General features: G+C 41.7%; 1 protein-coding gene across 4 annotated transcripts; it reads left to right on the forward strand.

Moving 5' to 3' along the window:
- The first annotated feature begins 26,603 nt into the window (after positions 1-26,603).
- TFAP2B (transcription factor AP-2 beta) lies at positions 26,604-56,762 on the forward strand. 4 transcript variants are annotated; one of them, XM_060615717.3, is made up of 10 exons: positions 26,604-26,931; positions 30,118-30,144; positions 31,380-31,838; positions 36,687-36,747; positions 44,712-44,931; positions 46,596-46,714; positions 48,881-49,022; positions 51,857-52,116; positions 53,173-53,235; positions 54,444-56,762. In XM_060615717.3, exons 1-9 carry the CDS (start codon positions 26,851-26,853, stop codon positions 53,232-53,234), a joined length of 1,431 nt encoding a protein of 476 aa, XP_060471700.1. In that variant the 5' UTR covers positions 26,604-26,850; the 3' UTR covers position 53,235; positions 54,444-56,762. The 4 variants fall into 4 exon arrangements, 3 of the variants coding, with proteins under 3 accessions (XP_060471700.1, XP_060471701.1, XP_060471702.1); XR_009605027.3 differs by having other exon boundaries at positions 26,606-26,931; positions 51,857-53,235; XM_060615718.3 differs by having other exon boundaries at positions 26,606-26,931; positions 51,857-56,762.
- The last annotated feature ends 15,327 nt before the right edge of the window (positions 56,763-72,089 follow it).

Consider the following 72,089-nt stretch of genomic DNA (forward strand, 5'->3'; position numbering starts at 1 on the left):
TCAAACCTCTCAGCTTCTCTGAGACCATGTCTGTAGACAGGACTAAACTGTACAGATCTAATGCAATGAGGCAGCTCTGCAGCTCACCTATAGAGACTCACTAAGGATATATCTAGTAATACTGTCTCTAATAAAAGAAGCAGTTAAACTTTCAGTTTTATTTTGGCCATATGATAATTTTGTGACCCATGCTTTAAGTTGACTAAAACAAAGACAAACCTGTTGGGAGACAATTCTGCACAGTTCCCTTGAATTTCCACACGTCTTTTGCACTAACTGCTTTCATCTGAACTAGGTCCTCAAGGATGTTTATATTGTGAACAGGCCTGGAAAACAGAGATAGTGTCTCCCTCTGGAACCAAAAGCAGGTTTGCCGACAGCCTCGGCAAATAGAGATGATATCTCTCGTGGGAAATGAAATAGCTATATCCTGGGTTAGGAGATTATAGGGAACATATTGCAAAGCAGAACACTGCTTTCTGGCCTTGCTGAAAACAGCAGGCCAGTATCTAGTTAATGCGTATGTAGGGGTTGGGTCTCTGCCTGTGTTCATGAATTCCTTCCACCATGTTATCTATGGAATATCTTATCTTGTTCTCCACCCTGCTTTTCTGCATCTGCTCTTTTGTAGTCTTGGGAACACCTTGTTTTTCTGCACACTTTCTATACATTCTTAATGGTGTAGCCCACTGACCTATTGAGCAATGTTTCCCTGAATATATGCTTAATAAATATGGAAGCTTGACAACAGCTCCAGGAGACTTCCCTTAGCCTCCCTCTCACCTCTCTTGGAGTCTTGAGTAATCCTTTCTGCCATCCTCGGCTTTGCTGGAAAAGGCAAAAGCTGAACCCACAATCTCCTGCTAGGGGACAGGATAGTCATACTTTTTTTTTTTTAAACTGCCCTTTATAAAAGGTTTATGTTTCATAAACTTGGGTTTCCTCTCTTATAACACAACTCACTGCATGTGTAGTTATCAACTGGCCCTCTTCACATTGTCCTGTGGGAACTAGAAACTGGCCCACATGCTTATATTCTGGCTACTGCTATTACCATAAATAATAAAGTCTTTAGTCTCTGACCTAGGAGTCCCATGTCTTCTGCCAGCTTCTGTGAAACTGTCATAGATTAAATTATTAGTTTCCAAGTAAAGTAAAATTTCAGACCATTTACAGTTCTTTTTTTTTTTTATTTTTTTTTTTAACGTTTATTTATTTTTGAGACAGAGAGAGACAGAGCATGAACGGGGGAGGAACAGAGAGAGAGGGAGACACAGAATCAGAAGCAGGCTCCAGGCTCTGAGCCATCAGCCCAGAGCCTGATGCGGGGCTCGAACTCACAGACCGTGAGATCGTGACCTGAGCTGAAGTCGGACGCTTAACCGACTGAGCCACCCAGGCGCCCCAGACCATTTACAGTTCTTGACAAAACTATTCCCTAAGGAATTCTCTTCCAATTTATACCTACAAATGAAGCTCCAGATGGGGGGAAATTTAATGTTTTCTTCACTGATGTATCCCCATCACACAAAACAGTGCCTTATGTGAAGTATTCACTTAAATATTGATGAATAGATGAATGAAATTAAAAGTGTTTTTTGAGGGGTACCTGTGTGGCTCAGTCAATTAAGCATCTGACTCAATCTCAGCTCAGGTCTTGATCTCGGGGTTGTGAGTTCAAGCCCCGCACTGGGGTCCATGGTGGGGTAAACCCTACTTTAAAAAAAGTGTTTGTTGGAAAACTCATGTTTAATACAGGATTAATACAGGGTTCTTACAAAAAAAAAACAAAAAACAAAAAAACAAACTTTCTGCCAATCCCAAAGTAAGAGTTCACAAGGTAGAAAATGGCACCCTGTACCAAAGCATATTTGGAAAATATTTCTCAAAACTTGAAGCAATTCTATTTAAATGAATATTAGTTTCCCACTACTCTTGTGACAAGTCCAAATATCTTAACAAGGCATAGAGACCCTTCATTGGTTTTGCCCTTCCAGCCTCTCGAGCCCCACCACCCACCACACTCATTCAGAGATGGGAAGATGCTGACCATTTTTTAGCAATCGTGTACCTAGATCTTGTACACACTGGAATGCTCTCTTTCCCTTTCCCTCAGGTTCCCTTTGCCTCTCCTACCAGTGAATCCTTTGGACTTTTGTTCACACATCATATCCTTTGGTAAGTATTCTGTGATATCCTTCACTAATACCAAAACTACCCTCTAAATCAAAGTTAGATCCAATCAAACACACTCTTCTCCCATCCAATCCATATTATATTATTATATTTACTTTTTTCATAGCACTTATCACTATGTGAAGTTTTGTTTATTTGTTTACTGATTGATTTCCTGTCTTCATGGAAGTGAGGTAACTGACACAGAGTATGTCATCAATAAACATTAGTCAAATAAATAAAGGTTAAATGGAGGGGCAGCATCATTCTTTTTTTTTTCTTTTTTTTTTTTTTTTACCAAAGGGTATTTGCAGTTTATTTTACTTTTAAGTAAAAGTAAAGTTCATATACAATATTACATTCGTTTCATATGTACAACATAGTGATTTGACACATATACATTATGAAATGGTCACCACAATAAGTCTAAGTTACCATCTGTTATCACATAATTCTTTATTCTTTATCTGTTCTCTATTCACTTATGATCGCTACTGGACTGTAAAGTCTGCGAGAGAGCAGAGACCTAATGTATCTTATTCCTATAGTGCCTGGGACAGAAGAAAAAGTTGATGAAGATTGTTACATGAGACCACTCAGACAAACATTCAGGTAAGAGAAGCTATTTAGAGAATTTGACACTGGAATGAAGATCGATGGAATACAACCCGGTCTCTTAGTCCTTTACAAAAAAAGAATTAATACAATATTTGAGAAGATAATAGCCTTTAAATCTTATCCAGGACACAAGCTGCTGTGTGTGACTTTGCTCAGCAAATCCTTCCTTCTCTTCTTTATGACCCACTCTTTCCCCACCCCTATCTTTCCCCAAATTCCAGTGCCACCTTCATCATGTCCAAGAAGCAGCTAAGTGTCTCCAACCCCAGGATACCTCAAGGAGCTATTGTCTGCAGGAACATTTGGATGGTCTTACTGCTTTTACTCTTTATCTTCCTAACTGAAAATTGCACAGCCAGTGATAACCAGAGTGGAAGGAAGGACAAGGGAGGTATGAGTATTTGTGGATGATAGAGATATGTACATGTGAGTGGCAGAATATGAAAATATGATCAAACAGGCAGTGAGATCAAAAGGCGAAAATGGAGAAAACTTTCTCCAGATCTTAACACATCTATAGGTTTGGCATGAACAAACAAAGTTTGGGGAAAAAAAAAAAAAACTATCTATAGAGTGGGGCTCTAGAAAATGACCTCTGCCTGAAAACATTTTTAAAGATATTTTTAAAAGTTTCTTAAATAACTAATAAGTAAACTGATAAATAAACAAATGAATGAATGAACTTATCTGACTAAATATTTTAGTCACTGTAAGGCAGCTTTACCTTATTAAATAAACTAGTAACTCTAGGGGCAGATTTATATTCCCTATAATCTATTTCACAAGGAAATATAATACAGATAAAATATTATTTGAATATAGAAGATAATTAACAAAAATACTTGAAAAGTACAGAATTTTGTGGTGCTGAATGCTTTTGAACAACGTACCAATGACCAATTCCCTAAAGAAGAAGAAAGTTACAATGAGAAATAATTTTTTATTCAGATTTATAACCCCCACTTTTCCTATAAATCTGTTTTCAGCAAAAATTCTCACTCTTTCTTCAAATTTATCTGAACACAGTGCTTCCTTTTAAAATATCGGCAGTAGCTCCCAAGGCCTTGACAAGCTAGAGAGCGTATTCTACTGCCCTCTGCTGGAAGATGAGGGGAGTTATTACCCATCAACTAGATTGCTAGAGCGGGTGGAAGAAATGGCTGCTCTCTCTTTATTTCATATAACAACAAATTATTTATCACCTGCCAGCCATTGTTTCAAATGATATAGATTATAGAAAGATAGATAGAATATTTTGAGAGACAATCCCGAGTATCTATATACTGCAACTGTATTAGGCCTCTTTACAGAACTAGACTAAACTTCTACAAACCAGCAAAATAAAACTGGGATAACACTTAAAATGATAAGCATTTGATGGGTAGGGAATGCAGAAGGAGATGATTCTAAACAATGTCCAGATAACTGATAAACTGAAGATTCTCTGTAAAGGGAAAAGATCTAGTTTAGAACACAGGAAAATTGGTGTCAAGTAATAAATAAATGAATGGGTAAAGACCTTATCAAAACATCATAATTTTTAATACATTTATTTATTTAATTATGAGCCCTACTGGAATGTAAAGTCCTAGAGAGCACTTAACAGAACATTCAGTAAATAATTGCATGGTTTTGTGCCTTTGTTCACCCACCTCTAAAATTTTTACTCCAACATTACAAGCATACCAAGGGTGACAAACACTGTGTGTTTGTGTGTATGTGAAAAGGTTTATTTGAAACATAATGGCTTAAAATTTTAATCAGTCCTAGTTTGGGGTCATGTTGTACACTCCCTTGCGAGCTACTGTTGACATTCACTTTTGAATCATGCATCTTGACTCACTGGGGCTGTGTTTGGGCTTGGACAGTGGCATGGCCGTGTTATTCCAATCCCTAGGCGAGAAACCAGAATGGGTTTCAGATTCAGACAAGTGTGGGTTTGAATCTCAGCTCTAACAAAACATTTAATAACTGTTAAAACAAATACTTGCATAGTATGTACCATGAATAAGAGCCCCCTGAGGGAAGGGAGATTATAATCCCCATTCACGAATGAGGAAACTAAGGCACAGAGAGTGTTAAGTAACTTTTACATACTTAAGTCACTGAGTTAATAGGTGGTGGAGTCAGGATTGAAGACCAGGGCTCAAGGTTCTAGAATTCTTGCTTTCAAGACCTACATTATGCCACCTCTTTTCCCTGAGTCACATTTTCCTCATTTATAAAATGATAGTAAAGAAACCTAGGTTGCTGGATTTGGGGAAGAATGAGGAGAATACACATTAAGGGTGATGCAGTGATCCTGGTACCAGGTAGATGCTGAGTAAAATCGTTGCTGGTATTTTGTCTTTTAACAACTTGGTGCTTATGGACTAACCTGACAGCCAGTTTTTAATAGTGATGGATCACTCAGTAAGAACACTGCAGAGTCTTCCTGAAGAATTCAGTGCTAGAAAAGAATCAAAAGACCCTCTTTCCCAGACTCACTTTAGAGGTAAGAATAATGATCTAGAGAACTTAGAAAATTTGCCCCAAGCAGCACCAAAGTTGGAGCGAGAACTCCTCATTGTCAGATTGGCGGGTTATTTCTATCACTCTGTTTTCTCCTAATATAGCTTGTTGTCTGAATGGCCCCACTTTCTGAAAGTTTTATGAGGAAGCCTAGCCTGCGGTTTTTGTAACCTCAGACCCTACATCTACTCACATCACAGATGTCAACAGAAAAATAATTACCGGGGCATCTGGGTGGCTCAGTCCATTGAGCATCCGACTCTTGGTTGCAGCTCAGGTCATGATCTCGAGATTCGTGGGTTCAAGCCCCACATTGGGCTCCGTACTGTTAGTGTGGAGCTTGCTTGAGATTCTCTCTCTCTCTCTGCCCATCCTCACTTCACGATTGCTATCTCTCTCTCAAAATAAATAAATAAATAAATAAGCTTAAAAAATAAAAAGAAAAAGAATTACAGTACATCTTCCCTCCTTTGATTTGGACATCGTTTCTATTTTGTCAAAATAAGTTAGCCCTGAATTTCCAGTATGGTCACATTTATTTAAAATAATCTTTCTCTGTCTCCCTCTCTCTCTCTCTTTCTCTCTCCCTCTTTCACACACACACACACACACACACACACACACACACACACACGGACCCTCCTATAGCTTTCAAAGGACAGCCTGAATCTGAATGTTCTGAAGTCTTTGTTAAAAAGAAAATCCCTAGGCGCTACTCCAGATTTACATAATCATGACGTTTAGGGGTGAACCTGAGTATTAACAGTGCGCTCCCCATTAAAGCACCGTCATGTTTGAAAACTACTATCTTAGAATAGGGAACTAAGGTTAGAACAGGGAGGGCAGCAAAGTTCACCTCTGATGCCTGCATCCCCAGGACTGGGTCTGTTTTGATTTCCTAATTTTCTTCTCTTCTCCCACCATCCCTCCACCCCCATCCACTATAATATCTCTCTCCTTAACCCTCTCTTTCTCTCCTTTTTGCCTTTTCTTTCCTTGGTAAAAATCAGAACTGTGTAAGCTAGAAAACCCCTATGACTTTTAGAGCAGTATTTATGAATGTGTATGAGTGTGTGCTAAGGACTGTTGGTTTTAATCACATTTCTTCATTTATTACAACGTATTTAGATTCAATATCATAATTCATTTCCAACACTGGTAAAATCTCCATGGAAACCACTAGGCAGTTTGGGGTGAGTTAATCACAAAGAATGAGGCCATCTCAGGACTTTGTAGGGTTAGGGGGTTTCAAGGACTCCTCTCTGGGCAGTCTGCTGAGAAAATGGATCAGAAGACAGAAAGAAGCATATAAAAGCACACCAATCTCCCTCAAGTAGCTCAAGCACTGCCGGAGAATCCAACCCAACAAAAAGATGGGGAGCAAGAAATGGGAGGGTTAATTGAGAGGGTGGTGGAGGTCCATGAGAATGTGACAAGCTGAGAGAAGATGGAGTCCCCATGGAACATTGGAAAGGGAGAGACAAATTCCCTTCACTTCACATGTGCCATGACATCCCTGGCTCTACTTTTCCCCTCACCTGTCTGTGACCAAGACGGTTAAACACAGGAGATGGTATCTCTTTCCCCTACCTGAAATTCTGTATGCAACCAGAAGATCACACTTTTCTACTTCCAGCACTCACCTCTTAACTAATAGGGCAATCCAATGATTCTCTTAGACTGGGAAAGTTCACTCTAATCCAACTAATTATTTATCGTAAGAATCTACATGTCCCAGACCCCTGGGTGGCTCATTTGTTAAGCATCTGACTTTGGCTCAGGTCATGACCTCACAGTTCAAGAGTTCAAGTCCCACATCAGGTGAGCTCAAGCCCCACCTTGGGTGAACCCAAACCCTGCATCGGGTGAGCACAAGTCCTGTTTCAGGTAAAACACAAGCCCTGGGTGGGCTCCACTTCTCTCTCTCTCTGCCCCTTTGCTCACTTGTGCCCTCTCTCTCTCAAAACAAACAAACAAAAAAACCAAAAAAACCCCTACATGTCCCAAATGCATTGAACAAGTGAGAATCCATTTATTCTCACAAGTGGTTATTTAGAAGTCATGTAAGATCCAGAGCCCACAGTACAGATATATTAGTTGCCATTCCTGACTCACAGAGCACTCTTGGGCAACACAGGTGTGCTCCCTGCAGTTTCTGTGGTATTAGGAGACATGTCTGTTGTTTCCTGGCCTCAAGTCTCCAGCCCTGGTTACTCCAGTAACCATTCCATAATGTCTCCTCCGATACAGAATATTTGCACTCCTTGGTTGCCTCCGCTATTTGATGTGGTTCCTCCAAAGGATCAAAACGTTAATCTTCAGATCTTTCCTCATGTGTCTGCTGCTCAGGAAGGTGTCATTACTAATACCTTACTTGTGAGCCACATATTATATGGTTCATTTATAAACCCTCTGGTGAAATAGGCTTTTACGACTCTAAGTTGGGAAAATTTGAGGGGTTTCCATTTAACTTCAGGTTAATTTCCATGATACTAATCAAGACATTCCAGCTGCATGTGATATCTCTATTTTTTTTTATTTTTTAAAAATTTATCCATTTATTTTGAGAGGGAGAGAGACAGACAGAGACAGAGATGGAGAGAGAGAGAGACAGCGAGAGAGAGAGAGAGAGAGAGAGAGAGCAGCATGAGTGGGGAGGGGCAGAGAGAGAAGGAGAGAAGAATCCCAAGCAGGCTCCATACTGAACACAGAGCCCCATGCAGGCCTCCGTCTTCAGGAACCATGAGATCATGACCTGAGCCAAAATCAAGAACCAGACATTTGACTGAGCCTCCCAAGCACCCCAATATCTCTATTTGTAAAAATACTCTAAATTCCTACCCTTGTAAATAATTCCAAGATTCCCATCATCTATCAGTAAGGATGTTATTAATATAGGTGTGATGTTTGTGGATGGTTAATAAGTAAAATCATCTGGTCCCCATTCCTGCATTATCAGTTCACAGCACTTCAAGCAAACCTGTCATGTGATTATACAAATTTATAGAGAGATAAAGTCACATTTATATAGAATTCTTCACTTCTTAAAATAAATTATTAGTTTCCCTTTTTATAAAATGATTTATTTTAGAGTTTCAAAAATATGCTTTGTTTCACAAATACAAAAATATAACAATTTTGCTAACCTATTTATTGAGGCCTCATTAAATCAGCTAAGAACACGAAAGACATAGGTGCTTAATAGATACTTATGCCTAGTTTTCTTTATTATAAATTACACCTTCCTTTTCTATTTGCTTCTCACTGTCAAATAGACTAAACTTCTTCTAGCACCTCCTTGTAGATATGTCCATGGTCCTTTTTAATAATGAGCCAAATTTTTGTCTAGGCTCAAAGGCCCCCACTCAGTTAATCAATAAATGTTTATTGAGGACCTACTGTGTTCCAGAGACTCTTGTAGGCACTGGGGATCTATCAGCAAATGAAACAAACTAATCTCCCTGCACTCATGGAGCTAGCATTCGAACATGTGTTACCTAATGGAAGAGGAAGATCCAGAAAACAAGTACTAATAACTATTTTCCAATTTATTTTCTATTAATTATTTCACTTCTTTTAGCCTCCCAGCTTTCCTTCCTACTAAGTGATTGCTTTTTTTTTAATACCTTTGGGGTGCCTGGGTGGCTCAGAAGGTTAAACGTCCAACTTCAGCTCAGGTCATGATCTCACCGTTCATGAGTTTGAGCCCCACATCAGGCTCTGTGTTGACAGCTTGGAGCCTGGAGCCTGCTTCAGATTCTGTGTCTCCCTCTCTCTCTGCCCACCCCCACTCGCACTCTGTCTCCATGTCTCAAAAATAAATAAACATTGGGAAAAAAAAAAAAAAAGAACAGGCCTGTCCTGACATTGTCGGCCTCTCCCATTGATCAGAAGTCTTCATTTTCCAGATCTAATGAGGTTCTAAAGCCTTGGGATAAGAGGAGAAACATATGTACCACCTACATACCAGAAGAAAGCCATCATCACTACACCTCTGGGTCCTCTACCTGTGCCTACATGGGCAGATCCAAAAGGTGAAGCAAAAGTTTTAACTCAATCTTCCTCCACTAAAGTTAAAGAACAATAACTTAGTCTTCAGCATACACTCTTTCTATAAGGCATTCCAAATTTGAAAGCCTACAGAAAATATTATTAACATAGGTTTGATATCTTAATATAGTACGTGCCTGAAGAAATTATCTTCTTGAGAATCTCAGAGTAATGTGGTCCATCAGTTGGTAAAGGATTTGATAGAAAACCCAAAATATCAATGGCTTATGTTAGATAAAATTTTGTTTCTCTCATATAAAAGAAATTCAGAGGTAAGCAGTTCAGAGTTGGTGTGGTAATTCTGATCATCAATGACCAGGCTCCTCCCATCCTTCTCCTCCACCATCTGAGCCCCGATTCAATTCATGGTCCAAGATGACTGCCATCCTACCCACCCTGCAGGCAAGAGGGATGGGGGAGAGCGAAAAGACTAAATGTGCCCTCCTTGGCTGAAAGTCGACTATCTTTGAGCACCCTTCCTGAGGTGTCACAGCACACTGTGCTAATGGTTCACTAATCATATGACTCTATGATCAGTTGAGCCTGCGAAAGATAGCCTTTCAGTTAGGTGTATTCCTAGAAAAGCTGAGCTCACCAAGACTATAAAGTAGCTGCATCTGAAAGTCTGAAAAAGTCTTTACCAATGGGAATAGAACACAGTGAAAAATAGTGAGAGTGATCATTGAAGTAAAGAACAAGATGTCTATGTATTTTTCCTATGATTAGATAAGAATTCAAAACAAGGACCACCTACCAAAACTGGGCCTTTTCTTCTGCCTTATAGATTGATAAAGTGTGTGTTAATGTGTATACTTTACTCATATTTTTCAAATATTAACACTGTACTTCATGTGCTAGAGAGATAGATAGATAGATAGATATCCATGTATTATATATATCCATTTGATAATAAATTGCATACATAATGCTTTGTCCTAGTGTGTATTACCTAAATTCAAAGACATTGTTTTATATAGCCACAACACCGTTCTCAAAATCAGGAACTTAGTGCTGATAGAATACTATTTAAATTCTACACCTTATTTAGATTTTGGCAATTACACTGACAACGTCTTTTATACTAAAAGAAAAGTATCAGATCTCACATTGCATTCAGTGGTCATATCTCTTTAATCTCTTTTACTATGGAATAGGTCCTCAGTCTTTCTTTTATGATATTAGCAATTGTTTTGTAGTATGGCTCTAAGTTTTGTCCAGTGTTCCCCCCTCATAAGTGAAAAAGAATGACTTACAGCAGAGATACCCAGCAGACACCGTTTGAGCCAAACAATCAACATTAATATCACCAGTCATAGCACAGATTGACATCATTTGCTTTCTGATATGATGCAATGAGAACACATAATTTCTGTGCTATTCCTTCGAAAAATGCATTAACTGAATCTAATGTCATTCTTTTATTTCTTTTAATATGCCAAAACCATTGAAGCAAAATGACTTCTTTTCCATGCTTCCCTTGTCTCTGTTGTAATTGCATGATGAACCATGTGAAATTATGTCACAAATACTGAGTTGAACTACCTTCTTTGCTTTAAGATCTAGATCACTTGCAAAAGAAGGGTGAGTGCTACAAAAAGAATGCCAAGTATGTCTTTTCACTCATGTTCACATATGGGTTTCAGAGCTTCCAAAATGTCCTCCACCCTTTGTATCCAACCAATTACGTCCTCACTATTTCTTTGTATATAAATATGTAGATTCAGAATCTGGGAAGTTGAAGGGAAAATTTAGTTCCCGTCCAATGTTTCAGAATTAGAAAGACAGAATATTGCTCAGTGTGTTATTTTTGAACCAACTCCTGAAGTTGGTTTAGGCTTCTTACTCAGATCAAAATATTTTAAAAAGATCTTAAAGTATTTGTTAAAATGAAGTTTCTGTCTCTTTTTCCCACGAGTGCCCAAGTATAATATTGCTATTATTTGCATAGAGAAGGAAAGCTATCTTTTTCCCATTGTCTAATAGCAAAGTGTGCCAAAATTCAAATTTTCAGAGACATATGAAGTTTCATGCCTCTTGAAACCCAAGCTACATGGAAATGAAAAGAAACATGTTTTCTTTATCAGCATTTGTTATTTATCTTCCTTCACCATATTTCATTCATTTTGTTTCTTTCATTTTATATCAGGAGTTAATCTGCAATGTCTGATTTTAATTATAAAGTCCTTTTATACAGAACTTTTTAAATATGATTTTTAATATAATTTTTTCCTGACTTCAAATCCTGTGGACAGAGAATGTCAACAGCTTCTAATAACTTCCTTTTAAAGATTACATGAGTAATGATCTAGGGAATGGGGCAAATGAGAACCACTGGGAAAAAAAAATCAAAGAGGTAAAAGCAAACATAAATCAGTAAGTAAAAATAGAGCCAGATTTACTTTCAAAACAGAATGGTCTCCTCCCTAATGACCCAAATGATGCTTCTCACTCACAGCATGGGCTCAGGATTGTCCCTTAACTTTGCCACTCCTGCTGTTTTCCCTACAGAACGAGATGATAACCAGACCCCTCTCATATTAGGTCAACTTCAGGTAGTCTCCTTCCCTCCCATTATTGTGTTTTAAACATATTTTTAATGAACCACATAGTGAAATTTCATACCTAGGCTTTAGTATTTTGCTACAATTTCCCTGGAATGTTGTTTTAAACTAATTAAGTAGTGTTATTAAAACAAAGGTAGTGTTATTACTGCTCTTTTTTTAAATCAATTCACTGTATATAATATTTGAGTGGGTTACTCTGCAGAACAAAAATATTCAACTACATCCCTGAGCCAATTACACCATCATCTTATGCACATTTCTGGTGCCCTAGATAATTGAATAGTGGCTTTTTTTTTTTTTTATTCCCATTGAGTGAGATTGTTGGCTAGATGAAGAAACAAATTATTAGATGCACTTTGGAGGTGTGGATTGACTCCATAGCATAATCCTGTTAAGAAAACTCCATTTATGTCTGCATCCCCAAAGATCTGGAGCCTCTCTATTCAGAACCTCTCCTAGCTCTGGCCAGCTTCCCTCTGGCCTTGCACACAAAAGCTTCAGGTCTTACGTTCAGGGAGGTCAGCTTGAATCCAAGTCACCTTGAGTCATTTCATTAGCTTTAGAACTCCACCTTCAAATATAACCACAAAAAAAATCAATCTATCAAATGCACATTCTAATATCATTAGCTTGGTTTCTCGGGCTTGCAGTTTGGAGGGGGTTTATGCTTTCACACATTCCTCCTGTGTCCCTATTTTTGTTTTTTCTTCTCCGCTGCCTCCCTTAGGTTTTAGCTTTGCATCCACCTTTTCCCAGCAATCCTCTCCGATTAAGATCATATTGTGACTAGTATTTGCCTTCTCTCCTATCAATTTTCCTTTTAGACTGGGTCAAGCGCTTGCATATATAAGTGGGTTTCATCCTCATATGTATTGCTTCCCTAATTAAATACATATTCCCAAAGGACAGGGGAATCCTACTGCAATGTCTTCTCATCTCCAGATTGTATAGTGGCTAGTGCAAGATGTGAGACAACACATATAATACATACACTTAGAACTTTGCCTGGCACAGAGAAGCACCTGATAAGTATTAGCCATCATCACTACCTAAGTGTGAAGGCAAGTAACAGGCAACAAACAAATATCTGTATATCAGTGCACAGTTCATTCATGTATTAAATCTAATTTTTGTGTGTGTGTTTATTTTTGAGAGAGAGAGAGGGATAGAGCGCAAGTTGGGGAGTGGCAGAGAGACAGGGAGACACAGAATCTGAAGCAGGCTCCAGGCTCCGAGCTTTTAGCACAGAATCTGATGCAGGGCTCAAACTCACGAACTGTGAGATCATGACCTGAGCTGAAGTCACACGCTTAACTGACTGAGCCACCCAGGCACCCCAAGATTTTAATTTTTGAGCTCCATTCTCCCATTGTTAAGTTACACTGTAAGGAAGTTACATGCATTTAAAGACTGCATTAAATGAAGAACATCAGTGAATTAGTAGTGTTTTTGTCAATTAGTGTGAGTTATAAAACTTAACAAACTACCATCACTGCAAAACTGTAATCTGGTTCAATCAAAAACAGTACAGGACTTTATTATTATTATTATATTCCTCAGAAGAAAGAGCAAATGTTTTATCAATCATCACAAAAATTTCATGAGAGTCTGTAAATGTTAATGTGTGTGTGTTAGGGATGTGTTCGTGTCCTTGCATTCTCCTTACTAACAGAGCTGGGTAACTAAAGGGAAAGATGCTTCAGCCATTTCCACAGTGAGTGTTAATGAATTGCAGGAGCAAATTCGGTGGAGGGGAAGAACTAAGAATTGGAAGGTAGAAGGACTAGGGTTTTGTCCCAGCCCAGCCACTTATGACCTTAGGCAAGTGATTCACCTTTCTGAGCCCTAACTTCCTCCTCTGTAAAATGATGGGCCAGGCATAATGCTCCTATGTTCCTCCCAGTTCTAATGCTAGGCTTCTAAAGTCCTCACAAAGAACACGTAGAACACTGTTCAATCCAGTTCTGCTTCCTTAGAGTTGAGTGAATTTAGCTGAATTGCAATTTATATTACATAACATTATAAAGATATAAAATATATTGCTCTAAAACTACATTATAGAATTTTCTTTCTTGGACCTCCAGGGAAATAAGATTAACAATACTAAGGCTTCTCTCATGTTTTTGTGTACCCTAGGATTGTTTGAAGATTATGATTAAAGATCATTTAGAGAATTAAAATGTCCCATCTTAATGATTGGACCGTGAAACTCTAGGGCAGGGTTTCTCAACCTCAGCACTATTGGCATTTTGCTAGGTCTTTGTTCTGGAAGCTGTCCTATGCATTGTTTAATGTTTAGCAGCATTCCTGGTCTCTACCCACTAGAGCACCGGCACCCCATACCCTGCATTGTGACAATTAAAAAATGTCTCTAAAACAGTATGGAGGTTCCTCAAAAATTAAAAATAGAACTGCCTTATGACTCAGCAATTGCACTACTAGGTATTTATCCAAAGGATACAAAAATGCTGATTCAAAGGGCACCTACACCCCAATGTTTATAGCAGCTCTGTCAACAATAGCCAAATTATGGAAAGAACCCAAATGTCCATCGACTGATGAATGCATGAAGAAGATGTGGTATACGTATACAATGGAATAGTAGTCAGTGATTAAAAAGAATGACATCTTGTCATTTGCAACAACACAGATGGAACTAGAGTATTATGATCCCAGTCTTTTTTTTTTTTTTTAATGTTTATTTATTTTTGAGAGAGAGAGATAGAGCATGAACGGGGTGGGTCAGAGAGAGAGGGAGACACAGAATTTGAAACAGGCTCCAGGCCCTGAGCTGTCAGCACAGAGCCCAAGGCGGGCCTCGAACCCACAAACTGCGAGATCGTGACCTGAGCCGAAGTTGGATGCCCAGCCGAGTGAGCCACCCAGGCGCCCCTGGAACTAGAGTATTATGTTAAGTGAATAAGTCCATCAGAGAAAGACAAATATCACATGATTTGACTCATATGTGGAATTTAAGAAACAGATGAACATAGGGGAAGAGAAGGAAAAATAAGAAAAAAAGAAAAGAGAGGGAGGCAAACCATAAGAGACTCTTAAACACTGAGAACAAACTGAGGGTTGCTGGAGGAGGGGGTGGTTGGAGGGACAGGTTAAATGGCTGAAAGGCATTAAGGACGGCACTTCCTGGGATGAGCACTATGTGTTATATGTAAGTAATGAGTCACTTGGTTCTACTCTGGAAACCAGTTCTACACTGTATGTTAACTAACTTGAATTTAAGTTAAATAAATAAATGAATAAGTAAGTAAATAACATCTCCCTAGGTTTCCCAATGTCTCCTGGGGATGAAGCCCACCCCCACATTGAGGATCATGGCGCAGACAGGAAGCCAACAGCCTACCACATGCTGTATCTGTTTTCTTTCCTTTCTGTCCATTTTCTTACTTTCTTTCTCCATTCATCTTTCTTTCATTTTCTCTATTTGATTTATTTTTTCTCCTCTTTTTTTTCTTCTCCTTTCTCTTTTCTGTCTCCAATATGTGTGATTTAGTTTTGCAATTATCTAAACCACTGGCCCCGGGCAAGTCAGAGAAAACTGACTCTGGGCCTTGATGAGCACCCTTTAGCTGTCAGGCTAAAGGGACAGTCCTGAAGTCAAAGTTAGACTCAAATCCTGTTTCTGTCATTTACCCGTTTTATGACAATTTGGGAAAGTTGCTTAATCTCTTTGGGCTTTAGTTTCCTCATCTGAAAAACTAGAGAAATAATGCCTTTCTCATGGGCCTTGGGAAGATTAAGTTAGCTCAAATACTTAAATGTGCTTAGCTTAAGGCATGGGACAGTGTGAGGTTTCAATAGATAGCAGCTATTATTTAGTAATATTAGGTTACCAAAAAGAAGGGAGCTGTACTTTGATCACAGTGAAGAGATTTTAAGAGTAGAATGGCTCATAAGAGAAACTAAAACATTATTGTCAGTCTTCAAGTATGTAGTATCTAATCAGTCTGAAGAAAATAAACATAAAAGGGCAAAGTTAATAATGGTGCTCCTTTGAATCTTTCTGCCCAGTTAAATCCACAAATTGCTAATTTAATTTGTCTGTAATGTGACCATTTCACATAGGAAAACCTGCATTTATTCTCAAATGTAAGCTGGTGTTACTAGAATTTATTAATATAATAATCATTCCAAAAGCAATGGCTCCCTTCTTCTGTTGAAGAAAAAAAAAAATTAAACACTGGCTGGAAACAATAACTGAAGTCACCAAATGATGTTCAGAGAAAATTTTTGAAACACCCTGGTTTCAAAATGCTAGAGCTGCTATGCTCCTACCCTTCAGATCTAATATGGCTTGGAAGGCCTTAGACCTCTGGTCTCTATAGCCAAAGTCAGTTTTTAATTGGAATCACTTGGGTAAAAAAGGCTACTTTTCATTATCATCATGTTCTCTAAAATTGTGTTTCCCAGTTTCTGGGACTGTTCTCATGACTAGATCTGAAATGAAAAGTATTTGCAAAAATACCATCAAGCTCACTGATTCAAAAAGAAAAAAAAAAAAGCCATTTCCCCCAAGATACCAGGTTAAGAATAAACAGTGGTCAGACTTGCATTACAGATTTGTGGAAATCAGAAGGGTTTCTGCCAGAAACCCTGCCAGATAAAGCCGTAAGTCCTAAAACATTTTTTTTTTTAGCATCTCCAAGTATCTGATCAACCACTGCCTAATCCAGATCTCTCCATGAGCTGTCATTCAACATGCCAGCACACTCAGTCTCAGAATCTCACTCCTGGATTCTGAGACCCAAAGAGATAAAAAGACCAGCCAAAGCCAAATAATATATTGGTGTGCAGACCAAGACTTGCCTCCTTATGGGTACACATTCTAATGCTCTTTGTTTTCTAAGGGCCAAGGGCCAAAAGCTATGAGGGTGATAGAGATGTGGTCCTAAAGATAGGCTTCCACTGGTAAGTGCATAAATCAAGACCTGGGAACACTCAGGGTGAAACTTTATAGGCCAAAGTCACCACTGGCAGAATATGGAAGTTTCTCCTATTAAAAAATGGAAGAGTCTGGGTCTTAGCACCTGATAGGGAACAAATAGACCCTCCCTCCCCGCCTCCCTCACTCACACAGACACAGACACACACACACACACACACACACACACACACACACATTTCACTTATTAATCACTAATTGTGATTTTTAGTGAAAATAAAACAAGGGGTGCCTGGGTGACTCAATCGGTTAGGCGTCCAACTTCAGTTCAGGTCATGATCTTGAAGTTTGTGGGTTCAAGCCCTGCGTTGGGCTCTATGCTGACAGCTCAGAGTCTGGAGCCTGCTTTGGATTCTGTGTCTCCCTCTCTCTCTGCCCCTCCCCTGCTCACGCTCTGTCTCTGAAAAATGAATAAATCTTAAAAATTTTTCTAAAAAAAGAATTAACATTAAAAAATTAAAAATAAAATAAAATAAAATAAAATAAAATAAAATAAAATAAAATAAAATAAAACAAAAGTCTGGGGTGCCTGGGTGGCTCAGTCGGTTGAGCATCTGACTTTGGCTCAGATCATTATCTCATGGTTCTTGAGTTTGAGCTCCATATTGGGCTCTGTGCTGACAGCTCAGAGTCTGGAGCCTGCTTCCTATTCTGTGTCTCCCTCTCTCTGCCCACCCCCAAATCATGCTCTGTCTCTCTCTCAAAAATAAATAAATGTTAAAAAAAATGTAAATAAATAAAATAAAACAAGACTCCTAAACAAAAGAAAAAAAAGTAAAATTTGTCAAAAATAGGACATGTAAATACTAGGTAGAATGTGATAAGTTGCTTAGAAACTTTAACTTAGAAACAAAATACCAATTAATGTATATAGTTTCATAGTTGCGATCAAAAATCCTCATCCATCCCATTTCATTTTCTTTACTAATTCTAAGCAAGTTCCTTCTCTGATTTATCTTTAGATCTACGTAATGCATTACAAAGAAAATAGGTACTTAAGACATATTTATTGAAAGAATGAGCCCCAGAAAAGCATCATATGACTCCAGAAACTGCAAATATGATCTAACTCTAGTCCCCATTTCAATTCCCTGGAAGCTTTCCGGTAGTTTTCACGCTGAAAAGTTCATCTTTCATGTACTGACCAAAATTCTAAAGGAAATCAGTGAGAGAAAAGGGATTAAAAACTGCCCATTCTTAGTTAGGCCTTAAAATATTTTTTTGCATTTTGTTCAGGTCGTAACAGTGGAGTTAATAAAAATAATTAACCATACAGCAGGAAAAGAACATACTTCATAATTTCTTTGTAGATAATAGTGAAAGTTTTATGAAGAATCTTCACATTTCCCTACAGTTAGGAGAAATTTTGGAAAGGATTATTTTTCTATGTATCACGTGTTTATTAAATCACCTAAAGATTTTTTTTGTTGTTATTGCTGTTTTTAAATTATTTATTCTTTTAATATACATTTCCATGAGTTAAGATGACTCAGTGTAACTATAATATGGAGAGCAAATGATTTGTTTATACAAACGAACCCAGAAGTAAAAGTTACTGTACATTGTTTAGAGCAACAAAGCTATAATAGTTTAAAGATTTTTGAAAATTGCTCAAAGGGAGTCTGGCTTGGAGTGTGATCATTGGATAAATCTTCCACAAAGGGTTTATTTCTTTTAGGGATCAAACAAATGTTTCTAAAAAGTGATTGCAAATGAAAGCCTAAAAGGCCCTTCATCCATACTCTAAATAAATAAATTTCTTTTTTTTCATTCTATCAAGCCACCCACAGAAACTCTATTAAATATGAGGAAAAAGTGATAATGACAGAAGCAAAACAGAGAATGACAGACCAATGAGGCTATTGAGTATCATTACTGTGATGTTATTTCTACTAATAGAAATCAGATAACATATGCAGTACATGGAAACATGGGCTCAGTAAATGTGTACAATTCCCCAATCAGATAATACTTATACGGATGCAGAAATAATGGGATCTTCCACATATATTTCTCAATGACAGTCCTTTACAATTATTAATCTGCTAAACTTGAAACACAGTATCAAGCTGAGCACATGGAGTAGAATCACAAGATTGTAGCCTTGTAATGGACCTCCCGCCCAGCGCTATACAGGCAGACCTCCTGCCCAGCACTACCCCATCCCTGACAGAGGTCATCCAGGCTCTGTCCAAATCCCTGCAGGGACTGTCAGTTCAACACAATCAAAGCTGCTTTGTCAAGTACTTCCAATTTTTAGAAATTTTTTTTTTTTTTACTCACGCTGAGTTAAATCAGCCTCCTGGAGTAACATCTCTCTGCTGATCTTTGTCCTGTATCATTAGAGGAAGAGAATTATTTCACCTAAAATGCTCTGAGCACATTTGGGCCAGCCACTTTGCTATATGCTGGCTGTATAGCAGTGAACAAGACAAATACCAACTTTCTCCTTTCCCCTCTGTCTACCCCCTCTTCCTCAAGACCAATCCCAAATACTGGAATATAAAGTTTGCATCCTTATGTTTTCTCTGTTCTAAGAGGACTGCCCCAGTTTGCTCAACTCCTTGTTCTATGACCTAGCTTCCAGGACTTTTTAGAATCTGATTGCTTTCTTTTAGAGAACTTTTGATTTATCAGTGACAATCTCAAAGCCAGGCACTTGAGTTGAATCCAATGCCTGAAATGCAGTTTGACCAGGATATAGGGCTGTGGGATTGCAACTTCTCCAGAACTGAACACGTGAACTTTACTAATGCAACCTGGGAGCACTCACTGTCTGTGTTTATCAGTCTCAATAAGTTGTTGGATAGAATTCTGATGTGCTTATTGTGCTCTGGAAACCATAAGGACCCTGAGCAGTGGATAACTATGGCAATTTTCTTACCTTCCTCTGTCAGTTTCTGATTTTCCACTTTACACTTACATTTTTGCCACTTTTACTTTCGTTAAAATTATAGATTTGGGGATTAGCTCCATATTATTGGCCTGTCAAAATATTTTTTATTCCTTATCCTGTAGTCAAATGTATTGACTATTCTCCGCCATGTTTAGCACCTGAAAAATAACAAACATGTCTTCTATTTCTTCTTCTAATGCACCAATATATATTTTTTTAATATTAGAATAAGATTAAGGACAAAGTCTCATTGAAACAGCTGCCTCAAATGATTTCAATTAATCAATCAACCACTTTGGAAAGAACTATTCAAACAGCTATAAATCTGTGATGGTAACAGTAGATAGAACATACCAAGTGGTTTCCTTATTCTGGAAGCTGTGATAAATATTTTATATGTATTATCTCATTTAATCATCATGACTACCTCCAGGCAATGGTTATTGCTATGTACATGTTTCATATAATTAATAAGTCTCACATATGGAAGTATGTTTCAAATGTTTCATATAAGGAAATTGAGACTGAGGGAGGTTAAGTAATTTTCCTGCTACCCAAGAGAGTAAGGGGCAGATCTGGAATTCACACACATCTGTCCCACTCCGAACCTCATGTCCTTAGTCAAAAGACAAACTGCTTTCAAATACCATGGCATCGCTCAACTCAGGAGCTAATGAGAAATTTTTGAAATGTCTATGTGAGCTCCAGATACCTTATGTCCCTGATACTCTAGTAAACCTATAACCAAAGGAAATGGGAACACATGGATTGATCTGTTCTTCCTGAATCTATCTTGGTTCCTAGGGATTTCCTTTTTCCCTTCCAGAGTACATGACTAACCACTCTGACAACCCAAACTGTCATTTCTCTGGGCACACATAGTATGAGTCTCCACCTGTGGTTTCTGGTACCCACCCTTTCCCCTCTTCCTGAAAAATTAAGTGCTTTCCAGCCTCTGCTATTAGGCATTGCTTCCCTTTTGCATATTTTATCAAAGGTTAGTGACCATAATTTCAAGATCAAAACCACAAACTCTTTTTGTACATTAGGATGTAATTCCTCTAGACTTAGATGCTTGACCTCTTTCAAAGTGCCTGTTAGGTACTATTAAAATTATATCCTCTTCCCTAGAGCTGTATTCTTATCCTTTCTTTGCTTTCTCTCTTCTCAGATGATATTCCTAAAAACTGTGTGTGAGTGTATATGTGTGTGTGTAATTAGTATTTATCAAAAGATCTGGGTCAATTCTCTTAACTCTCTATCTCCACAGATAGTTCCAGAGAATTGAGATTTTGCTGTAATGTGTTAAAAAAGGAACACTTTCGGGGCACATGGGTGGTTTAATTGGTTAAGCGCCCCACTCTTGATTTCAATTCAGGTCATGATCTCACAGTTCATGAATTTGAGCCCTGCATTGGGCTCTTCACTGACATCACAGAGCCTGCCTGGGATCCTCTCTCTCCCTTTCCCCCCACTCACACTCTATCTCTCAAAATAAATAAATAAATAAACTTAAAGAAAAGGATCACTTTCATTTTAAACTTTTCATTAATTACTATTAGATGCTTTCATAAATCTCATAAAGTCCATTTCTAAAGAAGAAATTTGAATATCACCCTATAAATTTGTCTCATTTTATAGATAAGAAAACTGAGATCTGGAAAGGTCAAAGGACATGCCCAAGGTGACATGGTAAGTGGAAGAAGCATCTTATGTTAAGGAAATAAAAAGTCATAAAATGAATATCATTTTCTATTTTTATCAAAATGCATAAATGTGAATTTTAGGAAATAGTTCCACGGTAATGTTAATTTCTCCCAAATGTCCCTTGTACTTAAGAGACATTTCAGCCCTGATGTTATACATTGTATGTGTTTATTCATGCTTTAAAGGTTATATTTCTGCTCTACGTCTTTCCACGTCTTTATTTGCAAATTTTTACTCACAGATATGTATTGGTCTATTGGTTGCATTTTGAAACCAAATTGTTTAGTGTTCTCACCCTTTGAGATTGCTCCTTCTTAAAGCAATAATATGGAAAATGTCCACAATGATGGAAATACCTGTCCTCCTGCATTAGTCACGCCAGCGAAAGCGCGCACCTCTCACATTTTGTATATGAAATATCCATTGATATTGGGAACAACTGTGCTGTGTCTATTTGCATCATTTACTCCAACCCCCAACACCCCCTCCCCCGGCCCCACTCCCCACCTTCCATTTCTTAACCTCTTTATCTCCAGGAGATAGAAATTTGAAAACTGTCCCCTCAGCAACTTCATACCCCCACAATTATACAGAAAAACCAAAGAAACTCAGAACATCTAAAATATGTGATGAATTTACTACTACTCCTCAAAAGTCCACGAGAAAGTAGGAGTTTCCACAGCCACAGTTATTTCCATCCTTACAAGTGATTTCAACTAAATATCGCTTTAGAAATTCATAAGAGCACCGCTATTATGATTAAAATAAGAAATGCTATTTCCTTTCCAACGCTTACCTCAGTCTGTATGATCATGAAAAGTCAATCTACAGATAAGTTCATCCTCATTTAATTTTTTAAAACACTTATGGAAGAATTAGCTCCTCCGATTTCGTTTCCTCATACTCAGATCATGGAAACCTATGTGGTATCCAAGTCCTATAAACCAAAGGCAGGTGCTTGAATTGTGTTTTCACACATTTGACAGTAATTTTTCCAAATCGATGTTAAAATATATTATCAAGGTCACCTGGGTGGCTCAGTTGGTTAAGCATTTGACTTCAGCTCAGGTCATGATCTCATGGTTTGTGAGTTTGAGTCCCGAGTGGGGCTCTGTGCTGACAGCTCAGAGCCTGGAGCCTGCTCCAGATTCTGTGTCTCCCTATCTCTCTGCCCCTTCTTCACTCACCTTCTGATTCTCTTCCTCTCAAAAAAAAAAAAAAAAAAAAAAAAAAATATATATATATATATATACACACACACACAAAAGCAAGATTCTTGAAAGAATATGATCATGAAAAAACTTCTAGAAACATGTTAGAAAAATAGAGTCAGACTGTCACCAGTGAACAGTGCAACTGTCATGTCTTATTAATCCACTCGGTGGACAATAATGGTTCTGATGGGTAATAAGTGGGGGTAGAATCTGGGATGTCAGAGTAAGTCAATGCTCCCTTTTCTCTTCCTTTGCTTGTTTGTAAATCCAGGACAAGAATAACTGCAAAAACTTAATCCAAAAATAAAGTCTTCTTAATTTCAGAAGGAATGTTGGAAGGAAGGAAGACAGCATCATGGTGCTGTTAGGAAAGTGCTGAGGACATAGTTGAAGACCTGAATTGGGATTCCCACCTCCGCTTTCCAACAGGGAGCTTATGCAAGGCCCCACCACCTAGAATGAGAAGGGTCAGCGTCTTGACTTGAAACAATAATCCTAATTCTATGTCTTTGCTTTTTCCATTTTATTATTTTTTGTGTTTGTGGAAGATAAAAATAAAGGAAACCCAGGCAGCCCATGTAATGTGTAAAAGAAAAAGTAGTCCATCAGGCAGCTGCAAAGGGAGATAGTTTATGAACCTTAAATCATAGGTGTCAAGGTGAGGAATAAGGGAACGAAGGAAGTCTATGAAAATTAGATAATCCATAATTATGTTTTTAGAAAAAATAAAATATGAGAGTATTAATAGTTGATCTTGATTTAATATAATGACGTTTTTCGGTAACATTAAAAAAAAAAAAGTTTTAAACCTACTCCGAAAACCGCCAGCAGAGGGCTCTATCCTAGGTGCATTAGCTTTCCCTTAGCGCCTCCTACATTTATGGATAATACTCCCTCCGTTTGAGGCTAAGAGGAGGGCGTTATTAACTGTCCTCTCCGCTGTTATAAACGGAAATAAATATAAGTGAAAGGGTAAAATACGAATATAGCTATTTTGGATGTCTCCAGCAAGCTTTTTACCTAGGCGAGCGTGTACGCGCCCTGAAAAAGAAATATAGGCATAAGGCAAGACGAAATGAAAAGTGAAATGATGAAAATGCATATTTTACTCGTTTATCTCCCATTCCAAACCAGAGTGTTTTGCTTTTACGTTTGCTTTGTTTTGCATTTATTAAAAGGAGATCTTTTCCTACACCATGTGACTGGAAGTTAAAGCGAAATGCAACAGACAGGAGCAAGAAAAGCAGGCTCAAGTAAGGAAAATTGTCTCAGCAGTGATCGCGCTTTCAGTTGTACATTTTTTGAGACGTTTGAACTTTTTAGATCCTGAAACAGTGGTTTCAAAAATTAGTAGATATATTAAGAGTTGAACTTTAAAAATGCTTTAAGCGATAACAGGTTTTCAAGAATGGAAAGAAATCGCTAAAAAAGAAATCGAGCGGCCGCGCAGGATTTGCTTGTATAAAATCCCGACAGAGGGCGCTGTTGCCCGTTCGATGACCTACGGAAGACTCCGAAGGAAAAATTTCCCTTGCAATTTCTAGGGTTTTTTGAATAATGCCCATGTTGAAAAATTGACTCGGGTTTTAATTATCGTTATGTACTTCTTTGCGTATCCCTTTATATTTATGCTTCATTCTTTATTATTTATTAAATTTATGCTTCATTCTTAATAAACCAGATTTGGGTTTTTTCAGTTTTCCTAAAGAATTTATATAAATTTTAACCAAATATTTAAAGATGTTCCTAATCTTAAAAATATCTAATATTAGCATAAAATAAAATTACATATGCAAATGTTGAAATTAGACATATATAAGGCTATGAAATACACTAACATATATTTTTAGTAGTTTTGCATATAAAGTATCTTTCTTGGGTTCTTGTTTTGTTTTGTTTTAAGCTATAGAGTTTATTTACTTTAGACTAATCAATGACATACCAAAAAATATATTTAAAAGGTTTCAGAGGAAAAAATTAAGATTTTTTTTCAAATGCTTTCTATTTGGGTTGAAATGATCTTTAGACTTAAATAGATAATGGAGTTATTGACTTGAAGGAAGAAGACAATTATTCTCATTAATAAATTTGTGTCTAAAGCACCTGAATTTCCAAGTCTATAATATTTGTCTTGCAAAATATTGATCTGGGACTGATTTTAGTTATGGAAAGGGTGGGAAGGAATGGTCAAACCTGTTTCAAGTCCTACCACACAGTAAAATTAGAAAGAATGCCTTCCCATGTCCAAACCAGCTCTGGGGGCAAAGAAGAAAATCTTGGCTCATGCTCCCAGCGGGAAATCGGTATAGATTTTGTATGGTTTAAGGTGTTAATATTTAAAGTAGAGGAAAAGAAGAAGTAAGGAGGGACGGAAGGAAGAGTAACAGGGTGGAAGGAAAAGAGGAGGGAGGGAGGGAGGGAGGAAAGGAAGGAGGGAGAAAAGGAAAGACCAAACATGAAAATTACAACTGGAAATGAAGAAAGGGTTTATTTCCTGAAGTTCTTTCTGAAGCACCTTTTTTTGGTGTTCCTTTCATTTGACTTATCGTTAAGAAATTAAATTTAAAACCTGCAGAATTGTTGGGTCTGGATTGTATGGAGCTTGTCCTTGGTTTTTATCGAATCCACCGCGGTTGTCCGGAGCCCTCTCCTGGAAGAGCGTCCTTCCCCGCGCGCACACGGTAGCGCTCAGCAGTCGTGAGATTTACAGACAATCGCCCTTTGCAGATTCACTCTTATCAGGTTTAATAACTTCCACCCCAAATTGCCCCGTCCCTCCTCATTCCCTCCTGTCATTTATTTTCTGCCCGGGGGCAGGGATCCTCCACTGGATTTCCCTTCTGGCTGTGGGAATCCTTCCGTACCCTGAGAGGGAGTAGAAAAATAGAGGGGGTGGGAAAAAGGAATGAGGTGAGTATTCGCTTCGGGATGAAATTCGTAAACCTTGTGCCTTTTTAGGGCTCCCGTTTTCAAGGTTTGGTTAACTTTGTTATTGTTGTTGTTTATGTTTTCCTTCTGGAAAAAAAACAAAACTAGACAATTCACCTCACTAAGGAAAAAAAAAAAACACTCAGAACAAAAACAAACAAAATCCATACATGCTAAAATATTTTTCACTATTTCTTTTAAGAACATCCTGCTTAAATCTTCCAAAGGTTCAGGTGACCATTTGTTGACTGTCCATGATTAAAACCACTTAAAAGTTACAGACAACAGATGCAGATATAATGTCCTGTCTCTACAAAGAAGGCTCGAAATTAAGATTGTGTGAAAGTCTGCATGTGTTGTTCCCAACATCTGAAAAAAAAAAAAAAAAACAAAACAAAACTTCATAATGTGGAGACTATAGCCAAGAAAAGAATGGCACATGGAATTCGTTGAAAATGCACACAAATAACCCTTAAAATGACAAACAAGACAGATTGAGGTGTTCATACAGTATTTAAGTTTCCAAACATGTAGGACAAAATGACCAAAAAATATTAGAAATGGTCACTGTGGTGAGCTGGCTTTTTTGGTTCTATTCCGACAGAGATACAGTTAAAAAAAAAAAAAAGTTTGTAGACATCAATACAGAGAAATTGCCCTAAAAAATCCCCAAATCCAGCTTTCAAAATACCCTCCTGCTGAACACACATGAATAGGAGCTTTTGTGTTTAAAAATCTCGGTAATGGTCCCCCTTTTAAAATCTACATAGAAAATGGGGGACTGCTGGTCCCCTGGTTTCTCATTATGAATTGTAAAGACTTTAGTCAGTGGCTACAATGATTCATCATTTTCCATATAGAGGTTTTTAAATGTGTATGTTTCTATTAATCACACTGCACGCCTATCTCTCCTTTAAATGCATGTTTAGAGTCTGTAGACTGAGTGACCCAGGGGTGCTTATATAACTCAATGTGGGTGTCTGGTGTAAATACGTGTTTATGATTTTTATAATATATATGTCTGTGGGTTGCATCTAACTCCTGTGTGTGTAATAATGTTTTTCCCTCTGCTGCGGCTTACTTCTCCAGCCTATTGTTTGAGACAACAGATATAAGTTGCGATGGGAGAGGAGCGTCGGATTTGGTGTGTATCCCCCATTTCCAATTATAGATGGATCATTACAGACAGCGGAGTCCTGAGAAGCCAGACATCTGCTCCTCACATGAATGCACTCACCTCCTAGAGACCAGGCTGCCATCATGCTCTGGAAGCTCGTGGAGAATGTCAAGTACGAGGATATCTATGAGGTGAGCGACACCCCCAGATGCATCTTAGAGCTTTGCAGATACAGAATTTGAGCTTCTTGACACCCCAACTGATATATATTTTTCAGCTATTTAGTCGTAGATTTCCGGTCGGTTTTCTCAGCTTTCCCTAACTTTTAGAAAAGCTGGCTGGGGGAGAGACTTCAGTATTCGGAAAAAGGGACTTTAAGGTTGAAATCTGGCTACTTTAAAGTTAGGAAATTTCTCTCTTTTCGTTCTTTTTTTTTTTTCTTTTATTTTTCTTTCCTTCTTCTTCGCCCCCCCCCCCCCCCAGGCTTTGATGGGGAATGTGGTGCTACTCAATGTGGGCAGAGAAAATAGAGACTGATCAAGGCAGAGGCTCTCCTGGGTTTGAGTGTAGGAGAGAATTAGATGTTCAAGCCTCATTCGTAACAGACTCGGGCTTTTAAATTTTATTTTCAGTAATACTTCTGAAATCGGTAACAAACGGATCCAAGTAGAGGACGGAAAATTAGAAGGAGGGAGGTAGATAGCTAGATGGGTGTCGATAGAGCAGAAGCTAAGGAGTCCTAGCAGACCTTTTTTTCTTTTTTTTTAAAATCTTTTTCCTTGTGTTTTGCTTTTTTGAGAGTCAGTGCGTCCAACACCCCGTTTGGGGGTATTTTTAACGCAGTGTTCTGCCCTTGTTGAGCGCGCACGGCTCTCCAGCGCTGGGGTTGGCGCAACTCTTCTGGGGCGGGGGAAGTTGCCCGGAGCCCGGCGGGGCCGGGGCCGGGGCCGCGCTCGCCGCTGCCCTGGTCGGCCTCCGGCGCCGGCTGACGCGGCGGCGGGGCAGCTCCGGGGCTGGCGGGCGAGGCGGGCGGCCGGGCGGGGCGCGCGGCGGGACGGGGAGGGGACGGCGGCGGAGGCCCGCGGAGCTCCGCTCCGAGCGGAATGGCCTCGCAGACCCCGACTTGGGTGCCGTGGGAAGAGGGCAGCGCAGACTCGAGGAGACGTCGAGGGAGGGAGGACGGAAAGAAACGCTCGGAGGGAGGGCGCCGCACAGTTAGGGAAGGGGGCAGGGGGAAGCTGGCGAGCCGGGCGACCGAGACCGTAAAGCGGAAAAGTTGGAGAGAGGAGGAGGACGGGAAGCCAAGTCCTGGGCGACCGGCGCCAAGTGGCGCTCGCTCGGTCGTACGGAAAGGTCGCGGTGGGACGCACAGAGGTGCCCCGAGCCGGTGGGGGAGAAAATGCCACCCCGGCACTCCGGGAAGATTCTGGAAAGCCCGGCCGGGAGGCGCCTGGCGGATACAGGGAACCGGCCGCGCACAGAGGCGGCCGCTAAGCCCCGACTGACGCCGCGGGCCCAGCCTCACCCCCGCGGACTGGGGCTCCGCGGCCCCACCGCCGCCCGGCCGCCGCGTCCCGTCCCGCAGGCAGCCAGTGCCCCCAGCTCCGGCCGGGCCGGAACCCTAAGAGAGTGTGTGTGTGCGTGTGTGTGTGTGTGTGTGTGTGTGTGTGTGTGTGTGTGAGAGAGAAAGAGAGAGAGAGAGAGAGAGACAGAGAGAGACAGAGACAGACACAGAGACACAGAGATGATGAGGGTTTTCCTTTCCTCTTTGTGGCGGTGTATCGACTGTAACGAAGAGCCGCGCCTCCGCCTGGTGGGGCTTGTTTCGGTTCGGCCTCCTTTTCTTTCTTTAACAGGCGGGATAATGGTAAAGTCGAAGGCGCTAGAATTATCTTAAAGAATGTGAGCGCCCGAAGTGAGCATGACACTCACGGAGATGGGGTCATGGTGTGTGTGAACAGCTGGGAATATACATAGAGGGATTTCAGTGGGTTCCCAAAAGTAAGCAGGATAAAACTTGGTCTCTGCTTACGAAAAGTAAACTGGCTAAATGAGATAGGAGGGAGGGACAACAGAAAGAATAGAGGGAAAGAGGAAGAGGGAGGAGTGGAGTGCAAGAAGGGTAGAGAGAGGAGACCAAAATGGGAAGGAGGAGGGAAGAGAGAGAAGAGAGGGGAACTGAGAGCGAGGGAAAGAGAGGGAGGAGAGAGAATATTGCAGGTACCCTTATCTGGCTAAATTTTCTGATCAAAACTATAGGAGAACCAGGAGCCCTGTGGAAGGAACCTTTTTAAGTCCGGAGGAAGGTTGAACTTTAACAGAAATGGCAGTCAGGCCAGTTGAACGGGTTCCTGAAACATCCCAGAAGGTTTTCTGTTGCCCCTGGCTTTGCCTGGAAAGGATACATTTAGTGTACTTGGAGATTGATTGCATATATTTTAAATTGAGGTAAAAATCACAGACTGAGCAGTGAAAAGGGACTGGTCACACAAGGGATGAAAAAAAAAGCCCCATCTCTCTCCAGTCCTTTAATAAATCAGCATAATCTCCAATATTCAGTGCAAATCTGCAAACGTCACTTGTAAACAACCAGGCCCACCGGTTTACTTTTCTCTCCCCTCCAAATGATGAGGCAACGCCTTTCTATTTTGTTTTTCTAATCTGCACACAAAGCACCTAGGGCGATCAGTTCTTCCCATTAGGAAAGTCCCTCTCCAGGAACAAGGACACCTACATTCTGTACAAGCCCCCAGCGATGCTCTCCCTCACTGCCTTGTCCAAAGTAGCAGGGGCTGCCTTACGCGTGTCCCCGGCTCAGTTAATTGAAGTTCTGCCTCTTTCCTGCTAAACTTTTTCCCCAGTCTGCCTTTGCCAGCCCCCTCGTCTGATTACATCTAGTAATTCTCCACTGAATGAACGTCATTTACAATAGTAGGGGAGCTCTGCGCTCGCTGCTGCTTCACGCTCCATTTGTCCTCCATTCTCCCTTTAAAGTACTCGTGTAATATTAATAGTCATGAATATCAATTATTATGAGGCGGTGTAGGCAAGCGGAGGGAGGAAGGGGCGCTGGAGCAGTCTGAGCCCAGCTTCGGGTGGAAGAGGACTGTATCTGGAGCCCCGAAGAGCGGCAGAAGAAAAGAGGCCAAAAAGACAGCAAGAGACCCGATGAACAGCTCTGTCTGTGTGTGACAGGCATCGCCAATCTTGTTTGGGGGTGGGGGGGGATTTTTTTTTTTTTTTTTTTGATGGCTTGTCCTGGAAACCCCTCAAGCTCGGCTCCTGTGTCCAGCTCGTTTCTCTGCTGGACTCCTTGATTTTTTTTTTTTTTTAAATCACTGTTTGATTTTGAGCAGTAACCAGGCTTTTTTTTCCAGATGTTAGTCCACACCTATTCATCCATGGTGAGTTTGGATTCACGTTGTACCAGAATTGCATGCTCCCCCCTCTCACTGTCTCTCTGTCTCTCCGTCTCTGTGCGTGCGTCTCACTCTCTCTGTCTCTGTCTTCCTTTGAGCGCCTTTGGCTTGGTAATTTAGCACCATAATTGGAGGAGGCTGCAGCTGCTTCTCTCTGCATTGTGTGTTCTCCGTCTGAGCTCCATGAGTCAGCTGGGGAGGGGGGAGGCCGTAGAGAAAAACTTTTTATTTGCCACTGCAGTTTGGAAATTTAGGTGACAATTTCTCCAAAAAAGAATCACGGGGACTTTACCAAGGCACTTCCACAAAGGACAGGGAGAAACTTAAACACCCCTCTCTCACACACACCTCCCCCTTCTCCTTCCACTCAGTTTGCCACTCCAGACAGAACCAACAGTAAGTTGTCTGGGCTTTTTCTTGTTTTTCCCTCCCCAGGTCCTTAATTTTCACACCCTGGAGTATCATAGCATTAGATACAGAAAAGCAACCATAGAAATAACTCCTTCGAACCACGACTCAACTTAAAGGAACGTGGGTTCAGGATGTAATTTCAAATGAGATCCATTTCAATCAAACAGTATTTAAATGATTTAATTCCTCTTGGGGAGGGAGGGGTGACTGGGAACTCAGAGTAGGCAGATTTCTCAGAGCTCCTGGAATTATCAGGTTGTGTGGGGAGCATTTGGTCAGCTGGCTGGGTTGCCAGTGAAGGCAGAAGTTGGTTTGGAACAGGAGCAGCAGCAGAGCAAACAGTATGAAGTTTTATTTGTTATGCTTTGCACCTCTGGAAGAGTTAGAAAAGATAGTTTAAAACACCCAGAAGAGGAAACACTGTACGGGAGGCTCCTATATTTTTAATTAAGGAATTTAGAATTCCCCCCATACATTCAGTTACTTGACCCTTACCCCTTTTGCCTGCTTTGCACTCCCAACAGAAGGCTCAGATGTTGGTTAAGTGGGTGGTGATTCTACCCACTTTTCCCCTCAAAGCCTCGCGTTTGGAATTGCTGAAATCATGTGCCCTCTGAGTCAACCTGGGAGTATAAGTTTCAGACTCTTGCTTCCCCTGTCCTGGGAAGAATGTACAGAAGCGGGGCTTCTCCATTAGTCGCTTGTATTTTTTTTTCTTTCTCTCTCTCTCTCTTTCTCTCTCTCTCTCTCTCTCTCTCTCTCTCTCTCTCTCTCTGCTTCTGTCTCTCTCTCCTTCTCTCCGCTCCCAGGACCGGCACGATGGCGTCCCGAGCCACAGTTCCAGGCTCTCACAGCTGGGCTCGGTGTCTCAAGGACCTTACTCCAGCGCCCCGCCGCTGTCCCACACCCCGTCGTCAGACTTCCAGCCGCCCTACTTCCCGCCTCCCTACCAGCCGCTCCCCTACCACCAGAGCCAGGACCCCTACTCCCACGTCAACGACCCCTACTCCCTGAACCCACTGCACCAGCCCCAGCAGCATCCCTGGGGGCAACGGCAGCGGCAAGAAGTGGGTTCAGAAGCCGGCTCTCTCCTGCCCCAGCCTCGGGCCGCCTTGCCCCAGCTCTCGGGCCTCGACCCCCGGAGGGACTACCACTCGGTCCGCCGGCCAGACGTGCTGCTGCATTCGGCGCACCACGGCCTGGACGCGGGCATGGGTGACAGCCTCTCGCTGCACGGCCTCGGCCATCCCGGAATGGAAGACGTCCAGGTAACCACAAACAAACAAATGAGAAGGACAATAAATAAATAGTGAGTGCCCCGGGAGATGGGAGGGGTGGGGGAGGGGCACTCTGCATCCTGGTGGGGGGAGTTTCCATCTTTAAAACAGGACTAGCTGGACACGACTTATATAACTGTTTATGTGTTATGCATGTAGTGGCGATTTCTGGAGGTCCAGTTATGAAAGCTGGAACCACTAGAAATGAAATCTTGAAGGAGAAAGAGATGCATGTACGGGCGGATAGTTTAGGGTCATCACAATCAAGGCTAGTTGTTTTTCCTCTTGCCTTAGCTACTTCCTTTTTCTCTTGTACTTTGTGCTAGCAAGCTAGGTACCCTCCCAACCACCACTGCCCCCCGCCATGCACGTTCCATAGTGGGCCTGGCCCCTGACAAGGCAGGTGAAAGCTTGGGCTGCTTAGAGTCTGGGGCTTCAGCATAGAGGTGCAAGGGCCTCTTGGGCTCCAGAGGTTCCTGCTGGATGTTAAGCATGACAATGCACATGGGGCAGAAAAACATGTGTTATGATCATCCAAACCAGGTCCTACTTTGAATGTCCCATAAGCTGCTGAGCCCTTTTTGAAGATAAATGAGTTCCAAAGTCATCTCCGGAGAAATGGAATAATTGTAGGGGTGGGGGTGACCCAGAAAGCCATAATTCTGCTTGGGAGTCCAAGAGGACACATACCATTTTGGAGAATTGCTTTCACCTCTTGGTGCATCAGACGACTGTGGAGCAGTATTCTCCACATCCCTCCTCAGTTCTCCCCTCCATTAATACTCTCCTCTCCCCAAAGCCACCATCCCAGTTAGACAGGCATCACGTGTTTGTTTCTTAAAACAAAAGGCTCAAAACACTCCCCCCACCCACTCCCTAACCCATCTGCAACCTACACAATGGAGCCTGATTTGGTTGAGAATACTTGGTTAAACTAAACAAAGAAACATCAAAGAAATGATTTCGAAAAACTGTCTGGGTGATTCTGAGCAGGTCTCCTTTTGCTCCCTAATTTAAATAGTCTGCAGAAAGGATAAATACGGTTGAAAGGTATTTGACACTTTGGTCTCATTGGCATAGTTGTATATATTATGCATCGTTTTAGACGTACCTCTAAAGCAAAGGAAAATGAAATGGGAAAGGGAAAAGTCCTTCTGTTTTACCTTACTGGGGAAAATATACATTTATTTCGGACAGTTAAAGTGTGGTGACAGCATCAAATGCTGCCTGTGTGTACCCTGTAATGGTTTATTGTTTTAGAAGAAATTCAGTTATTTATTATTTCCCAAAATAATGGGATCACATGATTTGTGGCTGGATTTACCCATAGTAACATGAACGATAGTTTTGTTGGTTTAATCAAGCTTGATGATCTCTGTCTGGAGATAACTGCTCATTTCAGAATACCATACAAGAAGGAAATATTTAATAGCTTTTTAAAAAATGTATTGAGGTAATATGTGTCTGGGAGGGGGCAAGTTTTTAAATTAACCTTTCTGAGTACGGCTCAAAGTGCTAGATAATGAAAGTGGACCAACTCATCACCACTGCTGTTGGCAATGCTAACGCACTGGCCGTGTCACCACCACCCTGCAGGCCCAGTGACTCAGTCATTCTAACCCAGGAATTCTCTCAAAAGAGGGAATAGATTTCTTTGGTCTCAGTTTTAGTTTGGTTTTAGTTTAGTTTTTAGTTTTTTAGTTTTTTTTTTTTTTTTTTTTAAGATAGAATTGTGAGGGGTTTTGGGTGTTTGGTCAAATGCAAAGGACGAGAGAAGCACAGGACCAGTTCAGGGTGTATTGGGGAGAACACCCGCATCAAAGCGTCGCGCGGCAGGCTGAGTTGTTGCGTCGAAACAAGGACTGCGGAGGTGCAGAGAGCCCAGAGGAGAGAAGGTGCAGGCCCCGGCCCACGCATGCTCCCCACCTCTACCGAGTTCCTCCCCCAGAGGCTTCCAAACCCGTCATCTGGCGGGGTGGGGTGGCTCGCAGGACTTTCTCTGGACGACCTTCAGTGCACGGGGTCACGGGGATACATCCTGCGCTTGTCCCAGGCTGCAGGGAGGATCTCTGTCTCCGCGGCGGCGATGACAGACCTTCTGAGGCAGGGATGCGTTTGACACGACAGGGGGCAGGTGACAAAGAAAGACGGGGGAGAGATGTACCTAGGACCGGGCCCCGAATGCAGGGGCTTCGCCTGAGCTGCTCCATCCCGAAGGATCCACTCCGAGTTGCTGGGGGGGGGGGGGGGGGGTGGTGCGGGTAGGGGTGGGGAGAGGGGGGAGGTGAAGTTACCCGAGCCGGTGGGGATTTCACCGTTTCCTGCAGCTACGGATTGGGTTGGCTGCGCCTGACCAGTCTTTAAAAAGGGACCAGAGGGTGCCTCGGCCTGGACCTCAGTCACTTGTACGAACTCGAAGACCTAGTGTGTGTTCCGGATCCCTCTCCCTGCCCCCTCCCAGCCGCGGACCTGACAGGTCCCCAGGGCGCCGCTGGGCCAGAGGGCCTCACCGCGAGGGGTACTCACCTGGCCGAGGGTTGGTTTGTGGGTATGTCGTGTGACCCAGACACACGCGGAGGGCCACCGCCCCGACCGACCGTGAGAGAAGAGGAGGGGAGCTAATTAACCAAATGCTTCTAATATTTTTTTAAATGAAACTATAAAACCCTGTCAATTTCTATTTCAATTTACTCACAGGGGCTATTAAACTAGCAAATCGCAGTTTGGGCTCTGGGTATGCTACATTTCACCCATTTGCGTGTATGTGTGTTGGGGGGTGTGCACTGTTAAAAAAAAAAAAAAAAAACTCCGGAAAAACAGCATCAGAGAGAAAGATGGAGTGAGATGACACCTACTTTGGAGTTTAGTTGTCGTGAACCCCTCTTTTCTTCTTCCAGTCTTTGCTCCCTAACCTCGCGTCACCTCTACTACCCCTGAGTATAAGCATATAAGGACGTTGTCAAACCCCACCACACACACACACACACACACACACACACACACACACACACCAGTGTCTTAAAGCAACCCCTGGTATCACTTTTAACTAAAGAAGTCTAGTAATTACGAGTCTGAGTTGTTTTTCTGCGCTTCCGCATGCAGTCCTAATTAAATCTTTACGATCCTCCCTGTGACGATTAAGCGCCAGCATGCTGCGTGAATATCCTGTACAAAAACCCAGCAGGCGGCCGTAATTAGATAGAAAATCAGACAAGAGCCTTCTCATTAACTACCACAACTACCCCACGTCGCTGATGAGGCGTATATACATATTTACGTATCGGCGTGAGGGTGAGGTGTGGGGGCGCCCTGGGTCCCGGCCCCCGAGATCCGGGGCCTGCCCGCCCACAGTCACCGACGACTATTTTGGTCTTGAGTGGACGCCTCGCACTGTAGACACGTGAGCATGGCAAGGCGTGAATCGTGTGTGTGCGCGCGCGCGCACGCGGGTGTGCAAGGTGGGGGTGTCCTGAGGAGTTCCGAGCAAGTTGTATGAAGTATTTGCTAAAGCGTTTTACTGTTTCTTAATATGGACATGGCATGTTGCAACATGGAAAACGGGTCTTACGGGGAATAACAATTTTCCTCACCTTTCCGACAACTGAAGAGTGACTCTTAAAAACGTAAAGAAACAAATTAACATGCTCCTCCCCCGCTCCTCGTGATTAGATCATCTCGTGTCTAATGTGCTGCTTGTTTGGGGTAGACAGTCTCTTCCTTGTGATGAACACACACCCTGTCTGGGGATGAGGTGTGAGTGGGTGGGAGGTGCTGTGAAAACACAACCTCACTCCCAAGCCGTTTGCTTTTTCCTTCTCTGTAGAGTGGGGGACAGATTGGTCCGAACGTAGGTTTCTAAGAATCAAGGAAAGAAAGCAGCGGTACATTTCAGAAAGACCTAGCATTTATTTTTCATTTGTGGGGTGGGGTGGGGAGAGGAGGGAATACAGTGCTTTTGGATGCCCTGGGACGCACAGCCAGAACTTCTGTATTTGTACATCCTGACAGTAAGAAACTCATCCCAACAGCCATTTCCCCTCAGAAGTGCTGCCAACACCCAGGGTTGAAACTCCCCTTTAGGATAAGACTGTGGCACAGAAGATGAATGCTCTTTGCCAGAACCTAGGTGATCACTGGGAAGATGGGGGGCTGTCTGTGTGTCTGTGGTTACTGTGGCCCTAACAGGTGTGCTTCTTGCTGGGAAGTAGCAGCAGCAGGATTGGGAGGGGAAGCAAATTGTGCAGGTTCCTCTGAGGGATTATCAGGCAGCAAGAAATTCATAGCACACAAGGACGTGTACGGACTGAAGAGTGTGTGCGGTCCTGCCAGCTTGCAAACGTGTTCCTATGTGTTGCTGTTTGCATTCCATTCCAAATTGCTCAGACTTTAATTAAAATCCCATAATGTAAACTATTATGTATTTGTAAAGTGACTCTGGGGTTAAGATGTGCTGGGATAGAACTGAAAACAGGAATTATCCGTACTTATATTGGTGAAAATCTTTCAGCTGTTGCCAAATTTTCACAATTCATAAGAGCAAGTAATATGAAAGTTTATATGTCTGTGTAACATCTATGTTTAATATAATAACTAAACCAATACTGCATCCCAGATGTCTCTTGCAGTTTCCTTTTTCCTCCTCTTCCATTGGAAGAATTTATAATTTGGGTGACTTTCATTTCTATGTTGATTTGGAGGTAATAATGATAATAATAAAACCTCCCTTTGTGAATTAATATAAATGGAAATAACAGAAACTCCAGTTTGGAATGACATGATTTATGTGTGCAATTCTTTAATATCCAGTCAATTTGAATAGTGATGTTTTTATATTCACAGTCAGTTGAAGATGCCAATAACAGCGGCATGAATCTATTGGACCAGTCTGTCATAAAAAAAGGTATGGATTATTCCTCCCAAAAGTAAGCAAAGTTTTCCTGTGCAGTCATGTCTTTATGAGTTTTCGCTTTGGGGGAATTCGTTATGTTATAAGAGAGAAATGTTTGTGCACAATCACAGGACAAAGGTGTAAAAGGCCTGGGTGTAAAAGGCATGTTGGGAAGAAGGAAACGGGGAGGGGCAAAGACAGAAACCCAGATGAGAGAGACAGAGGGACAGAGACTGTTGCCACTTTCTCATGGTACATTTGGCAGCAATTGTAGACACATCTTAAATAATCGAACTACCATCGTGTGTGGAACTGGTTAGGAAACACTGCTTTCAAAACTGTGCTATAATTATTTCATTTATGACTGGAGTTTGCTGAGCTAAACCCTAACCTAGGTCATTGAGACAGGTCCTTCTCTTGTTTTTGTATTTGATTTTTGTGTGTGGTAATTCTGTTCCCAGTTCTCTTTTATGAGTTCTTTATTATTTTTTTTAAAAAATCCTGCGAAATGTGTTGCTAAATATGCACATCCCGAGAAGTTGAGACAGCCTATGCACATTTCTAAATCTTCCTACATATGCATTCATGATTTAGTGTGACTGTGGAATCACCCCATACTGTTAAAGGGCATGTGATATTAACAAATGTTTGCAGTCTCTTGTACAGCTGTAAGCAAAATAATTAACTAATTAAACTAATTAAATGTAATTACAATAACTCATTTCGGGCGTATTGCAGCTGCTTAATTTTTCCCCCTCTCTTCTGACAGTCACTGAGAGAATGCCTGGCGATTAGTGTGGCTGCCGAAAGGCCCGAATGTCACTCACATGCCACCAATTTAGGAGCTTGAATGTGTAAACAGTGCAATCTTTAATTATCGCTAGAGCTGGTATTTGGAGATACAGTTTTAACTACTGTAACCCTTTCTTATCAATTCTGGAGAAGGCCCGTCCTTATATTTGATGTCAACAATCCCTAGCTTCCGTCAGTTATGATTAATTTGAACCACATGACAGTCACAAAAATAATTAAAGAAAAGGTGCTTTGGAAAGGAATGCAAAGTCAAGCCTGGTACAGTAGAAGGGTTGTGAAGTAAGGATTCCAAACAGGGTGGGGTATTCTAAATTATCTTCCTTTACAAAGACAGAAAAAGAAGGATGGGAGTTGGGGCAGGGGTGGGGGGAGCTGTACTTGAATAATGCCATTTGGCTTTGGAATGTAATATCCTGAAGAAGAATGGTGAGATTTGGGGCAAAACTATTTATTTTGAGTGTTGCTCTAAACATCTCTCCCTATCTTCTTTAGATAGTGTCATTTCAGTTTTTAATGCCAGCTTTTCGGTTTGCTCGGACACCCAGGCTTGGTGCTTAGATTTGCAACTGTGCTGACAACTCACTTTCACCATTTCCTCTAGGGTCTTCTCTTTTGGTTAACTGCTAGTTGATGGGGGCAAGGCGGGGAGAGTGGGGAGGTACTTCCCCATTGGCTTTTCTGTTTCTTTTTTGTTTTAGCCCTCCCTCCCTTTTCACCAGAGGCTAGAACCCCTTATCTCAGGGTTCTGTATCCTAGAAACAACATTTGGGCTGTCAGTGGGTCATGCCCGACAGATGACCAATCAGAAATGTTATTAATAGGCAGGCCAATAAAAATATTTGGAATTTAGCTTGCTTAACAAAATGGACCTGAAAATATTCTTAGATGTATGCTGCTTTGGTTTCAGGGCTAGTATATGTTTGTCAGCAAAATATGAATATTTATGTATAAGGGTATCTCCAGGAATAAGGAGAATATTGACTAAAGTGGCTGGTTCTGTTCGAAAACATGCAATACTTTTTATGGCCTCTAAAGCCTTTTTAATTTTTTTTTAATGTATAGCTTAAAACATCTAAGTGGTACTCCAGTCACTTTATTGATTTAGGGGGCATGGTATGAATATGAAGTGTTAGGTCAACTCCATTATTTAATACTTCAGGTATTTCCTTTATTAGATGAAGAAAAGATCTGAGTATCATATATTTATCTTTAGAGAGTCATGGGTAAAATAGAAATAAGTGGTTGATTTACTTTTCTAGATAACTGTGAATCATTTAAAATAAGGGTATGGATTTACTTGCTTCTTCCTGGCCCTCTGGTCTCTCGTTTTTGTCCCCTCCCCAACCCTTATGAAGGATATCTCCCAGAGATTAATTTCATAAAAGAGGAGGTGAGACAGTTTTCAGAACTAAGTTTTATACATCTCAACAATGGGCAAGGGACTCGGTTGCTTAATTTATTTTCTAATGGGTTTTTAGAGAGATCTTTAATTTTTATTTTTTGTAGAGGGATTTTTAAAAGTCTACCTCACTAATAAAAGTGCAGCCACTGGCCCAGGTTTCGCTGTCTCTGCTATTATATATACTGAAGCCAGAAGACCTAGGCATAAAAGATAAAGGTCTCTATGTCTGTCGCTGTCTCTAATTATGGACTCTCTCCTAAAATTTAACCAATTTTTCACCCGTGTTGATATCACCTCATAGATTATAGGCTAGCTCTCTTGTTATGTTTGCTATCTGGGCTTAGCTGACATTTCTGAAGTAATTTAGTTAAGAGGAAATGAGTTGTTCCCAGTAGAGAGAGCAAACGAGTGGAGTGAAGGTAGCCAGCGTGATAAATGGCTCTTTCATTTGAAGATCTCCAGAGCTCGTTTACGGCTAATTTTCTGTATTGGCCCCCTTTGAGCTATTAATGCAATCGGCAGGGACCGTGGCCCCTCTCCTCTTAGCTGCCCCATTAGAGCTCCCATTAAGCTGCCGAGTCTCAACTCCGTGGCAGGAGTGGAGGGAGTAATGAAAGGTGCTTTTTAAACTCTCCTAATCTAAACCGGCAGAGGGTGGTTAATACGATTTGAAGGGGGCTGGTCAATGAGCAATCAATAAAGTAATAATGAGAAGGATTCGGTACATTAACAGTCTAAAAATCCAACGAGACATTAAAAAATCATTCTTAACTCTCAGTTCCATTAAGATTAGGATTCTGGGCCGGGGAGGGGCTGCGTTGGTGCCCAGCTAATATAAATGATCACTGCCACCATCCTATAACCTAACTAAAAAAGGCTCACCTAGGCTTTAAGAAGAAGTGTTTGGTGCATTCAGAGGCCAAAATGCAATAGGTTTGACACCTTAGAGAGCAGAAAATATGCTGGGATTTCTTGGAAAGGCTAGTGTGGCTGGAGTCCAAGGTTCAAATGTGACTGTGGGGCATTTTCATTGGTCTTGGGGATATCCTGTTTGGTTAGTTTCAGTTCAACCTCAGTTCTTTCCCACTTTTTTCCCCATTAGTTCTGGCCCCTTCCCCATATAAACACTTTGATTTGGTGTGGATTTTCTTTGGGGGGGGGGAGGTAGGAAGAAATTGCCAATTTCAATTACAATGTTGGGATTCTTCCTTCTGACCTAGAAGGTAAAAAAGCACCGAGAGTTATGTCAGAGCCTCTGAAAGGGTTTGAGTTTCCCCTCAAAGGAAGAGGTTCACATTTCCAGAGCTGACTTGGATCCCAATAGGTATTTATTCAACTCAAGACTCTGAGATACATTCCAGCCACCCAGGGAGTAATCAGAGTTCACAGAATTTTAAAAAATTTTTATTTATTTTTGAGAGAGAGAGAGAGAGTGAGTAGGGGAAGGGCAGAGAGAGAAGGAGGTACAGAATCCGAAGCAAGCTCCAGGCTCTGAGTTATTAGCACAGAGCCTGACGCGGGGCTTGAACTCACAAACCCGTGAGATCACGACCTGAGCCAAAGTCAGATGCTTAACTGACTGAACCATCCAGGTGCCCCAAGAGTTCACAGAATTTCAAAGTTGGAAAGCTCAGACACTCTTCTCCAACTCCCACCCTCCACCCCCAGTGGGGAGGAGGGGGGAACTGAGATGGAGAGAAGATAAATGACTTTCCCAAGTTCCCACACACCAAGTAAGTGATGGGACCCATTCAGTTTATAACCTCTTAGACTTTGCCCCTAAAGGATGCTAACACTGGATGTTCGTAGTTCTTTATATGCCAGCTTTCTTTGTGAGAATCCTTTTATTTTTCTTTCCAGGATTTCAGTGCTCACATTTATAGATGTGTTGTATATCCATGTGAAATAATATTTAGCCCTCAGGTAGATGAGAGACAATGCAAGTATAAAGAAAAGGGTGCTCTGCTGGTAAGAAGTACTTATTTCAAGCAGTATTCAACCTCTTGTTGGCTTCCTGGTGTAGCTTACGTATTTAAGTCTGAGTACCTTTCAGAGGGACTCACCTTTGAATCCATTAGATGGGTTCATTTCTTCCTTTCTTCTCCACCAGCGGATCAGACCCACAAAGGGTCTGTTTGCAGTCAAACACAGAGATCTCAAGGCTACGGTTTCATAGTTAAGTTTAAAAAATACACATTAAGAGCTAGTCTATTAACACTTTGGTTCTCTATAGTCCACTAATGAATAATATTTTCTGTAATCAGTTTTCCTTCCTCTCTCCTTAAATAAAACTCCAGTCACTCTAATGAAATACTGATTGGGTTTAAACCTTTTTTCTTCTCCCTAATATAATGCCAGGTAAAAAGGAATGGAGCAAGTTTTGTGGATGTTACGTGCAGAAGTTGGCCATGATATGCAACTGAGAACTGAATAGGAAAAAAAAAAACCAACCAGTTTTAATGTATGCACAGAAAATTGTAAACATGTAAAGAACTGAAAGCTTCACGCTGAGTTTTGCTATGCTCCATTTCCTTACCATTTCCTGCTGTCGCTTTAAACCTATCTTAGTCATCTCTGGGTTCCATGAGCAGGAACAGTGTGCTCATAATTACTAACAAATCAACCGGGTCCTGTTGCTCTCTGGGTTTATTGATAAGCTGGAGGAAAGCAGAAGGGAAAAGACAAAGAGAATAAAATATGGGGTTAATCAGCTGAGCTAAGCAGGTGTGAAAGTGGAGGGGAAGGTAGATAACACTGCTACGGATTTAAAGGAAAGTTAGGACAAGAAATGTGTAGGGTCTAGTCTAAGATACCAAGATTAAGGTCAGAGTGGGAGAGGGTTAGAACCTGAAGATGAGGGAGTAGAGGGTAGGAACATGATTTATACTTAAATTAGAAAATGGAAGGGCACCTGGGTGGTTCAGTTGGTTAAGTGTCCGACTTCAGCTCAAGTTACGATCTCAAGGTTCCTGAGTTCAAGCCCTGTGTTGGGCTCTGTGCTGACAGCTCAGAGCCTGGAGCCTACTTCAGATTCTGTGTCTCCCTCTCTCTCTGCCCTTCTCCCACTCCCACTGTGTCTGTCTTTCTCTCAAAAATAAATAAACATAAAAAAATAAATTAGAAAATGGAAATATAACCTGAAGCATATCTGCTCAAATGGCTTGCATCTTTGGGGGGCGGGGGGAACAACAACAAAAGAGGACAACAATGTGTTGACAGAAGCTGACTGGATTGGTGATATTTAGGTGATAATGCATTTGAGGAAAGGTACAGTCCATGGAACGGAAGAGAACACTATACATTCCCCAAAGGAAATGGCTCTTGTTAGGTAAATCAGGCAATTAACAATAGTGAAATTAGAGGGCAGGTTATAAAGTGTCTCTAAAGGCTTGGCTTTTCAAGAGATTTGGCATCTGGGACTCTGAGAAGCAGGTAAAATTCCAATCCTAAGGGGTATTGGTTGTTCAGTATGGGAAACAGGAAATGAACTTAGTATTTTCAACTTAGTAAGGTTTTTTCTTCTGTTAAAATATTCTATAGTGAGGTTTATTTTCTGTTAAAATATTCTTTCCAAATAGTATTTAAATATGAAAATATTGCTGATGTCAAAGATGAGATTTTTTTTTACAACTTATTTCTATAGTTCATACCATGTTAAAATTACAAAATTATATCTATATTTTGGAGAAAAGTTTCTCCAAGTTTACTTGAAGCTAATTCCCATGATCGTAAATTATTTGTTTATAGATCTTGAATACAAATCTGAAATATGGAAATCAAGAGTGCTGTGAAGAATAAGACAGATCAAATTAGATGTGGATGTTGTGTAAGAGAATTAAATGACAGGGTGTTTCCACCAAAATCACTGTCTTTTAAATGACTTTAACTCCGTATTTTACTCAAATGTAATTAATACTCACACTGTGACTTTTCATTGGTTCACTCTCAAAAGGGAATATGAGAATGTGATGAGGGGAATCAGAAAGAAGAAAACATGTTCTGTAGCCCCCCCGCCCCCAACCAGGACAGTGCAGAAGATCCACTCTGTTACCTAACATCACTCCCTGTTCTGAGACAGGGCCTTGAACTCTGCAGATCCAGAAATACTAAAACATCTAAGGAGTAGCAAAAGGAAATGCTTCAGGACCTCCATCCATTCTCCTAGGAAAATCCTTTTCCATGAGATGTTTGTAAAGGGCCAAACTGCAATTCCTAATAAATAAGAGATTTGGGACCAACCTGGCTTTCAGGAGTCTCCAAACAATCATGGAAGTCTGAATGCTGGAATCTGTAGTAGAGAGAATAAGCTGTTACAAAAATACTCACTGTTGGTTATTCTATACAAGAGAAGTTGTACAACTTGTTTGACATGTAGAGTTTTAGGCTCTGGATGGTGGAAAGAGCATGTCTTCCCCTACCAGGATGATAAGATAAGACATAATCTTTATTAAAGAGAAGGAATGGGAGCCTTCTTTTTCATGCCAGATGCATGTTTCAATAAATCCCCTGAACTGGTGATCAACAAATATTGTTTGAAGATTTGGGGGCTTCATATCCCATCAGAAGAAGCTAAGGTGTAAGGCAAACCAGGAAAAGTCACCTGCCCTGTGGCTTCTAGAGCCTGCAGAAAGAAAATGAGCTTCAGCAGTGTAGAAGTCCAAAGGAGCAAGACTGCCCGGGAATTGGGAGATTGGCCATTCATTGTTCCTCATTCCCAGCCCTTTGGTTCTACTGAGCCCCGCCTCTTCCTGAGGTGCAGATGACACTGAAACACAATTAAAGAGAAATACAGGCTGGAGAGACTGAATGCGCCTGGGTAGCAGTGGCAACCAGCTGTCAGCTCTTATTAACTTCTGCATAAAACATACCTTGAGTGCGGTTTGTTATCAATTACTTGCCGAAATGAAACAACTGGGGCAAGGCAAGACCTCCGCTCACATGAATTAGAGTGATTGGTTGATTGATCAGGGCACCTGTTGTAAATCATAACTGCTCCAAACAATCACCAGCCGGTGCTTTAGTTAATTTGTAAACAAAATTCATGTCACTGTGGAATTGCTTTCACTGGAGAGGAGCATTTGGGTTCATTTCTAAATGAATATGTTGTTATGATGTAGGAAAGAATGAGATCCACTTTTACAGAAATGAGCAGCTCTTTCGAGCCCAAGCTTAATGGTATTACTTGGCTGTTCTTGAGCAGTGTCTGAAAGAGCCCACTCTCCAGTGCTCTCCAGTGATGACCATAGATTTGAGTCCAATAAGAAAGGGGGGAGGGGTTCTCATACAGAACATTGGTATTACCATTTTATATCATTGATAATGTAATCACTCCCAGGCTTCAGCACCAAATATGATTATTATCCTTAGGGGATGGATGAGGAATCTAGGATTTAGAGAGGTTCACTGAGATATCTAAGGTCACAAGCTAGCACATGGTGGAATAGGATTTGCCGGGTTTCACAGCATAATTCAAACTCTGGGCTGTCTGTTTTGATTTTGTATAGTAAGTGGGACTGTGGCAAGGGGCACTCATAGCTACACACATGGGGTAAGTTTCCAGAGGAGTGATGGCTTTTCCATTTGTTTGTACACAGTGCTCTGAACGCACCGCAGCCCCATTGGAACAAACACTTCCTCCTCCAGCTTTCCACTTGGCGCCTGTCCTGTGGCCTCGCCCCTGCGCACGCACCGACACATTCTATCAGCCGGTCACCAGGATCGAAACCCGGTCACCTTTATGGCATATTTTTTTTCTCCCTAGTTCCGGTTCCTCCCAAATCTGTGACTTCTCTGATGATGAATAAAGATGGCTTCCTGGGAGGCATGTCCGTCAACACCGGCGAGGTATTTTGCTCGGTCCCGGGCCGTTTGTCTCTGCTCAGTTCAACTTCAAAGTACAAAGTAACTGTGGGAGAAGTTCAGAGACGGCTTTCGCCCCCCGAATGCCTCAATGCGTCTCTCCTCGGCGGCGTCCTCAGAAGGTAAAACCCCCAAATCGGTTATTACGGGGTGAAGGAAGAGGGCGCTCCCGGAAACCAACATATAGCCCGGCGCAGTTGCCTAGCAACCGGGCGTCCAGCGCGCGGCCCCCCTCTCCCGCCCCCCCCCCGCCCCAGCTGCGCGTGCGGAGAGCTACGGCCGCCACGTGCTGAGGGCAGCGCGCGCAAACGCTGCCGCCCCGGGACCCACGCGCCGTCAGCGCGCGCCGCCTCGCCCTCCCGCTGCGATCGGTGGCTGGAGCCGCCTACTTTCCCTGCCCTGTGCCTGGCGCGGGACTCCTTCCCATCCCCGGGACACTTCGAGGGCGTTCTGTAGCCTGAGTGAAACTCAGAACCGACACACACTTATCTAAAACAGACGTTTCATGGAATAAACCACTTTGTACCAGTAACGTACTGTGATACTTCTCTGGTTTGTTTTAAAGTATGTTTGGCGGCCGACTAAATCGGTCACTAGCCACCAAAGCATTGTTCCCTCGGCTTGAAAAATTCTGCACTAGACTTGCGACCTCTTGTCTTCAGTAAGAACACCGCCAATAATAACAATGGAATATTAACAGTTATCCCGTGGGGGCATTCAAATGGTCCTCAATATTGGAGGACCTTGTGAAAAATGGAGGAAGACTCCTTGTGAAAAATGGAGGAAGAGGTGGCTTTTATCTTAAGATTTTAAAGCCTCTCCCCAGATTCTCTGCCAGTGCCTGGACAAAGGACACTTTGGTAGTGTCTCTGATAGGAAGGTGACGCTGTAGGAGACGAACTTTTCAAGCTGGCCTATTTGGGGGGTTGAAAGTCCCTTTCTTTCCTAAAAGTGGCTGTGTGAACTGTACCACCAGAGAGGTCAGAGTAACTGGGTTTTTTCTTGTATTTTTGCCAAGACTTTAGCACATACAGGGAGAGATGAGGGAGGAAGTAAGGGGGTGACTCATGGATTTTTCTCACTTTGAATCCTTTTGCCGTGCTCTCCAAGTGAGTCCTTTGAGTCCTGGAGTGTGGAAGTTTCTTTCATTCACCCCCTGGGCATTGAGTGTGTATAAAACTTGCTATGAGATTAAGTGAGATAATCAATATACAGTGCTTATCGCATAACTAAACTCCCTAAAGTGTTAGTTTAACTGTTATTGCGATTACCATCATCATGTTGGTTTCATGTTTCAGTCTTCCTTCCCCTTTTAACCCAACTCCATCTTACAGCAATTCTTGACCCCTTCCTTCCTCGAAAGGCCCACCTGTTTCAGCTAGTGCCTTCTCTCTGAACCACCCAGTTCTTTCCTTCTTTTCGGCAAGGTAGCGCTTGCCCAGTTTCTACTTACCAACTAGCTCCATTACGAGGAAAGAGCTTGTGTGTTTGCATGTGCAACTTCTACCTTTTCTGGACCCACAACCTACATCCTAATTATTCCCATCTGGTATCATTTTATTTTCTCACGAGATAAAAAAAAAGACTCAATTTTTTTATGCTCTGTATTGCAGAAATTAAGCAAACCTCAGCAAACTATCAGCAAATAACCACAAGGAAAGGGGGAAAATGTGCTAACCTCAAGTTAAAACCTCTTCAAGCTCCACTGGGCTTTAGATTGCTAAGTCTAAACTTTGTTTCAGGAATACTCTGAGGTTAATCAGAATGTTAATTCTTGCAATTTCAGAGCCAAATCGAAAAATGGGGGGAGATCTTTGCGAGAAAGGCTAGAAAAAATCGGTTTGAATTTACCCGCGGGCAGGCGCAAAGCAGCAAATGTCACGTTACTCACCTCCCTGGTGGAAGGTAAGCAAGACGTGTGGCCATTTCACGAAGTGGCTGAGTTTAACTGTTGGCTGAAGGCTGACATTTTACACGTTTCATGATTAACTGGAAATCACTGCAATTGTTGTGCCCTTATGAGTCGAATGTCAAGAGGCTGCCTGAGAGAAGTTCAAAGGTCCTTTTACTTAGAGGGAACTGGCAATTGTAGAGAGGCCAAAGGACATGTGCAAGAGTCCCTAAGCTCTGGAGAGTGCTCAGGTCCAGACTCTAAGGCAGTGCAGAGGTCACTTGTACCACCATGTGCAGGAGACAGTGTGTGAAACTCCCTCTGTATGAATTCTCGCAAGAGTAACTCTGTAAGCAGCAATCCATTTTATATTCCTCTCCTTCCCAGGTTCTACCTCTGAATCGTCAGTAGTAGAAAGCACATTGTCTTTTTTCATAAGGAAACTATTATTGCACTCCTGACCCCTAATGGTTATTTTAAAACTCATGCCACTCCCAGGGTTCTATCTCCTGCTGATTACCTGGGACTTATTATTATTATGGAAATATGGCTTAATAAGGCCAATGACGCCTAGGAGAAAACAGGGTGCAGGGAGGTGCTGAGGAAACATGGAGGGGAGTCACGTATGATCTTCAGTGTAGATTCATCAATTGTGAATTAAAGGGCCACAATTATGACAGGCACATTCTAATTTGCTCATCATTTTGGGGTTGGGGATGATATTTATGGTATGTAATAAACAGGAACTTCTACACAGTTGAGAACAAGAGGATCTGCAGTTAATTTGTGGGACGGGGAAGGGATAGGAAATACAGCCAGATGGTCTTAATGAAGGAAGTTATAGAATTTTCTCTAGAGTCTAACATGTTGGTCTTGGTTTTTTCTTCTATTTTTATGGATGTGATATTATGACACTCCTGTGGGGAATTGGTTTTTGGAGGAGATCTTAGAATATGTAAGCGGCAACCATAAAGTCATCACATTTACAGGCATTGCACTTTGCCATCTTTAAGGCAGAGTTGCCTGGCCCAAACTTACCCTCTGGGGAAGCAGTCACCAAATTTCCAGATCACACTGATTAGCAGTTGATTCTCAGCCTGGGGGGTTTAGTTTTTGCCCTTCAGGGATTTGTTAGTATCACAATCCTCATTTTAAAAAGCAGTCAAGGTTATCTCTGCCTAAGACTTGAATTTGGGTGTAGAAGGAAGGAAACTGTAAAACTACTGAAGTTACAATAGTTAGTTGGCAATTTTCAGTTTTATGGATCTGGATCGTTGTAAGCACCATGCCTGAAGTCTTTTGTTGTTACTATGATAATGATGATTAAAAGTAAGTCATGCTCCTTAAAAATCACATAGCTATGGGATAATTCACCATATCTCTTTACCATGTTCAGGATCTTCCCTGGAACACCTAAGGCTGTGCATGAAGGGCTATTAGTGTTTTATTTGAAAGGTCTTCCACATAAGCTGAGGACTCAGATGTCCAGGTTTTCTATAGTTGCTGTGTCATCTTTCTGCAGTAGAAAGTTCTTGAGTAGGAGAATGATGACAGGAACCTCTGAGGAGAGACCTGAAACCTATCAGGGAACTGACAAAGAATACATATTTCATTGTTGGACAGAAACACTCATTCCTTATATGTTTCTTTAATATATGTGGACATGTTCACACGTGGAATTGTTTGTATATATTTGTTATTAATAAGATATTTTTTCCTAATGCAATCATAGGAAATACAAAAGATAACACAAAAGATAGGAATACTTTTAAACGTTATTTAAAGCAGGTATAACAGGTGCTTTTTAAAAAGGGAAGGGGGAAATCTGGCTTGAATGTCTAGCCAACTGTCTAGGTGCAATTGTAAGGTGGCTCCTGAATATATCTGCCCTTAAGTGAAAGCATGGTGTGTAGGAGACCCAAAGCTTTTCAGGGGATGTCTAGCTAGGACTTGGCTAAAAGGATCATCAGAGAGAGGCTGGAAAGAGCAGCAGGAGCAAAGTTTATTCCATCAACTTTATGGCTTGAGAATCCTTTTAATCTGGGCATCAGTCTCACCTTTGGTTTTACCCCCAACAGCTGGCCTCTTCTATAAATAACAACGGTTGACCAGGGACCGTCTCCTGTCCTAGATGATCAGGGACTAGGTGCTGATTATTACCTCTACTCCCGTCTTTTCAGGAGAAGCTGTTCACTTAGCTCGGGATTTTGGGTATATTTGCGAAACAGAGTTTCCTGCTAAAGCTGTTTCTGAGTATTTGAATCGGCAGCACACGGACCCCAGTGACCTGCACTCCCGAAAGAATATGCTGCTCGCTACAAAGTGAGTATCCCAGACCCTCAGCCCTCCTCTCTGACTCCCACCTTGCTGCCTCCCCTCGCTTGGGAGGACAATGCAGACCTCATTTGTGGGGCTGGGAAGCAACTCAGTGGTCCAAGTAGCTTTTGCAGCCTGTGGATTGCTGGCTAGGATGCCCTCCCAGCTCCACCCTCTCTCTTCTCTCCCCCCACGCAAGTTGATTAAGGGCTGTGGGTTTGTCTTGATCTCCTCTATTACCAAGTTTCTGGGGGGAGAATGGCTTTATTATTATGAATCCAGGCTTTTTACAGTTCTTATCCCCAACCCTGGGGATCCCAGGCAGGAGTTTTCTGGGTCTTTCCTGGATCCAGATCTTCCCTGGATCCCTAGGTGCACATTTCTTCCTGGTTTCACATCTCCCGTCATAGGCACACTCAGGATGTCTATATGTCACCCACGTGTACCCATCTCCACCCGCAGCTCTAATTATTCTCTTTCCAACGTTGCTGTTTGGCATCTTCCACAGACGTAAAATTTACTACAATTCCAGAGGGGAAAATAGTAAATCTCTGGCTAAATTTAGGTCTAGAGCTCATTTGAACTTTTACAGTGGGTTTTCTATTTATTTGATTTACTCCTGTCTTTGGCTTCGGTGTCATATTGTTGGTGTTTTATGGCCGACTCAGGCCTGCAGTGGGCGGCGCTATGCGCGTCCGCACGTTTCTCTCCAAGGCTCGGCCCAAACAGCGGCGCTCATTTATTTAGTGCTGGAGGACGCAGTTTGTTCCGTTGACAGCGTAATTTAAAGAAATATATGGAAGGCTGAAAAATCATTTGCTCAAATTTGTCCAGATGTTTTTGAGACGTGATTGGAATTTGATTGCCCCTTTCCGCAGGGTCAAAAAATATTAATGTCCCAGAACTTTAATTGCTTACAGACCCTGCTTTGGGCTTTGAAGATTTAGAATGTTTGACTCTGAGCATTTGTTCCCCCCAGTTCAGAATTTCTTTTTTGGCACTTTGGTAATGAGTACAAACTTAAGGACAGACTTTAACCATCTCCTTCTATGATCAAAACTTGGCTCTCGTCCTGTTTTTGAAAGTTTTTCTTCTGATGTACCAGCTAGCAGTATAATGGATCTGTTGCCCTCCTACCCCTTGCCCTGCTGTCTGGTGGTGGGGGACCTGTTGGTGCTTTATAAAAGAGTAAATGTACTTTGGGGGAAAATAAAACTAAAGTGTATAAATTAGATAATAGGATTTCACCCACCAACTCTTATTTCCCGAAGGAATCCTTGTAACTTCCTCCACCCCATCACTCCTTGAAGCCCTGTGGCTTCACTTAGGACAGCACTTCTTAACCTGGGGTGAGTATCAGAATCATCTGGGGAGCTTTTCCAAGGTATTTGTGGACCTAGCCCCAGGCCCTCTGAATTGGAATCATGGGGTAGAGGCATGGATACATGCATCTGAGCCCCACAGGTGCTTCTGAGGTGCCTAAGAACTGCCCTATTTACTTCAGCACCATCAGCACCGTAACCTATTTCTTCCTGGTTGTGAGGATGTAGATGTGCATTTTGAATGGAGTAACCAGTAGAGAGAGGGTAGAGAGATGCCTGTCAGTATTATCTAACCACCAGCCTTAAAACTAAAACCTTTTCACCTGCTGCAGGTGGGGGTGGGGGACGTAGTCTCTCTTGTTTAGTCATTACTCTTCCAGAGAGTAATCCCCCTGGCAAAGGATGCCCCAGGGTCACTGATAAGGGCCTCTGGGTAACTGCCTTGTTTACCTGTTGGCCAGGCCACGTGTTGCCAAGCGTCAGGCCACACTGGAGGTGAGGGTGGGGGGTGGGGAGGGACTGGGACTGGAGTTGTATAGACCCATGGACTGGTGGAAGCAGGTTGACAGGAGAAGTTTGCCAGTCTGTGAAAGGTCGTGGCCTTTGGGAAGCCATGCCATTGGACCTTCTGGGCTAAAACCATCCTATATTAAGCCTCTTGTCCATCTCCTATATTAAAAATTTCTCAAATAAGCTCAATTCGTAGGCACACAGGATTTCTAAGGCTGAGAGTTTCCTCTAAATTGTAGTTGCCCTGAGGAAATAAAAACCTTCAACAAATAAAAGTCTACCCTCCCCAGTGTCTTACCCATCTACCTGTAGGTTTTATTTAAACAATGTAGGAATCCTTTTATATTGACAACAATCCTGTTGTACAAAGATTTTCAGTAGCCTGTACTTAAAAGAAAGGGAAAGGGGGGAAAATACCTTCCTTCCCAAATACTGCAGGTAAACAGATTTTTGCTTTGAATGGAATCAGCATTCTGTCCTGGAATAAACAGTTGCTTGCCCTGGGCCATGCAAGTCTCTGGCAATCTGCTTCTGTGCCAGGGACGGGCTTGTGGTTTAGGGGCCTAAATCTTTCAGGGCTTTTTGAGTCTGATCATCAAGAGGTTAGAGAGGCAGAGGAGAGGAGGGGGAAAGGGCTTAAAAAAAAATCTGCCAGGTAAGAGCCAAAAATGACTGAATAGTAAAGATCAAACGCTAAAGCCTAGCGGATTTCCCAAGCAGGGTTTAGGCGGTCCTGGAATGAAGGAGGAAAGACTGGATGTGGGGAGAAAGGCAAGGCTTTGGGCTGTAAGGGGTGCATAACTTCCCCACCCCTGCTTTCCTTCTCGTCCCAGCTGCTCTAGAAGGGAGAGTGCCGTGAAGGGAAACAGAGCGGAATCGTCCGCATTAGCCTCGCTCTCCGGCTCTATGGTGACCCGGCGCCTCTGGGCTAGTGTGCGCGTCTCCTTTCTAATGCCAATGACAACGACACCGAGAGTGATTTTTTCTTCCTCTCCCACCTCTTTGCAGGCAACTTTGTAAAGAATTTACGGATCTGCTGGCGCAGGACCGGACGCCAATCGGGAACAGCAGACCTAGCCCTATCCTGGAGCCGGGGATCCAGAGCTGCCTCACGCACTTCAGCCTCATCACGCACGGCTTCGGAGCCCCGGCCATTTGCGCCGCACTCACGGCCCTGCAGAACTATCTCACCGAGGCGCTCAAAGGCATGGACAAGATGTTCTTGAACAACACCACCACTAACAGGCACACGTCTGGGGAAGGCCCAGGTAGTAAAACTGGCGACAAGGAGGAGAAACACAGGAAATGAAAAATTAAAAAAAAAAAAAAAAAGAAAGAAAGAAAGAAAAATGTTTTAAATACAAAAGGAAAACAGAAAAAAATTTAATTTTAGCTTTAAAATGTTGGATTGGCTTTGGAAGAATTAATTATATTAGGTAGAATACACATACAATCAAATTTTAAAAAAAGAGCTAAATAACTTAAAAAAAAAAACTGAGGCTTACAACGGAGCAACAATATCGGTTCTCAGTGTCTATTTCAAGATACACTTGGAGACAAACGTCCGGATTTTCCACTTCGGTTCTTTCGAGCTTAGTAATACTGATAATAAAAGAAAACCATGATTTTCCCCCTTTGGAAAAATAAACATAAGACTAAACATGAGAAAACGCTAACTTATTGGAAGAAAATCGGAGAAACATTGTTGGTGTCAGTGCTTTGAGAGTTGGTTGACTGAGACGCACGAACTTTTTAATTTTTAATATTTTTTTAGGAAACTCTCGCAGTCCCCGCCCTTCCCCCTCACCTCACCCCTCTCCCAACCACCCTTTTCTATGTTGCCCTCCCTCCCTCAAGCTGTCATGGGAATTTTCCGGGATGAACATGAGTGTGGTTAGCCCCTTTGCGTTTGCCCCTCGGTTACCCCCGCCCCGCCCTGCGCCCTGCGTTGTTAACTCACCGGTGCCCAGCTCCCGTTGCCACCCTTCAGGGAGGGCGAGGGCGGGCGGGGCGGGAGGCCCGCCGTGGTGCCGGCGGTGGCTGCCGCTTGTGTGGGCCCGCCGAGCAGAGAGGCTCCTGCGGCTGAGGAAAATCCGGATCAATAAGTTGATTCAGACTCATCATCAGTTCCTTTCAGAAATGTTACTAATTCCCAGCCTTGCCAGCACCTGCATACAGAGAACCTTGCATTTGTTATGTTTGTGTCATCTACCAATTTTAAGAACAATAGTAAAAAAAAAAAAAAGCACAATATGAATACGTTGATTAGTATGTAATTCCTTCGGAGGGGTATGTACCATTTCATTCTCTTCTGTTTTCCAAAGCTTTGCCCGCATGGTTTATGAGCTTCTTCAAAGAGGACTTGGGCTTCCTACACAATCTATAAGGTACAGAGAAAAAAAAAATCCGATCCTTTTTTAATCAAAGCCTGTGTGTCAGAATTCTGCAGGTGCACTTCTTTAAAGAAGCTCAAAGGGAATAATTTAGAAAGTGGCCAATAAGAAATTGAAGCAGCTTTGAGTCTAGTTGCTAACAGATACCTCAACACGGAATTCCAGGGGAGGGGGGAGCTGAAAATGAATTTTAGGGGAGAAAAGTAAGGGTTCGTGGAGTCCAAAAGCAATATTGCCCTGCCTTTGAAATAGATTCCATTTCCTTGGGCTCTTTGGTGATTGCTGTTTTAGCGGGTAAGGAAGCAGCTTTTCGAGTGGTCCTGGGCAAGAGGGTGGTGCAAGCTTCCGTGTTTCAGCAACAATTGTTTTCTACAAGATGCTTTCTGAATGAGGCATCACCCCCCCTCCCCAAGACGTGCACTCGTTTTGGCATATGATGGCAAAATAATGAATGCAAAGTGAAAGGAGATGTATTTCAGCTTTGAATTTTACCGTCTGTATACACTGGGACTATTATTCCCAGTGGATAAAGTTTCATGCATTTACTGTGTCTCATTCTGGCAGCCCAGCTCCTTTCTTGGGCTTCATCTGGGCATTATCGTGAAATAAGATCTGGAACCTATTGTCCCCACTCTCCCAAAAGCAGTGGGGAAATCCACCCCCAGTAGTCTAAATTTAGTGTTGATACACGCACCTCTTTATACAAAGTAGACCTTAGGACCTTTGCAACATCCCTGGAAGTTAAAGATCCAGATGTCTGTTCTTTAGGATTCACAGTTAGAATCCACTGGGACTCTCAGTTCTGCCGCCCCAAAGGGCTTTGGCCTTGGGGGTGGGGGGGTAGGTTGGAGGATTGGGCTTTAGGCACCTGCTGAGAGCTTTGCGCTGACACTTTCATAGGGAAGGGAGTTAGGGAGCAGGTTTTAGGTCACCTGGAAGGTCCAAGCAACGGTTACTGTCACTCCCAAGCCCAACTACCGCTAGCTCCTTTGGGGACCTCTGGGTGTGCAGGGCTCAGCCCCAGACCGGGTGAAATACAAAGGCCGGGAACTAACCCCTATGGAGAGTGTAGACACTCCATCTCTCCCCAGCTCAGAAGCCTGCGCCTTTGTCCGAGGGCCTGGCCGCTTGCATTATATGTATTCTGGTTGCAAAAGGCCAGGAGAAACCACACTGAAAACCATCGTCTCCTTTCCTTGCAGGGCAACGCGCCCCACGCGTGTGACGTTCGAGAGACGCGATGGACGCGCCTTGCTCTTACTGTGCAGGTCCTGAGAGCGTGTGGGCCACTGACGCCCAGTCGTGTTGAGGACATAGAATCAGCCGCTGGAGGGGCCGCGGGCTGCGCGGGCCCTTTTCGCTCTCGGTCTCACCCTAAGGGCTAAGGCGACCGAGAAAGCCCCATTCTCCAGTAGGTAATGGGGCGGCGCCACCGGGCAGCAGGCGGGGAGGGGTCTCAGCGCTGCCTATGCCCTTTGCTACCAGCGGCCGCTCCGGGCACTTGCTCCCCGGAGGCAAGTGGCCTAGAAATGTCCAGGGAATCGGAAGCTTCCCCCGCCTTTGCCAGGATGAAAACTCTCCCCCTCCTCACGCTCCTAAAGGCGGGTGATGGGATAGGAATTGTGCTCTTTGGCTATGCAGGCTCCCTTCAACTTCCTTCACCCTCATTTGTGTGTTCCTCCGCGCCCCCGCTAAGTAGAGCCCTTTGCGCCTCCCCTGCCCCCCTCCCCGCGTGGAGAGAGCTCATTGCCCCCTCTCCCTCCCTCCCTTCTCCTTTTTAGGTACGACCCCCACCCCTTTGCTTTCGTTAGCCAGGCCCGCTACGTTTATCTGATAATTGAGTTATTAAAAGATTTGGTTTCCTTGGGCCCATAAATCAATAAACAGTAGGATTAACGCAAGAGTTTGCCTTTTAAGTCAAGGGAAACGTTTAAAACAAGCTCTTCTGAGCTTTGTTTTCAAACCAAACAGGTGAGTTGCAGCTCTTCCTCCACCCCTGCACTTTTTAGACAGCCGCGTGCCCCCCTCCCAAACGCTCAGTCCCAAACCAACATAGCTAAAGATAGAAAAAAGGAGTCAGGATGTGGCAGCGTTGCCTTCACACTTTCCACTCTGCAAGTTCCTTTGGAGTTTCCAGAGGTCGCCTGATCATTCTCTGTCCGACCCAGCCTCCCCTTACAGGTATTATGGGTCTCAGGGGGAGAAACAAAACAAAACAAACAAAAACAAAAACAAAACAAAACGAACAAAAAAACGGCGGGGGAGCTGTCCAGGAAAGTATTCCACCATCAAAACGATCTTTAATTTTCCCCTTAAACTGGGAAAGTGACTTTCACCACCCCCACCCCCAAAATTATCTTCCATTTTCTTTCCTTCTCTCTGGCTCCACATCCTTAGCTTTCTCCACCCCCACATAAAGAACCGAAGAGGCTTTCAAAGACCTGGCTGTTTTATTTTCTTTGGCCAAGGAAACCACTTTCTCTCAAGCAATTATTTCATATCCTATGAAAACTTTGGTTGAATGGAAAACCTGAAGCCTCGGACTTATCTACACACTGTTCCTCTGGTACAAAGCCTTACTTAAAAGGGCAACTCCTTCTTACTTAGAGTGTTTATAGAGAATTTGTCATCACATCTGATATCCTGTATGCGTAATACATTATGTGGAAAGGAAATAATAACCTTAAACCATCTGATGTTGCCTCAAGAGCCCGAACAGTGTTTCCCCTCCTGTGCCAATATATGTTAAATTATCGGGGTAAAAAAGAGAAAGAAAGAAAGAAAGAAGAGTAAGAAGAAATATCAAAATTCATTTTTGTTTTCTTTCAAAAGGTGGAATGAACACTATTCTTTAAATGCCAAAATTGACTCCACTGTTGAGTTGGTCTCTAATTCACTAACATTGTTTTTGCCACACAATCGAGAAATATCAATCTATTGGCTCTTCAGAAGAAGAGCTCTGGAGGGTATCCATGTTAAGTTTGTATATATTTATTTATGCTTAATTTAATGGGAATGTGTAAATATGGCAAGTAGTTTGGGATTATTTATCTGTGAATCTATACCTCTGTGAATGGGTGGTTAAAAAAAAAGTAAAAAAAAAAACCCAAAAAAATAGCTTGCCCCTAGGTAGAATCCTATCTGAATTTTTCTGTTCTTTATAGACGAGCTGTTATGGTAATGGGTAGAAATTGGTTTATTGTCCAGTGTTGATCTGATTTACACAAATAAAAAGACTGTTGTGTTTTTGTTGTGTTTTCATCTTCAGTTTCTTGAATATGGACATTGTTTAATTCTACAGACAGAAAAAGTATAGCCAAGAATTTTTTTTTCTTTTTGTCCCCTCTCACTTGAAACACAGGCAATGTTTTCGTTACAGCATAAATACAATAAATTTTGCTTCTTAGAAAAACTGACACTTTGTTTTCACTAGGAGGTGTTTTTTATTTTCTTAATTCCAAGTTGACACTCTTCTCTCTTATTTCGAACTAGATTTTCAATAAAAGCTCATGTTAACTGCATCTCTTGGTTTATTTTGCCCTTTAAAAAAATGAGGCGTCAAATTTACTTCCCAGGCAACTAAAACACACTGTGTCCCAGTAACTAAAGGGCTCTGGTTACAAGTCAAAGATGATGCTCCCCTCCCACTGCTAATGGGATAGCATTCTGGCATGGCGTTCCTTGGAGGAAATGGCGCAGGAGATGCCCACAGGGCCAGGTATGGGCTCCTGCACCCGACACCTTGGGATTTGGAGGAGTTAACTGTCTTATTTCAGGATTGAACCCAACCCTGACCTCACCAGCTGTGCAAAGCCCTCCATAAACAAATGAGGAACAGCTCCTTTGACCCAGAGGAGGAAAAAGGCATAGTTGTCTTAGGAAGTTAGTTCTTACCTTGGGCTCAGAGGCTGCCTAGAGAAGCCAGAGTTTTTCTCATTTGGGTTAATGGGCTGCAGCCCAGCCCTAATGGGCTGCAGTGATCAAACATCTTCTCAATCTGTATTTCATCCCAAGGCTAGGGTGTCTTCCCTAAGGCAAGGAACGTAAAGTCATCCAAGATGTTACACAGTCTGGACAAGTCACTGTTTCTCTTTGGACCTCAAGGTCTTTATCTGAAAAATGTGGGTCTCCTAGGGTCCTTTCCAACATCAATATTGCCTAGTTTAATTACAAAAAAGCAGAAACAGTAATGTGTATATACATTTAAGGATAATCAGCAAAGTCAAATCTTGGTAACTCCAGATTATAAGAGTACTTAGCATATAGTTGGTGCTCAGTTAATTAATTAATAATATGCCTCCCATATCAATTTTCTGTTTTTCAGGTGAATCATTCCCAGTTGGACTTCCCTATAGGGAAAGACAGAAGGGACAATGGATCTGCTTTATGTGAGATTTTCCACTTCTTGCCTTCCTTATTAACTAAAGAAAGGTGGGGAGGGTATCATGGCTAGAACTATAAATGACTAAATCAAGACCCCCCCCCCCCAAAAAAGGAAGGGAAGTAGGATGGAAAGAATTGCAAGGGAAATGTGATTAAGAAGGCATGCAATCCATTTATCTATAATAAAAATAGGTGTATGTATTTTTCTCTGGCTCAACTATATTACAGAGTTTCCTTTTCATTTGCTTTTTGGAGAGTGAGAGCTTGGTTACCACTGGGATTATACAAAGTGGGTGGTGAGTAATTTCCCTTTCCTATAGCAAATTTTCCTACAGAAGTGTTACCTCCAACTCTGGAGAAACAGACCTGCCTGCCATCTATTATCCTATAGGTAAATTCAAAACCCTGCCCCCCCCCCTTCCTACCACCATTTGACAAGGCGAGTATGTATCCCAGACAGTCATCTTTGCTAGGTAAAACCCAGGATCTTGAATGTCTGAAATGCGAAAAAAGAATTAGAAGGCATGGAAGGAAGAACTGGAAAGAGAAGGAAAGGAGTAGGAAGCCTGAGACGGCCTTGTCTAACAAAATGGCCTTGTCACAGCTTCCCACTCCCTTTGTTACTGTTTTACCAAGCTGCGGAGGGAGTATGGCAAGCCGCAGCTGGAACCGCTAGGTCCTGGATCCTGACCACAAGCCCAGCACAGGGACCCTAGGTAACTTGGAGAAAGTGTCCCTGTCCACCCCACCCCTCCCTGCCTGACAGGAGGCAGCCAGCCCATTTGAGCGGCTTAGAGTGCCCCAGAAGCCCACCTGCCCGCCGGTATTAGAGGCTTAAGGGCCCTGATTAAAAATAATGCTAGGAGGAAGACGATTACTTTTTTATGAGGCCACATTCTTTTCCTTCGTTTGCAAATAACAGCCCCGTGGGGTCCCTGCCCTGGGACCCGGGGGCAGCCAGAGCTTAGAGCCACTAGAGAGATGCTGGCCCGAAGGGATGTGTCCCTTCCCGAGGCTGTTCACGACTCCCGACTCAAGCTGCCTTCCATGCTTGGACTTTGAGGGCGGTTGTCTGTCATGTAGAAGCCCCAGAAATTAAACGCGCAGCTCACAAGTCCATTAATTTTAGCTTCCCATTAATCTATTTATAAGTGAGCCAGCGCTGGCTCTATAAATACAGTCCTATAAAATTGAACTCCTTCCCATAAATCTTCCAAGTTGTTTATTTACATGTATTCCCTCGCCATCTAACGAGCCTCGTTTAAACTGGGGGAAGATTCAGGCTGACTTGACCCGCGATGGGGTGTGCTTCTCCGCCCTCCCCAGCTTCCTCGCTGGAATTGTGGGCTCTCGGGGAAGGAAGGAAATGCATAGAGACGGAGGGGGTGGGGTGGAAAAAGGACGGCGAAAACTCATTTTTCCTTCTTGACTTTGTTTCCTTGTTTCTATCCCAAATTCACGCTCTCCATATTTCCCATCACAAGCTCCACGTTGATTTATATCGTCATAAACAGCATTCTTGAGACTATAGCTTCTTTTCTAGCTTGGGGTGAGCTCCTTTTTCACTTCCCTAGCAGCCACTACTTTTAAATCAGGGCTCATAAATAACCCCGTCGCTTCTTTAGGATGAGGTCAGTCAAACGTCTCCTCCGGTCCACTTTCTTGCTTGGATCCCTCCGTGCCCTCCCCCAGCTCACTCTAGTTGGCACACTCCCACCGCCTTTCAGGCACGTTTGCAGAACGCAGCCGCGCACAGCAACGTGGAGGCTGGGCACCACCAGCGCGGTGACACTGACACCCCAGCAAGGTGTCTGCGTAAGCCTGTACCACGCGTGCGCCGCTCCTGCCTCCGCCGAGCCCACGCACACAGAGCGGCTGGCCGAGTCTAGGCAGGCTCTCCCGGTGGCAGGGCAGCGCGTCAAGAAGCGCGCACGCGCGGTTGCACGCGCACGCGCCGCGGCGCCCCAGGGTGCGACTCCAGCCCCAGCTTCTGCCCGGGACAGGGCACGAGCTTGAAAAGGTTTTTGCTGTGAGCCTTTGGAACCGAGGCAGCGAGTTTGCAAAATCGGCTGCAGTGTAGGCAACGGTGTGTGTGTGTCTGTGTGTGTATGTGGTTACGTTCATATGGAGGGAGCAGTTTTGTCACAGAAGTTCAATACGTTCCACGTTGGTCACAAGCTATCAAGGTCAGGCGGCGATTTTTGCCCACCTGTTCGAAACTTATTGGTTCTCACCACCCTGCTTCTTTTCGCTTTTTCTCTGCTGTCTGAAGGGCTGCATCCTTCTGGAACTGATTCAGGCGAGAGGCGTCCAGACCCGAGTAGGGGTCACACCTGCTGCTGGGAGAGGCCTCTGCATAAAAATGCTCTTTAAAAATTTTAAAAAGCAGTACAATAGCCAATGGACTTAGCAAAGCGTGACTTGCCCAGACCGCACGGAGGGCAGCTCCAGCAGTCATCTGTGACTCACCCACCAGCTAACGTCCTGGACGTGCCTGTTAGTGGAGATATTAGCCAACATTTCTAGGATGTGGCTGTCGGATGTCATTAGCCAATGCACTTAGCAGGAGGAGGGGGGGCGGTGTGTGTGTGCATGGCCACGGCTTATAAGTGTGGAAAACTTTTGGGAGATCAGTATGCCCTCTGTAACAGTCAAATGTTGCTTCTTGTAGGGAAATTTATCAAATGACCAGAGAAAAGCTGGCACAAAAACAGTGCGGTATATAGACATGGGAAGGGGAGCTTCTTTGGGAAGGAGACTGGGCGTGAGAATCTTTCTGGGGTGGAAACTTGACCCAGGTCAGACCTGTATACTATGTAGACTGAAGTGCAGGAGGATCTAGTCAACCTAATGAGTTCTAGTGCTCACTATGTGAACCATCGAGTCTTGAGCGCTAGAACCTGGCATCCAGCTGCTCAGTTAGAGCCTGGGCAGCTTGGGAACACCTGATTACGGAAGGGCTGGTGGCTGTTTAAGTGGGAAAAGCAAGTGCGACCCTAATCTGAGTTTCCAAGGATAGGATTTTAGAGTTTCTACACAGCGGTGGTTTTTACTGCTGAAATGTCGACCATTCTAGGTTTGGAGAGGGGCCAGGAGGGGTTATACAAAATGGCTGGGAAAATCACAGTCAAGACAAAGAAAACAAGCATAAAACTCATCCAAACCTCAGTGTTCTATCAGCACCACTACCACAACCCCCCACCCCCCAAATGAAGGAGAAGGAGAAACAGAAGAAGAATCAGCAGCAGCCAGCGCTTTGAGATCAAAGTATTAATCTTGGACCAGGATGGATTTTGTGTACATGTTAGCTAACTTTATAAATGATTCTGCAAGGAAACTAGGTGAGAGACCTTTCTTGGGGGGGGGGGGGTAGGGTGGGTTACAGTTAAGACTATTTATAGACACACACACTATTACAATATGGGAATTTCCCAAGAACTGGACTAAAGAAAACAGCCTAAACAAAACAACATTTACCAATGTGAATTTTCTTTGCCATGAGAGTCCCATGTGTTGGAAAGATTTAATCTCATGTCTTAGGTTTTAGGGATGTTGTTTTCAAGATAGAATTTTTTGGTCAGAGATTCCTAAAGATAGGACACTTCCAAAAGTTAAGGCAGAAGCCAATTTATTTTCAATGTGTTGCTTCACACACTTACCCTTTTGTTGTCTTTAAGAAGCAGGGGGCATAGGCCCAAGCCCCATCAACAAAATGGGCCCACTGAGTGATTCGTTCACTTTTATGTTCAATTTAAATATTCTTTTCTTTTTCAAAAAATAAGGGCCTTTGGGGCACCTGGGTGGCTCAGTCAGTTGAGTCTCCGACTTCAGCTCAGGTCATGATCTCACAGTTTGAGCCTTGCATTGGACTCTCTCCTGTCAGAGCAGAGACTGCTTCTGATCCTCTGTCTCCGTCTCTCTACCCCTCCCCTACTTGGGATCTCTCTCTCAAAAATAAAAAAAAAAAATAGAAAAAATAAGGCCCCTTCAAGACAATGGGGCCAATTAATACAAAGAAGGATCAAGCTGATCTGGGTCTCTGTGACCTTTTACCCTTCTTCTAATCCTCAATAGTGAACATCTGTGTTTGGCAGCCAATGTCTGAAAGTAATAAAGACAATTAGAACATTTTATTTTTTCTTGGGGGAGAGGGGTTTGGTTGTCAGTGTGAAGAGGTAAAAACCTTGTCTATGACACTGTTTTGCAGGATAAAACAAGGGGAAATATCAGCTACTAGGCCTTACTGCTCGATAGGCCCTGAGGAAGTGAGCATAGTAATTACCGAAACTGAAGTTATAGGTAATTCATATTTCTCCTTTGTTTCTTAGTTTGTGGGCAATTTATTTTTTATTTGTAAAAATTTTTAAAGTTTATTGATTTATTTTGAGAGAGACAGAAACAGTGTGAGTCAGGGAGGGGCAGAGAGAGAGAAAAGAGAGAATCTCAAGCAGGCTCCACAATGCCAGCGCAGGGCCCGATGTGGGGCTCGAACCCACGAGCCAAGAGGTCATGACCTGAGCCGAAACCAAGAATTAGACACTTAACTGACTGAGCCACCCAGGTGCCCCTGTGGGCAATTTTTAAAGATAATCCTATCGTTTGTCAACTTAGCATGAAAAGAAAATAATGTCCACCTGTCTCTAGCCTTGTTCTGAGTTTACTTCCAGTTGTGAGCACAGTTCAGTTAGGTTCTTGAATGTATACATGCTCCCTCTCCCACCCCTTTTGTGAAGACTCTTCTCTCTCTTCTACCTAAGAACAAACTAGCATAAAGCCAAACCCAAACAGCTCGACAGAACACAAACACCCACCACATGTTAATTAGTTGAAAAGCATTTTAGCTTTTGGTGTGTAAAACTGTGAAATCCACCAATCTTGAGGCCATTAGACAGGGTCAAAAAGTTCTGAAAGAATAAGGTATTCTAGAGATAATCAGAGAAATTTATCTCCAAACAGATGTCAGCAGTGAAAGCAGGTGTTGGTTTTCTTTGTATGAGCTGTCCTCTTGGCATTCTGCTGTGGGTTTTTGATGATCTAAAGGTTGCTTCCTATGAAAGACATATATCTGATCTTGAAGGAGCAAACCTTTTATAGCATCCATGCGTGAAACTACATCACAGTTTAAAACTCTTGGGTGAAGTTGAAGTTCAAAAGTGACTATATTATAGAGTATATTATATATAGACTATTATATATTATATGTCATATACGTGTCTCCTGGAAGCTCAGTTGCAGTGAAGCTTTTTTAAAATGGAGATCATTTGGAAACATTTTTAATGTTCTAAAATTTGTAAAAGGGTGTGTATTTAAGAACCGGAACATGGAACTTTAAAATGAGGGTAGAGTTTTCCTGCATGGCTTCTCTGCATATCATCACTCTGATGTGTACGCAGAAACATGAGTTTGTGGTTGAATTGTTCTACATTTAATCACATATGTGCATAGGCACACACAGAAGACTGTTTTCATTCACCATTTCTCCTTGATGTTAAACATGTGTTGGGAATTTTGGAACTCTGGCTTCTCTAGATCGTATTTGTGACTTTGTTCTTACACATGCAGTTTAGAAACCTACAAGGTGATAACTAGGTTATTCTTCCTCTCTCTCTTTTTTTTGCCGTTAATAACTCCGTCCTTCTTCCTTTTCTCTCCCCCACTGGTTTCACCCCTCCCCAGCATTCTGTCAAGCAATAGGCTGTAAAATAGTTATCCAGACCAGCAGCCAGGCAAGTGCCGTTTGAGAGTAATTTCTGCCCCAAGCATTTAGCCCAGGGCAAAGCAAGCGTGCTCTCTAACTGATCAACCTGGATATTTCATTATTCATTAATTTACTGTTTAACCAAATCCCACTCATTATCAGAGGCAACGCTTGGCAGAGCCCAGCGAACAGTAGCAGTTGGTGTCAGGCGTGGAGAATTGGCCCATTTGATCCTGGGCTGTTTTATTATTCAACACCACTGACTGAGAAAAAGGTCCATGAATAATAAAGAGCCAAAGCGTGTTTGAACTGAGAAGCATGACACAGCCTTACAAAACAGCAGTTAGAAAATTAAAGGCAAGGTGGCCCAGACTTTGCATTTTTTATCTTGGCTGTGGGCACAGACATTTATATCCCTACATTGTTTTCAGTGATTTTTTTTTTTTTTAAGTCCTTAAGACAGAGGCATTGGTTTCAGTCAGCCTCACCCTTTCAAAACAGACCATTGAAGAACTCAGGAGCAAACTTACACAGCAAGAAACAAACATGCCTCCAGATGGGAACTTGAAAATGTAATTTCTAACCTTATAATCAGTTAAGTCCTTTGTGGCCTTTCCCAGCTATGGGGAAGATTTGGGTGATTTTAATTCTCCTTTGGACCTGCCATGATTCATACCCTGGTTAGTTTAATAATATAATTCGTGATGCTGATCAAACACATATTAAATTCCTTTTCTGTCCAACTGGTTCCTTGACAAGACTTTGGTTCCATGAGTACCTGGCCACAAAGATCACATAGCAAAGGTTTTAGAGATCCTATAGGTGATATCTAAATTCTTGTTCATATGGGAGAAGGGCCTATGAAATATATAGGGATGAAAGGAAGAGTTTATGCTCCCTCAGAAGCACACTTTTTGAGCTTACAGAGGCAGTAGTGGTCAAGAATTCTTTCAGGCTCTGTTAGGTCTGTAAATGCACAGTTGAATGCACTTGTTGGATCCATTGGTTGTGGCTTAAAAGTATGACTGCCTTTCTCACTACCTGTCCTGTCATACATGTAATCCTTTTTACTCATTGATTTATAGTCTTTGGAAAAGCATGATGAGATCTAAAACAGTCATGATTATAGTAACTTTTGTATGTTATAGTAGACTAGTAACCCCTTCACTTCACCCACACACAGCCATTCTTATGCAGTGAAATAGAGCACAGGGGGTGTGGCTCTTCCATTTAGATGAGCAATAGCTGTGTAGGAAAAAGTTTCTTGAGACACGTAAAGTCCATGGTGCTAAGATGACACATAAAAGACTATCCAGAGATGTTGATGGTGAGTCAAACTTTGAGTGATTTTTTTTCTTCTTTAATATTAGAATCAGTAAACAAAGTTTGAAAACACTAGGGGGAGGCTTGGCTTTTTCTTTCCTCAGGATATTCTCTTGCCTGCCTGGGATGCATTTGGGAACTGTTGTTAATATGTTGGATTTAAAGCAGGACAGGATGTTAACATGGAAAAAGTTCTTTTAACATCATCAACCTGAACAATTCATTTTACAGATGTTTAGAGAATGACTCATCCAATCTTATATATGTAGCTCCTGGTGGAACCACAATTAGTTCCAAAGTATTTTTCTGGTATAGGAGGTCTTAGGACTTTGGGTTTTTTTTTTTTTCTTCTAGATGAGATTGTTGAATTTTTTCTACATGTATTCTAGTACTTTTGAAGAAGAGGCCTTAAAAACATTCTGATCCCATACAACTGAGATATGGTATTTTGAAGAACACATCTCTTACAATGGATGTTCTTTTGGTATTGCAATTTTTGCCATTATTTATAAGAAGAGGGTGAAAATTGTTCTTCCAACTTAGTTGGGATTGGAGGGTCAGGATAATAAGATAAAGAACGACATTGTTTTCCTTCCTAATGTGGTGGACCGGTTGTTCACTTTTAAATGAAAGTGACGTAAGTGTGAACATGATTGAAACTTATGACAAAGTTAATGCCTTGACTTCTCAGATCATACCAGCTCTTGTTAAATCATAAAACCACACACCCTTGAGTATGACCACATATAAAGGCCTCCCCAAGTGAAGAAATTAGGCAATATCAGGCAATTCATCCACTTGAGAATCACAAGTTTCCTGTTCTCCGTTTTCTTTTTTCTTTTTTTAACGTTTACTTATTTTTGAGACAGAGAGAGACAGAGCATGAACAGGGGAGGGGCAGAGAGAGAGGGAGACACAGAATCTGAAACAGGCTCCAGGCTCTGAGCTGTCAGCACAGAGCCCGATGTGGGGCTCAAACTCACGACTGTGAGATTATGACCTGAGCCGAAGTCTGACACTTAACCGACCAAGCCACCCAGGCACCCCTCTACCTTTTCTTTCTTGAGATATTGAATCTTACTCTCTAGTGAATTGTATTTAGGACACTTAAGACTCACTGATGCCCCTTTAGGTCCTTGGCATTTAGAACTTCAGAGGGTCTGGAAAAGCAGTCTATGGGAGGAGCTGGTCTTCATAGTCCCTGAAGAGGAGACCCTGTTTGAAATTTGGAAACAGAAGAAATCTTAGCGTTTTTCTGGGCTCAATGGATCATAGGGATAAACAGGCCTGGTATAAATATCACCTTATCTAAGAAAAATTTCTTTCCTAACTCCTTTACCTCCTGTTATAGTCTTCAGCTTCTCTTCCCATGGTTGTTGACCCTGGCTGCACATTAAAGTCACCTAGAGAGAGTTTTTAAAAATACTGATGTCCAAGCTCCACCCCCTGATGTATTTGATCTGAGATACTGGCATTGCTTCAGAAGATCTCCAGGTGATTCTAATGTTCAACTAGGATAACAAATCAATGCTTTATGTTCTCAGAGAACTTTCCTCCAAATATGGCACCTACCACATTATCTTATTATAAAAGTTTCTCTCTGCCCACCTTATATTATAGTTTTTAAGTGTAAAGACCATGTAATCAACTTACATAAAACATGGTATACAGTAGTTGCTAAATCATCCAATAGATTTTATTAGGCAGTTATTAAGTTGTAGGATTTGAGGATAAATCAATAACAAGATAGATCTGGTCTTTTACTTTGTGAAATTTACAGTCTTTTGTTCTTGAAGACAAGTATGTTGATTCCACATTTGTGAATCTCTCTAGGATTAGCTGATAGCTGGCCAAGAGACATCTTAGTACAGCAGGTTATTGTTGGGTGCCTCCTATGTGCTAGCCATTATGCTAGGTCCTGGCTACATTACAGTAGATGAGCCAGGCTGCAGAGGCTCTTAGTTTAGGCACGCTGTTGTATATTCTCTTTATATTGGCCCATCTTGTGTGTCCTAAACTCTGTATACCTGTAAGATTTTCACTTACCTATATAATGAACCTCAGATTTTTTAAATCTAAAAGAATTCTACAAATTGCTAAAATACCTATGGTTTCAATCCCTAATGCTGCACTGTAGGTGGTAAATAGAATGAGTAGGTGTTTGCATCAATTTCCTTTACTGTAGTTTTGCTCCAAGCCAGGACATAGTATATTTTTCAGATAATAATGAATTTGAACTTTATATCTGGATATCTTAATATGGTATGCCTCATCAACATTTTCTTCTAAATCAAAGATAAGTATAATTATGTAGATAAAATATTTGTATTTGCATTTATGCAAATGATTCATTTATGAGGTATTTTCATTAATTTAAGTAACAACATTTAATTTGGGTTTGCAACAAGTCTGAGATGTAAGATAGGTACTAAAACACCTCTCTTTGTTTTACAGGTAGGAAACTTAAGCTCAGGTTGAGAAACCAAGCTCACCTTGCAGGAATGTGGCAGAGTGTAAGTTTCATGCTCTTTCTATCATTCCATACTGCCATACTTAATGTAAGCATGTATCCATACATGCAACAGAAGTGCACAAATACTTTTTCATAGTATTTAAAATGCAAAAACAATAAAGCTAGCATATATGTATAATAGCATGATATATATTTTAATAGGTTACTAATTTACATCAACTGGACAAAAATGTGCATACATTTGTAAGAAGTTTGAACTACAGAATATTTTAAAAGGATGCAGCATTACCTCTTTCAAGTATATAGAAGTGGACCCGCAATAATTAAATCTTCCTTTTAGAAGTCCTTAGAGTGCTAACTTTGATTAATACATAAGATTGCTTTGTAATTATACTCTCAATTATTTGTATGTAAATGGGTGCTCCCTGAGTGCTTGAGGATACTGAAAACAGTGTATTCTCTTAAACAGTTTATATACTCTCTCTGTAATCTTTATTTACACTAGCAATTTGTTCAGCAAGTCTTTTCTCTATTGATATGATAAAGACAAACTTCGCTCAGCCAGATCTTTGTTAGATCAGAAATTCTGATTTAAGTGAGTCTGAATTAATAAGTTTTACTTTATTTGCAATGTAATAAGTTTTCTACCATGTATCCGCCTTTACATACATGTATAACCTTATTAATATGTTTTTATACATTTAAAAATATTCTCAGAGTTAATGCCTTGATTTATCAATGAACCTGAGATGTTTCAAATTATTTTATAGCTTCTTAGTATAGATTTGCCTTAGTCCATCTGTAGTAGTGGAGGAAAAATTCTGTTTCCTTAAGTCCTTTTATGAGGGTGCCAAAAGGTATAAAAATATGAAGCCATTTAATAGCCAGCCTCTTTGAAAGTACCAAGCACACACAGTATGCATGCTAAGTTTAATCATACTGATGGATTTACATGTAATGTCTCAATTCCAGACGCCCTCATTAGTGCAGTCAATCTTGAAGTTCTCCCCGGTGAGTGAGGGGTGAAGGTGACTTCAACACCCTGTGAGAAGTTGGCGGGATGTTGCCAACACCCAGAAAAAGACAGTGGGAAAAAGCTCTACCATATGAGGCTATAATCCTAGCTGTGGTCAATGTGTTGAAAGCTTTATATTTCCTGACCACAGGATCTTTCTATAAAATGAACAGGGAGGAGGGATATTCCCAGGATTAGCCAGCTGGCTATTTCTATATGCTTATTAAAATTTCTGGAAGAAATGGTGGTGCCTTTTAACTCTTTAAAAATATATCTGCTTGGGAAATCATAAGCTTCTCCCTCATCCAAACTATGTAGTACAAGAGGATTGGATAAAATAGCTTCAAACAAATTTTGCAGCAAAAAAAAAAAAAAATGAGAATATAGAAAATGGTGGTAAAAACAGCAGTAGTAGCAGAAGCAGGGAGAGAATCCAGATGTCACCTTCATAGGAAATCTTTTTCTGCTCTAAGGACCCGCAGGTCAGGCTTTTTAATTTTGGACAAAACACAGTTTCATTCTGTCCCATGCAGGGTGCAGGGATAGCCTCATCTTTTAGAGGCTGCATTTGGAACCTGCTGCCTCTTTGTATTCAATATCCACATGCTATTCCTCTAGCTTGCTGAGCGAATCCCTGCACAATAGTGGCATTAAGGAAAGCAAAGCACAGGCAATGCATTTGGCTCTTTCTTTAGGAAGAAAAACAAGCAACTTAACACTTAACATTCATTAAAAGACACTGGGTCATCATGTATACTATTGAAGTAGCAGGACAGTTGAGTCCATTGTATAAGAAGTCCTCAGAGTTTTTAGTCAGAACTGTGTGACCAAGGGGTATTCTATATTATAGTTCTTCCTCTTCCTCTTCCTCCTTTTCCTTCTCTTCCTCCTCTTTTCTCCCTCTCCTGCTCCTCCTTCTTCTTTGAGAGAGACTTAGTAAATAAAGCCAAGATGTGCTGTCCCTCTCCCTTTCTTTTCCTTCCTCCCCAACTTTATATATAGATATAAATATACATGAAAATAGATACATAGATACAGGTATATAAAATGCTCTTCTCCATTTCATTCTTCCTCTTCTCCTTTAAATAGAATCACTGAGCTAACTAAATCTTCATTTTCAGTTGTAGGGATCCCAAGATATACGTAGAGGAAACCCAATGTACTCCTAGTATCTTGAAATTTTATTATTCCAGTTGAGACACTTTTTCTTCTAACCTTCAGAACCAATGCATAACCATGGCTATTAGATTGGGACTTTAAACAAACTCAAAGACAAATCTTCTGTTGAAAAGAATAATGAAAACAATAGTTTATGTTTGTTTAGCTTTTTACACTTTATAGTGGGCCTTCACCTATTCTGTTTTACTCAATCTCACCCAATTTCTCTGAAATATTATGGAACTCATAGACTTGGTTGAATAAAGGGAGGTTGGAAAGTTAATAGGTTTGTCCAGTAACAAGCAATGAAGAGATTCTCAGCTGATTCTTTGGAAGTCTTCTAACTGGCAACAGATATCCTGCTACACTAGAGTCTTCTAAATTGTAACAGAAAATACACACACAAATTTGACTATAATAATTTAGGTGAATAGTGAAATAATGAATTAGATGACTTGTAAGTGTGTGTGTGTGTGTGTGTGTGTGTGTGTGTGTGTGTGTGTTTGCACTTATCTAGTTCCTAAGGCGGGCATTGTATGTCGGGTCAAGAGTAGAAGTACAGGAGAAAGAGAGGCACTGATTTTTGAGAAATATTTGCTTTTTGGCATGTAACCATTACAAGTTTGGAGCATAGGAAGACAAGAGTAGATTAAATGATTATCCAGGGAAGGAGTGAATGATGGGTAGAAAGGAAAGCAAGATAGAAAGAAAGAAGAAATAAAGAATGCATTAAGGAACAGGCAAGTGAAATGGCTACTAATGCCATTGTTCTTTCTTACCAAAAGTCTGGATGTTTAAGACCCTAAAATGTTATGTGTACATTAGAGTTAGTCAGACATTTATTACGACTGACATGAGAGAAGTCTTCCTTCTTCCTTCCTCCTTCCTTCTTCCTTCCTTTTTCCTACGTCTTCTACTTGATTTTTGATGCCAGAAATGTTCTTTTTTTCTTTTTTTTAAATTTTTTTAACGTTTATTTATTTTTGAGACAGAGAGAGACAGAGCATGAACGGGGGAGGGTCAAAGAGAGAGAGACACAGAATCTGAAACAGGCTCCAGGCTCTGAGCTCTCAGCACAGAGCCCGACGCGGGGCTCGAACTCACGGACCACGAGATCATGACCTGAGCTGAAGTCTGCCGCTTAACCGACTGAGCCACCCAGGCACCCCTGCCAGAAATTTTCTTAACAAAGTTTTTCAATTCTCTATTATAAATTAAAGATTTTAAAACAAATACACCAGTAAAACAGTTCATAGCATGAATGGTTTTTAATCAAAGTATAAAGGATGATTTCAACTTTTTTACTGTTTGGATACAGGAGTATTCTCTTTGTTTATGTTTATTTATTTTGGGGGAGAAAGAGAGAGTGTGTGAGCGAGGGAGGGTCAGAGAGAGAGAGAGAGAGAGAGAGAGAGAGAGACAGAGGATTTGAAGCAGCTCTATGCTGAGAGCCAAGAGCCTGATGTGGGCCTCTAACTCAGGAACCACGAGATCATGACCCGAACTGAAGTCGGACACTTAAACTACTGAGCCACCCAGATGCCCCTAGGAGAAGTATTCTTAATAATATATTCTTTGTGCCTTGGACAATGAGATAGAGCTGTCATTGAACTGAAAAATAAATGGATAAAGTCAGTGGAGACTCATCACATATCAGTGGAGAAACCTGGTTAGCACCATTTTAAACCAGTGCTATGTGCCTCCTAATGTGATACACTTAGAAATGTCACTTACATTGTCACTATGCCTTTTGACATCCAGCAAAAAAAATGTGCATAATCTGAATTTGATAACAAGGAAACATCATATAAATCCAAATGTAGGGGTCATGCATATAAGAAGTGGTATGTACTCTTCAAAAGTATCAGTGTCATGAAAGATAAGGAATGGCCAAGGACCTCTTTCAGATTGGAGAAGACTAAAGAGACATGCAACCAAATGCAAATTATGATCCCATATTAGGATGTGGATCAAAGAAAAATTTGCTACAAGGATTTATTGAGGAAACTGATGAAATATAAACATGGTTACTGTATTAGAAAATAGTATTGCATCAATGTTAAGTTTTGTGACTTTGTAATTGTACTATGAGATTGGGTTGTGGTATGTGCAACTCATTCTCAAATAGTTCAGGAGAGAAAGAGAGAAGGAGAGAGGGAGGGAGGAAGGTGACAAATGCAGTAAAACTGAATCTAGGTGAATACAGAAGTTCTTTGTTCTATTTTTGCAATATTAGTGTGAGTTTGATAGTATTTCTACATAAAATTTTTTAAAGTAGAGAAGGCATTTTCTTTTCAGAGAAGGCTCCTTCTGTTGGTGAGGAAATTAACTTTTGCATTTGGGCTGTGTTTCTACAACTAACAACTTAGCAGCTCTCACTGGTGAATAAGAGCAACACACTTAGATATTGTCATATTTCTGGGGGTAAAGCTCAGTGGTACAGCATTTGACTGCAGATAATGTCATATTTCTTCATGTTAAATTCAAATAGACAATTTTGAAGATTCAGGTTGGTCAGACAACATAGCTCACACATTTGTAATATGTTAACTAATAGTATGTCCTCTGCATAAAGTTATAAGATATATTCACACAGAGCTAGACCTGGATCAGACATCATTTTGTTTAAAATGGTTACCTGGATATAAAGAGCTTGATTGAAAACCTAATTTGGGATATTTTAGTAGAGTTTACTCTCTTTAAAATGATGCAATGTTTATAGCAACACTATCTACAATAGCCAAATTATGGAAAAAGCCCAAATGTCCATTGACTGACAGATGAATAAAGAAGATGTG

Source organism: Panthera onca, chromosome B2, assembly GCF_046562875.1.
Source record: "Panthera onca isolate mPanOnc1 chromosome B2, mPanOnc1 haplotype 2, whole genome shotgun sequence".
NCBI lineage: Eukaryota > Metazoa > Chordata > Mammalia > Carnivora > Felidae > Panthera > Panthera onca.

Excerpts from the sequence above, each read along its gene's own strand:
- TFAP2B (XM_060615717.3), top strand. The coding sequence starts at position 26,851 with ATGCACTCACCTCCTAGAGACCAGGCTGCCATCATGCTCTGGAAGCTC. Across the intron at positions 44,932-46,595 it reads CTCGGCGGCGTCCTCAGAAG|AGCCAAATCGAAAAATGGGG; the intron begins GTAAAACCCCCA and ends TTGCAATTTCAG. Across the intron at positions 49,023-51,856 it reads AATATGCTGCTCGCTACAAA|GCAACTTTGTAAAGAATTTA; the intron begins GTGAGTATCCCA and ends ACCTCTTTGCAG.